General features: G+C 46.5%; 1 protein-coding gene across 1 annotated transcript; it reads right to left on the minus strand.

Moving 5' to 3' along the window:
• Positions 1 to 3,110: 3,110 nt before the first annotated feature.
• On the minus strand, positions 3,111 to 38,117 carry ARG2 (arginase 2). The gene is made up of 8 exons (XM_066608667.1): positions 37,899 to 38,117; positions 14,135 to 14,207; positions 10,786 to 10,963; positions 10,469 to 10,628; positions 9,368 to 9,462; positions 7,904 to 8,008; positions 7,194 to 7,330; positions 3,111 to 4,901 (listed from the first exon to the last, which is right to left on the minus strand). Exons 1-8 carry the CDS (start codon positions 38,013 to 38,015, stop codon positions 4,696 to 4,698), a joined length of 1,071 nt encoding a protein of 356 aa, XP_066464764.1. The 5' UTR covers positions 38,016 to 38,117; the 3' UTR covers positions 3,111 to 4,695.
• Positions 38,118 to 72,089: the final 33,972 nt, after the last annotated feature.

The following is a 72,089-nucleotide window of genomic DNA, read 5'->3' on the forward strand; positions in this document are numbered from 1 at the left end:
TTGTAAGCACTTTCCTCTTGACAGCCACCTCACTTCGGTGTGTGTAGGAGTAGACGTTCGAATTCTTAGTCATGGTCTTTACAGGGCTTACGGAGAAGACTTTCATTCAAAGAGTGTGCTTTTTATGTTAACAGCATTAATTACATAGCGTAGAGAATCATGCAATCTCTCACATAAATGTTTAGCAACAAGGTGCTGCTGATGGATCACACACTGGACTGCCATTATGCCAGGTATAGCAGATTTTAAATGGGCTATAAATCCACAATATTGACCAATCATGGATGCAGCTTCGTTGGTTGCACAAGCAAGTGTATTTGTTAAAGGGATGTTTTTTTCTTGGAAACATTTTTCTACTCTTTTGTACATAGAATTGCCTTTCATGTCAGTGGTTAAATTTCTGGTAAACAGTTCCCCCACTACATCTTCCTTCCGATTAATGTAATGAACGTAAAATAGCAGCAAAGCTTCACTGTTTTTAACCGTTGACTCGTCAATCTGCATTACAAATTCTGTGTACTTTAACACGCCCAAAAGCTTTTCTTCCACATCAGCAGCCATCTTGTCACTTCTTCTTAAAATAATGACGATTTCACCATGGTACAAGCGTCAGGCCCCAGCATAGTACTGCCAATCTTTTTATAGACGAAAACCGAGGTATCGCTTGTAATCTTTTAGAAAAATGTTACTAGCTTAAAAAAAAAAAAATCAACAAAGCAAACACAGAATGCCCCCCTAATGCCCCCTTTATGTTCCAACGCCCCTCCTGCCACCCCTTTTCATTCCACCACCCCTTGAGAAGTAAAACGCCCACCCAGAGGGCAATAACGCCTACGTTGAGAACCACTGGTCTATCTAGCTCTAATAAAGAAACTAGTACAATGGGGAAAGTTGGATCCTGGGGGCCATAAAGCTGTTATTTACTCTGTAATTTGGAACATCTATTTGCTTGGCAGTTTTCATCATCAAAAGGGAGTGCCGATACAAGTCAGTTTTGGAGTTTCTTTATTGGTGCATTCTCCAATTCAATAGAAACAAGATGCAGGCTGTTCTGATCAGATTATCGCTTAGCGTCCCTCTTCTGGATCCCACCGCAGTCTGCTAATAGTATCAAGGGAAGTTTCATCCAGGCCACATTTCACACACAGTGTATTACATGGCACCCACTAAGATAAATGGGTGACTGTGTGCTACAACCGTGGGCTGAGTCAGCCGGATTTTTTGTTTTTCAAACCTCATCTCCCAAGAGCCATAACTTTATTTTTTCATTGACTTGTACGAGGACTTGCTTTTTGCATGATGTGTTGCATTTGTTAATGGAAACATTTAACATATCATGTATTCAAAACTTTTGAAAATTTTCCAAGTGTAGTAAAATAATTAAAAGCAAATGCACCATTTTGGGGAAGTTTTGTTTTTGCGGTGTCTATGGTGTGGTAAAGATAACATTCCATAGGTCGGCATGATTACGACAATACTGAATTTATATACAGTACTGCAGAAAGGTTTTAGCTAAGTGTGGAAAAATGCTGCAAAGTAAGAAAATTTTCAGAAATAAAAGTGTTAATGGTTTACATTTTGTTAAAAATAAGGTGAATGAACAAAAGAGAAATCTAAATCAGAACAATATTTGCTGTGATCACACTTTGCATTCAAAACTGCATAAATTCTGTTTACACTTCGTCAGTTTTGAAGGAACGTTTTGTGCGTTTCACTCATTCATTGGCCATCTGGGACCCCCACTGATCCTAAGAATGTGGAACCTGTGTACCCCCTATTTCACACTTTAAAATACGGTTTCATTTCTGTAGTTTAGTGGTGTATGGAGCTGCTGGTCACTCATGCACATTAGCGTCTCCATTCCTCTAAATTGCACAGACAAGTAGTTGAGCGCTATGCTTGACTATCTCTGTCTGCTACATTTATTTCAAATATGGCATTATTAATAGGTTTTAAGTCTGCATGGTGTTTTATACAGCCTGACAAGCTCTGCATGCTATACCTGTGTGCAGATATTAAACTAAGCAGCCCCCTCAGTGTAAGGTAGGTATGTGGGTGGTTGTTCATCAGTACTTTACATCTATGTAACACTCCTCCATTTAGCAGACTGACTGTCTGCATGCTGAGAGATGTGGTGCTTCTACCTGCCCTCTTGTATCAAGACATTGGTAACTATATGGCTACTTTCTGGGACTTTTCTATGGGCAACAAAGACAGATTTTGTTTTTTAGAAAGCTTTCCTAGTATTGTGGTGCCGGGGTACTCTTCCATGGCCCTCCCAGCCTCGCTGGGCATTATTGTATTTTGACGCCACCAGGAAGTCCTGGTGGAGTCAAGAGTGACAGGAGGGGCCTGTCACCTATATGCGATTGGATGGAGAGTAGCCTTGTGTATAGGTCCTGGAAAGGCACTAAAAGTAGCTGGAAAAAAAAAATATTGCATACAGCAGGCCCCACTGCAGCAGGTCTAAGGGGTTTTCCTCACTAGGGACCCAGAAGCCACAACACCCGTGACTGACTATGAAGCACCAACTCCTGGGCACCCCCCACCCTCTCCCAGGCGATGTGACTTGATGGCTGATCCAGGGAGCCCACAGAGCCGGCGGCAGACACACAGGTAGTCCCCGGCCGAACAGTGCTGGATCACACGCCGGTCCCAGCGGAAAAGTAGCCACCGCTGCACTCCCGCACCTTTTAAATCAGCGCCACTGAAGGGAGGCCACATGAGCAGCGGAAAACACTGTCCCCCACGGTCACCGCTGCAGAAAGGTGGCAGCGCTGCGGCCACCCAGACTTACTCCGCTGCCCAAGAATGGACCCCAGGTAGTCTGGCCACTGCAAAATGCACCGCGGCTCCCAGGGGGAAGGAAGCCTACAGCAGCGACAGTCACACGGACGTCGCTTCAGCCATTCCTGCAGCCTAGAGGACCTTAACCTAATCTGCCAGTTGCGAGCTAGGGTTGTGAGAGGGGCGGTTTCCCTGCAAAACCCTAGCTTTCAATGGCGTCAAGGTACAATAATATCGCCTCGCTGTGTATGAAGAGAATTGTCACCCTTCAGACCCCACCCCCAATAAAAAGGATACAAGCAATGTGCAGTCCCAGACACTCAAATTGTCAAGAAGTTTTATTAAAAATATATTCAAATATAAATTAGCAGCTTTTCTAGAATATATTCTATATCTGGTAAGACGTTTGATACAAGTCTATACGAACCGTCTGCAGATCTCTATCTATAACAGCTATTTAGTCTGAACATTAGTGCTGTTTATTCCTGAAATACTGCTTGTTATTTGTTTATATCAGACGTATCAATCCCATAAACATTTTCCAGTGCTGAATAGAGGATACAAATCCTATTTATTTTACCATTACACGGGGGGATTATTACCTAAATTATCGCAAATTTCAGCGATCGTCCCCGTCTACATGTGGCCACCAACAAGGCACGGAGGGACAAACTGTTTACTTGTTGGAGCCGCTTGATTTTTCAAACGAAAATTAAAGTGACCATCGGACCGTGTAAACAGGAGTTGCTCAATGTATGAGCGACCTATCTACTGTACAGAATGACTATTGCTGTAGTATAAAGTACCAGAGTGATAGTCGCCGGGACGCCTGTCTGTTGCTTATGGACCGATAGTTGTTTTATGTTTTAAAGGTACATTACAGGACTATCTGATCATCTGATCCGTACCACTAGTAGGTGGAACTAGGTATGTATTAGCCTGCGCACACTTTATGCTGCCATATAATGGTTACTGAACTGCCTTATCTACAAAAAGTTATTCTCCCCATGAAGCAACTCTTCCAGGGAAGCAAAGCTCCATAATACGCATGCCACAATATGAATCAGAAGTGTATGGAGATACAGTCAAGCTACAGATAGTAAAAGTCTATGGATGCCCAATTATGGTTCTGCAGTCTATCAGTTATACAAAGCCATAATACAGTCACATACATGAGCCCTTTTCTAAACCCGTCCAGCAGAAGGAACAAGAGAAATATTCCCCAGCCTTACTTGTGGAGAATGTGTTACTTCTACCCTCTGCTGGGATATTTTCTTCGGATTATCAGAAAATGGACCATAATGTAGCATGCTGGGAGTTTTTTTTTTCAAAGAATATATTTGTCATACCAATCTTATGAAACAGAGCACTGACCATTAAATATGGCATGCATTAATGTAGCACCTAATGCTCATAACACACCTCATCAGTAGTACAATCTGTGGTTTTGGAACTTGCATGCAATATCCAATGTGGATGTCATCTTACAGAACACCATATGTAGCCCAAGAAACACTACTGAACAAACAGTAGATTTCAGTCTATGAAATTTCATGAAAATTAAAGATACTTCCTAGCACAAAATCACTTCACCATGCAAGCAGGTTATAGATTTTGTAAAAATAGTAATTAACACTGCCCCTTTAAATAAACAAAGTGAGAGTACAGCAGCTATAGTAGGCACTGTAGCCAAATAGGTCAGTGTGTGTGCGTGCTCCAACCAATTAGAACATTGGATCGGTCTAGATATGATGACCACATTGTCTATAATGTCATCTTGTTTATGTAATTGGTCTCTATCTCAATCACTCGCCAACACGTTCATCAAAAGTCATAACACAGCCAACCTTATTGACATTCGTATGGCTGAAAACAAAGTAGAAGTCGCTGTTCCTGGTGCATCTTCTACTAAATCCGTATCTGCTCTTCATTATCTGATTCGAATGCCGTATCAGGTGTAGGAAGTTCATGTATAGTCCTCCGAGCACATTCCCTTGTCTGGCCAAGACATGATGCTACTATGTCCACTGCTAGACTCGTGGTGGCCTTGACTTCATCAGAGGTAGCCCCAAGAATAGGGTTGACCTCAACAAGATCAAGAGCTGAAAGCATTCCTAAAGAGAAACGATGCAAACAATTTACAGATGAACGAAAAGTGTTACAGCAGAAGAAATGAATATTCTGTAGGTTCTAGAAGACGGAAGAACTGCAAAGCAAAATGTAGCATGTGCGTTGGACTGAACAGCGCAATGTGAAAGGAGCCAAACGCTGGTTCATCGCTGCCCTCCATCTTCCATACAGAAGACTGCATGAAGACAGAAACCTGGATGGCACCGTTGTGTAGAATACGTGAGACAGTGACCTCTTTGGTCTTCATCCTACATAAATTTTTGCCCGTCAGTCATGTGAGATGAAGACCGAAGAGGTAACTGGCTCATGTATTCTCCCCTTTGATGCCGTCTGGGTTCTGTACTGGTTTCTGTCTCCATGCAGTTTTCTGATGGAAACTAGGATGGAACCAACACTGAATTCACAAACTGTACTGTTAAACCAGCCTTAGGGCTTATATACACAAGCGATATTCTCGTGCAAGTATTGTGCGATGTGATACACACAAAACTTGGGTGAATATTAAATATTTTTTTTCACATGAGCGATGCTGCAAAGAAAAAAACATTGAAAAATATTCAATTTTGGGGCATTTCGTTGCAACGCCTTGCCCATTTTTTTTTTCCAGGTGGACCTTGAAAGACATCACATGGCATTCTCACATCATGCGATGTGCATGCAAGTGCAATGTGATGTTTCCCATTGGAGTCAACTGTGCATGTTGTAGCCACTTCGCTATATGTTATACGGGACAGATATGCTGCAAAATTTACGACATACAATACGCAGGATTTTGAAATTCCAGCCAAATGAATGAGTTTTATAGTGATTCTTTACATGTAGCGAAAGATATCAGCTGTGTAAAGCTGTCTGTCCATAAGTGATGCGATATCCCGCGGCGGATCTCTGCCGCGGGAGCCGCTGCCCGGGAGCAGGAGCCAGCAGACAGATCTCCGAAGTGCCTATCTGACAGATATGCTAACTGCGGAGAATCGCGGCAATTCGCAGCATGCCACCGGCGAGCAGAGAATCGCTATGATTCTCTGCTCATGGATAGGGGGGGGGGGCTGTGCTTTCCATAGCAATGTTATGGAAAGCATGCACTGCGTTCCCCGAAGCCGGATTATCGCCGAGGGGAACGCAATGCAAAAACACCGACGGACAGTCAGCCTGAGTAGCAGAATTTAAAGTTGCAGAAAAGCCACACTGAAAAAATGCACCATTAGCGGAGAAAAATGCCATGAAATCAGTAATAAACAGCAATTTTATGTCTTGTAGATTTCAGGACGGTTTATCAACTGCAATGTGGACATTCTGCAGCCATGTTTGTACAGGTGGGACTTTCTAATGAGTAGGTGGACCAGCCTAATTAGTCTCTGGTTTTATCGATTAACACTGTGAAATTGTGCTGTGAATGGTGCAATTTTGTTCGGTATAAGGGCGCCCACCCACTGGCGTTTTTTTTCCCTGCGAAATTCGCAGCATTTTTTTCTCTGCAGGGGTCTATGGGACTTGTAATGTTAAAATCGCGATCGCACAAAATCGCAATTTCGCGGTAAATTGCGATTTTGCGCGATCGCGATTTTAACATTACAAGTCCCATAGACCCCTGCAGAGAAAAAAATGCTGCGAATTTCGCAGGGAAAAAAAACGCCAGTGGGTGGGCGCCCTAAGGGTGCATTTATGAGCACTATGGACTCCTATGGAGTTTCAGATGCAAAAATGCGGTCCAAAATAAAGCATATTATGTATTTTCACCTGCGGTGCCCAATTATGGTTCTGTACAGTCTAGCGGTATAAAGCTATAATACAGTACAAAGCTATAATGCAGTCATGTACATGATCCCTTTTCTAAACCCGTCCAGCAGAAGGAACAAGGGAAATATTCCCCAGCCCACCTTGTGGAGAATGTGTTACTTCTACCCTCTGCTGAGATATTTTCACTGGTGCTGAAAATTTGTGCAGAAAATCTGCCAATGTGAGTGCACCCATTGAAACCTATGGGTTTTAATGGTTGCGGTTCTTGCGGGTGATTTTCTACATGCAAAAACGTGCGCAATAGCACTTGTGTGAAGTAGGCCTAAGATGCACCTAAAGATGCAGAAAATTCTGCACCAAAATCTGCATGCATACAATGCAGGCTATGGAGTTGAAATCTGCAGTAGAATAAGCTGCATGTTTAGCTGCATCCTAGGTGCACATGTCAAAGGTCCTTAAGGTTATTAAGGACAACCACAGTTAATTTGTTTAGTGTGAATTAACATGGCCTAATGTATTTGTGATTTACATATACTCACCAGTGTTCTGTATCTCTTCGGCAATGTATATTCCTTCCCTATATGTTAGGCCCCCAATCACTGGGGTTCCTGTAGCTGGAGCCAAGGTTGGATCAAAAGCATCAATATCAAAACTTAGGTGTAAAACTCTCTGTCTCCTGTTAGAAATTGGGGGGGGGAAAGCATAAGGTCATTGTTAATGAAGTCTGTATTTTATATAGGAAAATCCATAAGCCAGTGTTTCCCAACTCCGCTCCTCCAGGGACCCCAACAGGTGAGGTTTTCTGTATATACTATAGTAAGAACGCTTGTAATTCTTGCCGGTGCCTCAGACATTATCACATCACCTGTGCAATACTAAGAAATCCAGAAGACATGACCTGTTGCAGTGCCTAGAGGACTGGAGTTGGGAAACGTTGCCATAAGGGATCATACACATATTACATCTCTGTACAAGATACGTGTTGTACATGGCCATGATATGGCAGCCACAGAAGTCTATAGCTCCATGCTATACTACTGAATACCATTCCACATGACATCTGACAGAAAATAAAACTTGTGCCACATTCAGCTGGATGCCGTATTCACTAGTAATATCCATAATGTCAGTGTACGGAGGAGCCGTAGCGAGCCATGGGTCACCGGATGCGGCTCTGCTTGATATCCAATATAAGACAATCCATGCCTTAGCAGTTCAGGACATCCCAGAAATGATCATCCATATTTACCTTCCCAGTAGTTGGTCAAATGTCCGTTCCATAACCTTCTGGATTCCAATACCATCAATTTGTCTCATAGAGTAGTATGTGATATTGTACGTCTTCAAAATGAATCTAGAATGACAGTATAGTGGGTTATTCTGGATGATATGATGTAAGGTAGATTGGGGCGCTACAAGTTTAATTTTCACATTGATTTCCTTACATGGTTGCTATACTTTGTGACAAATTGTGCAAATATGATAGTCAGTGCAAATCACTTTATATACTTCCGGGGTATTTTTTAGTACAAAAACATCTAAAATGCTGGACACTAGGGGTTTCCCTTCTAATTTTCTGATCACTTTTGTTAAAGTGACCCTACAGTTTCACAATAAAATTCTGTCTGGGTACCGGAGGGGGTTTTATAACCTTCACTTGTTCTTCTCTACCATCACTTAAATCCACCAGTTCCTGTGTCCTGTTTTCAGCTGTCTAAAATGACTGCAGCAATCTTCAGACTACCTAACCCCCCACAGTGCCTTGGTAGTGTTACACCACTAATGCATTATAGCGGTTCTCTAATTGGCTAGAACTACTCATCTGATCAGCACTGGCCAATCATAGAGCAGTGTGCATTAGGTAGATAGAGAATTGCTGTAGCCATCCTGGAGAGTCAAAAACTGGGTCTACAATTAGCAGAAGGGAGGGGCGGCAAAGAACACCAACTACAGATAATATACCTTGTCCCAAAAAAAGGAGAGGCACTCAAAGTGAAATCCATCTCTAGTTACAGGGATAAGAAGAGGGAACAGGGAGTGAAGGAGAGGGATGACTCATGCTGCTCATTGAAGTACAAAGGGGTGGAGAAATGAGAGACTCCTACAGATGAGCTTTCAGAGAAAACTGAAAACATACAAACAGCCTGTAGAGCGGAAAACTGGTGAGGAGTACAGGATACGAGTCATATAATGGCCAGAAATAGTGTTATTCCTTATTTTTTTCTAAAAAGTAATCTGAAAATGCAGGTACACTTTGAGGGCAGATTCAGAGGAGTGTGGGTTTCTCCCCCTCTAAATCTATGATAATGACAGCCCTATACCGGGACAAAAGGAATCCACTGATCTCTATGGGATTCGGTTTCACCACCTCCTTTCTCGGAAGAGATTTATACAGCTGGAAAAATATGGGACCTGCCCTATATTCCCCGCACATAGTTAAACTACCTACCGGGAAGATTGAGCAGCACCTTTCTTGCCGCTGTTACCCTCATTCAGGTGCAACTATGCTCCATGCTGCCAAGCATAGTTGTGCCTACGGCAGTGGGAATCAGCCCTAAAGATCAATGACCATTTCCAAGCCATAATAACCTTTGTAATATTTAAAAGAAATCCCCAAGCCGTGGACCGAGTTGTCATACGTTTAAATTACATGTTGCTAGTTAGAAATGCCTCTGTGATCGTGTCATAATACGGTGTAAATTGTTCAGCTTACTGTTCAGCAGGATCAAGATCTCGCAAACCGATGTAGACAATATCAGATGCAGAAATACAGGGTTTTGCCCAAGAGAAACCAGGAATTAAAGGCATCTACAGAATGAAGAGAATATTTGGAATAAATGTTTGAGAGACAGTGGTAAATTTCTATCCTTCTAGAGTGAAACTGCAGCCGAATTTGCAAAGTTTATAAAATGAATTTACTGGTGTCATTTAACAGATCAGGGCTATTAATTATTTCACTGTAAAGTGCGTGTAGGGGGCAGGCACAGCAGGAAGTGATGTCAGAGTTGGGATGTCATTTTGGCTACGTTTGCTGTACAGTCCAGTAGCATGTAGCAATGGTTGATATGGAGATGGCAAGACTCTCTCTGCAAGTCCCAAAGACAGGAAAAGGAGTGTTATTACACGTGTGACCTCTGCTCCAACATAAAGGATACCACCATTCTCGTAATCAGGTAAAGCATTTTTTTAAGGCCGGAAAAATAGAGAATGCTGGGCATGTTTTTTTTTTTGCGAAAGAAATGCTTGTGCAAAATACGCATATGTAAACAAACCAATGGAAATCAATTAGCTCTATTTACTGTGTCCACAATACGGGCTGCTCATACGTTTGTGTGAATAAGCCATAACATTGTCTAAGACCTTATTCACACAGCCGGATATACGCCGGTATTTAACAAAAAAATGACCAAAAATCACGACCATCTGAACTATTGGATTTCAATATACTCATTCAGCAATTTTTGCGTGCGTAAAAATTGTGGCTGGCTTTGCTACCATTCAGTCACAGCAGCCAATTAACTTCCTAAAACTAATCAACCCTGGCCACTGGGAGGTGCTGCAAAGAACATGATGCATTGTCTGGCAAGCACTGAAATAAAAGGAATGTAAATCAATGTATTGTCCCCAAGGAACACCTGCACTGCTGCAAATCAGGGGAGTCTGCTTGATGTAATTATAGACTCTTGTAAGCAGACTTTCTACCTCAGATTGCCCTAATAGGGGATTTCACTAATGGTTGTCTTTTCCAGAAAGCTCCTGTAGAAGTGAGATCATCAAAGTATTGCTAGCAATGCAACGTAGTAGCTAGTTATACCTTGTCCTGCAGCTCCTTTAAAAGAAAGGACACTGGCTGGCCATGGAGATTTCCTGATGAAGTTGTCAGTGGTGTGTTGATATCTGCATGGGCATCCACCCAAATTACACATAGGTCTGGATAATGTTGAGCATGGCCACTAATGGAGCCAAGTGCCAAACTGAAAGACATAACCGAAGGATGTTATTAGGTTACATAATGTAAGCTTCACTGCTATAGTGACCCAGCAAAGACCCATCAGGAGAACATCCATTTACTAGATGATTATGCCTAATTTTAAGCAACATACCTAATACTGTAGATAATCTCAGCCTTACCTGTGATCTCCTCCAAGAGTTACACAAATGTGACCTGCTCCAATTACTCGGTTTACTTCTTTAGCCAACCTCTGGCAAGCAAGTCCAACTGTCCGCGGGTATTTAATTGTGTTTTTGTACAGCTCATCATCAGGAACATGGACAAAGTTTAGATCTCCAGCATCATATACATTGCATCCTGGAAGACAAAGCAGAGACTGGATTTTGGCTTGGCTCCTCAACCAGAAGATCAACTTCAACAAACTTCTGCCACTCAGACTTTATACATACTATATTATGGCTCTGTACAATTGTGAGGTCCTACCGTAACTTTTGTATAGCTTCAATTTCAAAATGGAAAAAAACAAGCACACTCCATCAGATGCCATGCTATTCCCTACAATACAGTTATAGTATGGTGCCACATAGCATCATGTGGCAGTGGACTGAGTGTTACAACAGGGGTACTTTTCACTTATTTAACTAACTGCACTGGAAAACTTACAGCAAATGTCATTTATGCATTACTAGCTTACCCATCGCGCGTTGCTGCGAAGACATACATACATACATACATTCGTTTTTATCTAGATAACAACCAATCACAGCGCAGCTTTCAAGTTACCTCAGCGGTATAATATATAACAACCAATCACAGCGCATCTTTCATGTTACCTCAGCAGTATAATATATAGCAACAAATCACAGCACAGCTTTCATGTTTCCTCAGCAGTATAAGAAATAGCAACCAATCACAGCACAGCTTTCATTTTACCTCAGGATTCTCAATATCCAGCAATTGTCTTGTGAAACGTTCGGCGGATGCATCATTTTGTAGATGAACACGCTTGCTCATAATGCCTTTTGCTTTCGTGCTTGAGATGGAAATCAAACGATCTTTGTCTGGGGGGCATAACTGTCGACGATGCTCGCACGCGCGCCACCTATCGTAGGATAGATGTACTATGCCAATAATCTTCCCAGGAGTGTACTCAACAACTTCACAAAGTTTCATGGTGATTGGATGAATGGTGTAGTAATGCATAAAGAACAGACAGACAGTCATTCATTTATATATATATATATATATATATATATATATATATATATATATATATATATATATATATATATATATATATATATATATATAGATGACATTGGGAAGTGAGAGAATTAGATTCCATACGTAAAATTTGGACGCTAATTCTTTTGCGTTTAGAATTGAATAATCGAGTTGGGACCCATTAGCTTTTCCTATTTATGACATAATCAATGCTCGTGCCAAATTACATCGGGAAGTGAGAGAATTAGATTCCGTACGTAAAATTTGGATGCTAATTTTTTAGCGCTTAGAATTGAATAATTGAGTTGGGACCCACTAACTTTTCCTATTTATGACATAATCAATGCTCATGCCAAATTTCATGTTTCTATGACATCGGGAAGTGAGAGAATTAGATTCCGTACGTAAAATTTGGACGCTAATTCTTTTGCGCTTAGAATTGAATAATCGAATTGGGACCCATTAACTTTTCCTATTTATGACATAATCAATGCTTGTGCCAAATTTCAAGTTTCTATGACATTGGGAAGTGAGAAAATTAGATTCCGTACATAAAATTTGGACGCTAATTCTTTTGCGCTTAGAATTGAATAATCGAACTGGGACCCAATAACTTTTTTATGTATGACATAATCAATGCTCATGCCAAATGTCATGTTTCTATGACATCGGGAAGTGAGAGAATTGGTGGCAATGATGGAAATCGAACGATCTATGTGGGGGGCATAACTGTCGACGACGCTCGCACGCGCGCCATTTATCATAGCATAAATGTACTATGCCTATAATCTTCCCAGAAGTGTACTCAACAACTTCCCAAAGTTTCATGGCGATCGGTTGAATGGTGTAGTAGCGCATAAAGGACAAACAGACAGACAGACACGCAGACATACAGTCAATTTTATATATATACTAGCTTACCCGTCGCGCGTTGCTGCGAAGACAGACAGACATACATTCATTCGTTTTTATATATCTAGATGACGGCAGCAGCGACCACTGAGGTTTTGTAGGCCGCTGCTTCCCCCTTGCAGGCTGAATAAAATAGCCGTTGTGTGGAACATCCAATTTATCCAGCTGCTGTGGCTTCTTGGGAAGATAGCCTAGTACATGTTTGCCCACTTCCAACTCCAATGGAGACTGACTGTAAATGGCTGGCGTGCTCTAGTATTTATGGTTTCAAGCTGTACGTGTCATTGCATACAGTCTATCTATCTATCTATCTATCTATCTATCAGGGTTATTGCATACAGTCTATCTATCTATCTATGACATCAGGAAATGAGAGAATTAGATTCCGTACGTAAAATTTGAACGCTAATTCTTTGGCGCTTTGAATTGAATAATCAAGTTGGGACCCATTAGCTTTTCCCATTTATGACATAATCAATGCTCATGCTAAATTTCAAGTTTCTATGACATTGGGAAGCGAGAAAATTAGATTCCGTACGTACAATTTGGACGCTAATTCTTTTGCACTTGGAATTGAATAATCGAGTTGGGACCCATTAACTTTTCCTATGTATGACATAATCAATGCTCGTGCCAAATTACATCGGGAAGTGAGAGAATTAGATTCCGTACGTAAAATTTGGACGCTAATTCTTTGGCGCTTAAAATTGAATAATCGAGTTGGGAACCATTAACTTTTCCTATTTATGACATAATCAATGCTCATGCCAAATTTCAAGTTTCTATGACATTGGGAAGCGAGAAAATTAGATTCCGTACGTAAAATTTGGACGCTAATTCTTTTGCGCTTGGAATTGAATAATCGAGTTGGGACCCATTAACTTTTCCTATTTTTGACATAATCAATGGTCATGCCAAATTTCAAGTTTCTATGACATTGGGAAGTGAGAAAATTAAATTCCATATGTAAAATTTGGACGCTAATTCTTTTGCGCTTAGAATTGAGTAATCGAGTTGGGACCTATTAGCTTTTCCTATGTATGACATAATCAATGCCTGTGCCAAATTTCATGTTTCTACGACATCGGGAAGTGAGAGAATTAGTGGCAATGATGGAAATCAAACGATCTATGTGGGGGGGGGGCATAACTGTTGACGACGCTCGCACGCGCGCCATTTGTTATAGCATAAATGTCCTATGCCTATAATCTTCCCAGGCGTGTACTCAACAACTTCCCAAAGTTTCATGACGATCGGATGAATGGTGTAGTAGCGCATAAAGGACAAACAGACAGACAGACACACAGACACACAGACAGACATACATTCAATTTTATATATATAGATAAGATTGTAGAAAACTTAAAAGGAAATCCCGAAGCAGATTCTCACCAATACTTGACAATCTGTCAATGAGTCCGGCACTTCTAATTGCAGCTGGTCCATGTTCTACGCCATGTCTTTTCTAAAATAAAATGCAGAATTTTACCATGACGTTAGTATCACCTTGACAAAGTTCATTGATTTTTTTTCAGGTTAGGTTACTGTGATGATGCATTTTATTCATCTAATTTCTGCTACCCTCTGTCTACTGGAGTTAATGTGAGTGTCTGCTCCATCCTCTAAACTGTGATTCTCTATTGTTCTCATCTACCCTGTCCAAAAACCATGTTGAATCAGGATAGGATTGATCAACTAAACTCAGAAAAATATCCCTTAGTGTGGGAAGCTCACAAGGCCTATATAAGAGGTATCCTCATTTCCATTGGCTCCGCACAGAAAAAACAAAAACTCAAAAGAATAGATGATATTCTATCACAAATCTCCAAACTGGAACAGGTATCCAAACAAAATAAAGTAAAAGAAACCCAACCAGAACTAACAAGCTTAAGAGAACTTCTTAAAGATACACTAAATAGTAAAATCGCAAAATCTTTACTATATTATAAACATCAACTATTTGCCCACGGTAACAAGGGAGGCCGACTCCTGTCCTCCTTAATAAAAAAAAGCTAGGGGAAAAACACACATACATAAAATAACTGACTCAGAAGGAAAGACACACAGGGAAACCCCAAAGATAGCAAAAACTTTCCAAAAATTTTACTCACAACTATATAACCTGAACCTAGAAGAAGATCAAACGAACGGAACAAAAAACAGGAAACAAAGCGAATTACTTGCCTCCCTGGACCTTCTCCACTTAAACCAAGCAGAAGCAGACTCCCTAACCGCTTCCGTGACTTTAGAGGAAGCTACTTCTGTATTGAATAGCTTTTCTCTTCACAAAAGCCCACGCCCGGACGGACTACCCCTAATCTATTACAAAGAATTCCAAGACATACTCCTACCACACCTAACCCTATCTTTCAACGCACTATTAACGGGAGCACAATTGCCGAAACAGACGCAAGAAGCCTATATCACACGGAAGGTAAAGATCCACTATCATGTGGAAGCTATAGGCCAATCTCTCTCTTAAAGGGGTTGTCTCACGAAAGCAAGTGGGGTTATACACTTCTGTATGGCCATATTAATGCACTTTGTAATATACATCGTGCATTAAATATGAGCCATACAGAAGTTATTCACTTACCCACTCCGTTGCTGGCGTCCCCGTCTCCATGGCTCCGTCTAATTTCGGGGTCTTCTTTCTTTTTTAGACGCGCTTGCACAGAAGGGTCTTCTCCCTTCTGGACGTTCCGGGCACGAGCGGCGTTCTGGCTCCGCCCCCTTCTACACGTCATCGCGTAGCTCCGCCCCGTCACGTGTGCCGATTCCAGCCAATCAGCAGGCTCGAATCGGCAATGGAACGCACAGAGCCCATGGTGCACCATGGGAGAAGACCCGCGGTGCACCATGGGAGAAAACCGCAGTGCATCCCTGGGAAAGGACCGGCGGCCATCTTGGGAGAAGAATTTTATAAGTTCATCTTTCATTACATCGGTGAGTAGCAAGCGGTTTAAAAACCACTTTAAAATGCTATTTTATGCCAGGGGGTGACAGGGGGAATGGGCTAATGTAAAATTGTGATGGTTGCCGCGAGACAACCCCTTTAAATCTAGATATCAAAACAGATTTATCCCCAATCTAATAAATGAAGAACAGTCCGACTTTGTCACAGGAAGGGAAGGTAAGGACAATTCGACTAGACTTCTTCACATAATTAGCTATGCCAAAAAACAAAAAATCCCCTTAGTCTTTCTAGGTATAGACGCCGAAAAGGCGTTCGATAGGGTAGATTGGAATTTCATGCAAGCAGCCTTAACAAAATTTAATTTCCTCCCCCCCCCCACGCCTAATCGAAGCGATTTTCACACTATATTCAAACCCCTATGCTAAAATCAAAGTAAATGACTCCTTTTCTCCACCTTTTTCTATCTCCAACGGAACTCGTCAAGGCTGCCCACTTTCCCCAACCCTCTTTATCCTCTCACTAGAAATCCTGCTTCAACTGATATGTCTGAATGAGGACATTCAGGGAATTCGCCGAAAAACACCTCTCAATCAAATCCGTAGCCTTTGCTGACGATATCCTGTTCGTTCTCAGCAACCCAGAACAAGCCCTCCCAATCTTAAAAAACATCCTCGACCTTTATGGATACATCTCCAACTTTAAAGTCAATGAAGCTATGTCGACTATATTAAATGTATCTCTATCCCCTGAAATCGCTAAAAAACTAAAAAGAACCTCAGGTTTCACTTGGTCTGAGACTTCTATCGAATATCTAGGTGTCAGGATAACAAAAACTCTGGATCACCTTTTCGACAGCAATTTTTCCCCACCCTTAGAAAATATCTCCTCTTCCTTGCAAACATATGACCTACCAGTAATTTCTTGGTTTGGCCAGAGAAACCTCTTACAAACATACATGGTCCCTAAGATCTTATACAAAATGCAAATGCTCCCAATCTTACTCCCGGACTCCTTCTTTAAACAGATCAGAACAAAATTCTCCAAATTTATATGGAGAAATAGGAGACCCCGTCCAACCCACAACTTACTGGCACAGAAGAGGGAGTTTGGGGGAATTAATTTGCCGGACATGTCTCGTTACCATAACTCAACTCAACTAACCAGATGGCTGCAACTAACCAACCCCTCAAAAAATAAAATAGTGAGAAACTTAGCGCAGGCCACCTATGACAAATACTTTTTAAGAGACGTGGCTTCCCTAACAAAATTCTTACAGGAAGACCACCTTTGATCCACTCTTGAAAGGTGCATGCAAGATTTGGAATACTCTCCGTGCCGACCTAGCGCCGCACCCATCTCCGGTGGCCCCTCTATCTCTGATACCAGACTATTTGAAATTAAAATTGGACCCCCACACAGAGAAAATATGGTCCGCCTTTGAGAAGCTTTCTATCACTGACCTCTGGGTAGCTCGTATACCCAAAGGCAAACAATATATAGAAAACTTAGGCCTCCCTCACACAGGGCGCTTTCAGCAGCATTTTCAGCAACGTTTTCAGCCCTGTTCTAAACGCTGTACAAGGCTCCCATTCATTTCAATGGGGCTGCTCACACAGGGCTGAAAACGCTGCTTTGAAAAGCGCTGCGTTTTGAAAGCTCTGCATGTTCTATCTTTGGGCATTTTCAGCTGAGTCTCCAATTGAAATGAATGGGCAGCGTTTTCAGCTGGGCTCAAAAGGCAGCTGAAAAGGCAGCGTTTTGCAAACGCCCTGTGTGAGGGAGGCCTTACTCTCACAGACTGCATTGCCTCCACTCAACCCCTTATCTTACCACCATCTCTACAAAACTCTACAAAAATTTAACCAGGCCTACCCTTCCTCACGCTCATACACAGAGCTGGAGCGAGTGATGACAACTTGCAGCAACTCCAGCAGGAAACTTTCGCAAATCCAAAAGAAATTTATCACATCGCAAATAACAAGCAGACCAGCTTACATTCTCTCCTGGGAGAAGGAGCTCAACATTAAGCTTTCAGATGAGGACCTGAGAGTGGTGCTGGGCAGCTCATATGGCCACTCCACGTGTGTTAGGCTTCAGGAAAATCATTTCAAGCTATTAACAGGATGGTACAGGACACCAGAGTGACTTTTTGCCTACAAACTGGCTGACTCCAATCTTTGTTGGTGCGGATGTGGCCAGGTGGGCTCCTTATTACACATCTGGTGGACCTGCCCAGTAATAAGGCCCTTCTGGGACCAAATAGAGTCAAAGATCCAAGAAATCATAGCTAACACTTTTCAACTCCTGCCTGAATATATTATATTAGCTAAACCTTCCTCAAGCTACAAACCTAGTAAGACCAACCTAATTACTCACCTCATAATAGCAGCCAAGGCACTGATTCCCACAAAATGGCTAACACCTGATATTCCTACAATAAATCAATGGCTAGCCAAAGTAAACGAACTTTGCAGATTTAAGGAACTCACAAGTAAGACCTCCAGAACACACGACAATTTCCAACTAACCTGGAAACCATGGGTGTCAAAAAGGCCCCTCAAGCACAAAAAAGTCTAGGGACCTCTGGTCCACTGAAGACCCCTAACAAAAAATCTTGATCTCTCAGAGCCACACGCAGTTATTGATGCCTACGCTTGAACATCCACTTTTCAGAACGGAGATCCAAACTCTACTCCTTCCCATACCTTCCCCCTCCACCTTACCCCCACTCAACCTACATCTTCTTCCCCTCTTTATTTTTCTTATTAATATTTACACCCTTTATGATTGTTCAATGCTCTTATATCTCAATGTTATTGGATTGTCAAAAAATTTAAAATAAAGGATTATATTGACATTGCTTGAAATGTACATGCATAATAACCATGCTGACTACCTTTTCAATGCCTATACAATGTATGTCATTCTTTCCTTAACTCTTTAATAAAGAAAGTATTTACAAAAAAAAAAAGAATCAGGATAGGATTGTAGTAGGGTTGTGTCTTGTAGGGACTATACTTAATGAAAAGCCTGACAGTCTCACTGGAGACAGATCTACTAAAGGCCCTTTTAACACAGCCAGATGAATTGGAACGAGCATGCAACCAGCAGTGATGTAGTGATATTAGATCGTTCACTTGACATGCATTTACACTGAACAGTAATTGGGTAGTTTTGATTGTTTATTGGATCCGAACTAGAGATGAGCGAGCACACTCGTCCGAGCTCGATGCTCGTTCGAGCATTAGGGTGTTCGTAATGCTCGTTACTCGAGACGAGCACCACGCGGTACTAGAGTCAATTCCATTTCCTTCCCTGCATGTTTAGCGCCATTTTTTAGCCAATAGACATGCAGGGAAGGCATTTCCACTTCCTCCTGTGACGTGCCAGCACTATCCTACCCCCCTGCAGTGAGTGGCTGGCGAGATCAAGTGACCGCCGAGTACTTAAAGTGGTCTCGCCCGCGGCTCGCCTCAGACACACACTGGGAGAGCATAGGGAAAGTGCTGCTGCTGCTATAGGGAAAGTGTTAGTGTAGGATCCTGTCTACAAGAACCCCAATGGTCCTTCTTAGGGCCACATCTGACCCTGTGCATTACTGTTGTGGCTGCTGGGAGCAGTTTTGCACCAATTTTTTTTTTTCATCTCGGGCTGTTCAGACTATTACAGCTATAGCGTTACAAGTCTGCAGTCTGTAATAGAGAGTATAGGGAAAGTGGTGCTGAGACAGGGACAGTGGTAGTGTAGGATCCTGTCTACAAGAACCCCAATGGTCCTTCTTACGCCTACCTCTGACCGTCTGCATTTTACAGGGTGTCTGGTGGGAGTTGTAGTGCATCACTATTGGACAGCCAGCCCTTTTTGCAGCCTTCCGTATAATTTTTTTCTGGCTGCTGTTTGCGTTACAATACGGCTCTTAATGTCAAACTGTACGCCAATAATTCCATAATTTTTTACACCAGTCTGTGTCTGCAGTGACCTTAACGCACAGCGTACGGCCACAGCCACAGATAGAGGAAAGTCATATACACGCTATATAGCCTGTATTCTTTTTCAAAAATTTTTTTTAAAAAGCTCCTTCGTTGGGCGACCTCTGACCGTCTGAGGTGTCTGGTGGGAGTTGCAGTGCATCACTATTGCACAGCTAGGCCTGTTTGCAGCCTTCCATATAATTTTTTCTGCCTGCAGTTTGCGTTACAATACCGCTCTCAGCGTCAAAGTGTTCGCCAATAATTCCATAATTATTTACACCGCTCTGTGTCTGCTCTATTCGTAGTACACCATGCTGAGGAGTAGGGCTCGAGGACGTGGACATGAGGGTGTGGGCACAGGCCGAGTTCCTGGTCCAGGTGAATCGCAGCTGGCGGCTGCGGGATTCGGAGAAAGGCAAGTTTCTGGGGTCCCCAGCTTCATATCACAATTTATGGGTCCACGTGGTAGACCTTTATTACAAACAGAGCAGTGTGAGCAGGTCCTGTCATGGATGGCAGAAAATGCATCCAGCAATGTATCGACCTCTTAGTCTTCTACGCCGTCCACTGCTGCAACTCTGAATCCTCTTGCTGCTGCTCCTTCTTCCTCCCAGCCTCCTCACTCCATGAAAATGACGCATTCTGATGAGCAGACAGACTCCCAGGAACTGTTCTCGGGTCCCTGCCTTGATTGGGAAAAAATGGTTTCTCTCTCACCTGAGGAGTTTGTCGTGACCGATGCCCAACCTTTGGAAAGTTCCCGAGGTCCGGGTGATGAGGCTGGGGACTTCCGGCAACTGTCTCAAGAGCTTTCAGTGGGTGAGGAGGACGATGATGATGATGAGACACAGTTGTCTATCAGTGAGGTAGTAGTAAGGGCAGTAAGTCCGAGGGAGGAGCTAAGCCAATTGAAGACAGGTCTTCAGAGGGGGAGGCAAGTGCAGCAGCAGGACAGGTTGGAAGAGGCAGTGGAGTGGCCAGGGGTCTAGAGGCAGGGCCAGAGCAAAGAATCCCTAAACTGTTTCCCAAAGCAACCTCTCGCGCCAAGCCACCCTGCAGAGGCCTAGGTATTCAAAGGTGTGGATGTGTTTCAGTGAGAGCGCGGAAGACCGACGAACAGTGGTGTGCAACCTGTGTCGCGCCAAGACCAGCCGGGGAGCCACCACTACCAGCCTCACCACCACCAGCATGCGCAGGCATATGATGGCCAAGCACCCCACAAAGTGGGACGAAAGCCGTTCACCGCCTCTGGGTCGCACCACTGCCTCTCCCCCTGTGCCCCCACCTGCCACTCAGATCCAACCACTCTCTCAGGACACAGGCACGAGAGCCTCCCGGCCTGCACCCACACCCTAACCTTCGCTGTCCTCGACCCCATCCAGCATTGTCTCTCAGCGCAGCGCCCAGCTGTCGCTAGCGCAAGTGTTGGAGCGAAATCGCAAATACGCCGCCACGCACCCGCACACTCAAGCTTTAAACATGCACATTGCCAAATTAATCATCCTAGAGATGCTACCGTACAGGCTTGTGGAAACGGAGGCTTTCAAAAACATGATGGCAGCGGCGGTCCCACACTACTCGGTACCCAGTCGCCACTATTTTTCCCAGTGTGCCGTCCCAGCCCTACACCAGCACGTCTCCCGCAACATCAATCGTGCCCTCACCAACGCGGTTAATGGGAAGGTCCACTTAACCACGGACACGTGGGCAAGTACTGGCGGGCAGGGCCACTATATCTCCCTGACGGCACACTGGGTGAATTTGGTGGAGGCTGGGACCGAGTCAGAGCCTGGGACCGCACACGTCCTACCCACACTCAGAATAGCGGGTCCTTCCTTGGTTCTGGTATCTGCAGTGGTCTATGCCACCTTTTCTAAACCCTCCCCTTCCTCCTACGCAACCTCTACCTCTCAATTAAGAAATGTGAGCAGCACGTCGCCAGCAGTCGGTGTGGCGCGGCAGCACAGCGGTGGGCTAGCGTCAGCAGGACGTGCTGAAACTACTCAGCCTAGGTGACAAGAGGCACACGACCCCCAAACTGTTGCAGGGTCTGACAGAGCAGACCGACCTCTGGCTTTCACCGCTGAGCCTCCAACCAGGCATGGTCGTGTATGACAACATCCGTAACCTGGTGGCAGCTCTGCAGCTCGGCAGCCTCACACACGTGCCATGCCTGGCCCACGTCTTCAATCTGGTGGTTCAGAGGTTTCTGAAAAACTACCCGCACTTATCTGACCTGCTCGGCAAGGTGTGCCGCGTCTGCGCACATTTCCGCAAGTCCACCACGGACGCTGCCACCCTGAGGACCCTGCAACATCGGTTTAATCTGCCAGAGCACCGACTGCTGTGCGACGTGCCCACATGGTGGAATTCTATGCTGCACATGTTGGCCAGGCTCTATGAGCAGCGTAGAGCAATAGTGGAATACCAACTCCAACATGGGCGGTGTAGTGGTAGTCAGCCTCCCCAATTCTTTACCGAGGAGTGGGCCTGGATGGCAGACATCTGCCAGGTCCTCGGAAACTTTGAGGAGTCTACCCAGCTGCAATCATTAGCGTTACCATCCCGCTGCTATGCCTGCTGAAAAGTTTGCTGCAAGGCATAAAGGTCGATGCTTTGCGGTTGGAACAGGAGACGGGGGATGACAGTATGTCGCTTGATAGCTAGACCACCCTCATGTCTATATCTCAGCGCATTTTGGAGGAAGAGGGGGAGGAGCAGGAAGAGGGGGAAGAGACAGCTGGGCACACTGCAGAGGGTACCCATGCTGCTTGCCTCTCATCTGTTATGCGTGTATGGGCTGTGGAGGAGGAGGAGGATCCTGAAAGTCATCTTGCTAGTGAGGACAGCCATGTCTTGCGTACTGGCACCCTGACACACATGGCTGACTTCATGTTAGGCTGCCTTTCTCGTGACCCTCGCGTTAGACTATTCTGGCCAAACGGATTACTGGGTGTACACCCTTCTCGACCCACATTACAAGGAGAACCTTTTCACTCTCATTCCAGAAGAGGAAAGGGATACGAGAGTGATGCAATACCACAGGGCCCTGGTGGACAAAGTGATGCTAAACTTCCCATCTGACAGCACTAGCGGCAGAAGGCTTAGTTCCGAGGGCCAAGTAGCAGGGGAGCATGTTCAGCACAGGCAGGGGAACACTCTCCAAGGCCTTTGCCAGATTTATGGCTCCCCAGCAAGACTGCGTCACCACTCCCCAGTCAAAGCTGAGTCGGAGGGAGCACTATAAAAAGATGGTGAGGGAGTACATAGCCGATCGTACCACCGTCCTCCGTGATGCCTCTGCTCCATACAACTATTGGGTGTCAAAGCTGGACATGTGGCACAAACTTGCGCTGCATGCCCTGGAGGTGCTGGCTTGCCCTGCAGCTAGCGTCTTGTCAGAGAGGGTGTTTAGTGCCGCTGGGGGAATCATCACGGACAAGCGTACCCGCCTGTCAACTGCCAGTGCCGACATGCTTACAATCATAAAGATGAACAAAGCCTGGATTTCCCCAGACGTCTCTTCTCCACCAGCGGAGAGCAGCGGAACCTAAAGATTCTTTTCGCTGCAACCGCAGATCAAAGCACTCTTTTCAATCACCGGAAAAACGGGGCATTTAGCTTTGTCAATCTGTCTCTGATATTAGTCCTCCTCCTGCTACTCCTCCTTCAGAAACAACATGTCATCGCGCTGAACTGCCAATTTTTCTGCGGCCCAAAAGGCTCATCTAACAATGTTTTTACAACTTTTAAGTTTCAAAAGTATTGATACTTTACCATAAACCAATTTTTTCAACAGGGCTGCCTCCAGGCTCTGTTACAAATTAAGCAACAGCTAGCTGTATCTTTCAAAAAATATTTATGGGTTTCACCTGCCCTCTCAGTTGATACATTTTTCAGGGGTACACTTGTACTCTTGGTACACTAATTTTTGGGCCCACGCCTACACTCTTATCCAACTAATTTTTACGGCGTTCGCCTACACTCATGGTACCCCAATGTTTCAGAGGTTGGCCTATACTATTACTACAGAAATTTTACTGGGGTCTGCCTGCCTATACTTCTGCTACAAGATTGTTACTGGGGTCTGCCTATACTTCTGCCACGTAAATGTTACAGGGGTCTGCCTATACAGCTGCTACAAAAATGTTACAGGGGTCTGCCTATACTTCTGCCACATAAATGTTACAGGGGTCTGCCTATACTGCTGCTCCATAAATGTTACAGGGGTCTGCCTATACTTCTACAACAGAAATGGTGCTGGGGTCTGCCTATACTTCTACTACAGAAATGGTGCTGGGGTCTGCCTATACTGCTGCTACAGAACTGATACTGGGGTCTGCCTATACTGCTGCTACATAAATGTTACAGGGGTCTGCCTATAATTCTGCCACGTAAATGTTACAGGGGTCTGCCTATACTGCTGCTCCATAAATGTTACAGGTGTCTGCGTATACTTCTGCCTCGTAAATGTTGCAGGGGTCTGCCTATACTTCTACTACAGAAATGGTGCTGGGGTCTGCCTATACTGCTGCTACAGAAGTGATACTGGGGTCTGTCAATACTGCTGCTACATAAATGTTACTAGGGGTCTGCCTATACTTCTGCCACTTAAATGTTACAGGGGTCTACCTATACTGCTGCTCCATAAATGTTACAGGGGTCTGCCTATACTTCTACTACAGAAATGGTGCTGGGGTCTGCCTATACTGCTGCTACAGAAATGATACTGTGGTCTGCCTCTACTACTGCTACATAACTGTTACTGGGGTCTGCCTATACTTCTGCCACGTAAATGTTACAGGGGTCTGCCTATACTGCTGCTCCATAAATGTTACAGGTGTCTGCGTATACTTCTGCCACGTAAATGTTACAGGGGTCTGCCTATACTTCTACTACAGAAATGGTGCTGGGGTCTGCTTATACTGCTGCTACAGAACTGATTCTAGGGTCTGTCAATACTGCTGCTACATAAATGTTACAGGGGTCTGCCTATACTGCTGCTACATAAATGTTACAGGGGTCTGCCTATACTGCTGCTACATAAATGTTACTGGGGTCTGCCTATACATCTACAACAGAAATAGTGCTGGGGTCTGCCTATACTGCTGCTACAGAAATGATACTGGGGTCTACCTATACTGCTGCTACATAAATGTTACTGGGGTCAGCCTATACTTCTGCCACGTAAATGTTACAGGGGTCTGCCTATACTCCTGCTACCGAAATGTTACAGGGGTCTGCCTATACTCCTGCTACCGAAATGTTACAGGGGTCTGCCTATACTCCTGCTACCAAAATGTTACAGGGGTCTGTCTATACTTCTTCTATAGAAATGGTACTGGGGTCTGTCTATACTTCTTCTATAGAAATGGTACTGGGGTCTGCCTGTACTACTGCAACCGAAATGTTACTGGGGTCTGCTTATACCTTTTCTACTGGAATGTTACAGGGGTCTGTTTATACTATGGGTGCACACAGACTTCACATCGCGGTTTTTACCTATCTGGCCCAAAAACACTCACTGACTAGGGAATGAATTGTGGGCCGAGGCCAATATGTATTTTCTCTCGTGTTACCAGAGTTATCTGTGAAACTCGTTTGGGCCACTAAAGAGGAACATTACTGCCTTAATGAGATGTTCACAGCTGTACTAGCATCGGAGTCCGCTCTATGCCCGCGTTTGCTGAGGGTGTGTGCAGTGGCCCATGTCCTCGGCGGAGTGAAAGTCTGCCATGTTTGGGCACTGTAATTTCTTCATGTTTATTACTTTCTTTTGGTTCCTTCTGCTCGCCTATGCTGTGGGTGCACACAGACTTCCCATAGAAGTGAATTACCTGTCTGGCACAAAGACACTGACTGACTTGGGTAGGGGACAGAGTGCAGATGGCTTTTCCCTTGTGGTGTAGATTGAGCTATCCGACACCAACACAGCATAATCAGTGTGTGGGCACATGGATTCCCCATTGCTATGTAACTCGCGGCACTTTGTGTCACACAAGATGAAGGCTGGGAACAAGCTTGACCCTGGGCCCGTACACATGCTTCCCACACAGAGTATTGCTGCATTGTGGAGATGTGTAGATGTGCTGGCACCTGAGTCCCCTTTATGCCCACGTTTGCAGCTCCTGGCGGAGGTGGCACAGGATTGGAATGAAGATCGAACGTCAATTTCTCATCAACTGTCAACAGCATTGTGGGCTTTTGTACCCCCCCCCCCTTCCTTTCAAAGAGGGTCACTGTCTGGCCCTGCCAACCCTCTGCAGTGTGTGCCTCTGGTTTCTCTTCATCGCAGATGCACATTGAAATAGACATGAGGGTGGTGTAGCTATGAAGCGAGCGTGTGGCATGAGGGCAGCTGAAGGCTGGGCAGGTAAACTTGTGTGCGCTGTGGACGCAGGGTTGTGCGGGGGGTTAGGCAGCATGTAACCCAGGAGAAGAGGCAGCGGTGTGACCCCCAGGCAGTGATTGTGCTTGGTTGCAGGTAATGTGGTGCTTTGCTAAGGTGTGCCTTGCTAATGAGGGTTTGTCCGAAGTAAAAATTGTTGGGGGGGGGGGGGGGGGGCAGACTCTTGCCCCTATTGTGGCTTAATAGTGGGACCTGGGAGCCTGAGATGCAGCCCTGCATGCTGCCCCTGCCCTGCCCTATTTGTTTCTGTGGTGTTTCCATGACTTTCAGATGTTTTCTGGTTTTTCACAAGTGAAGACCTATCCGGAGCATCGGTCATATACAAAAATGCTCGAGTCCCCCATTGACTTCAATGAGGTTCGTTACTCGAAACGAGCTCTCGAGCATCGCGAAAAGTTCAACTCGAGCAATGAGCACCCAAGCATTTAGGTGCTCACTCATCTCTAATCCTAATCGCACTTCTAAAAAAGGACATATAGAATTGGATTAACCCTTTCCAATCCAATTTTGGATTCAGTATTTCCTAGCGGGTTTTTTCTTTCTGCCATTATACAAGAGCACTATCTGCTGGCTAATACTGCAGTATGGGGCATACTGGAGAGGCCCCCCACAACAGAGCGGCCAGTAATATACAGGAAGAGTACCCTGCCGGACGTATTTCGACATCAGAGGTATACAGCCTTCAATCAGAAGGTCTTTAGACGTCAGACAGTGGATTGGAAAGGGTTAAGAAGCAGCACACGTAAAAAAAGACTTAGGTATACTAACAGATCACAGACTGAACATGAGTCAACAATGTGATGCAGCAGCAAAAACACCATTGAAGGAGAACTCACCACCTCCTGTGGTAACCTGTTCCTCTCATTGATCATCCTCACTGTCAGAAAGTTTTTTCTAATATCTAATTTCTGTCTCCTCCCTTTCAGTTTCATCCCATTGCTTCTCGTCTTTCTTTGTGCAAATGAGAATACAGTTGATCCCTCTGTACTGTGACAATCCTTCAGAGATTTGTAGACAGCTATTAAGTGTCAACTCAGCCTTGTTTTTTGCAAGCTAAACATTCCCAGATCCTTTAACCGTTCTTCATAGGACATGATTGGCAGACTGCTCACCATCTTAGTAACTCTTCTCTGAACTTGCTCCAGTTTGTCTATGCCTTTTTTAAAGTGGGGTGCCCAGAACCTGACACAGTATTCCAGATGAGGTCTGACTAAGAAGCAGTAGAGGGGGATAATGACCTTACGTGATCTAGACTCTATGCTTCTCTTAATACTTCCCAGAATTGTGTTTGCCTTTTTGGCTGCTGCATCACATTGTGGACTTATGTTCAGTCTATGTTCTATTAGTATACCCACGTTTTTTTCATATGTGCTGCTGCTTAGCTCAATTCCTCCCATTCTGTATGTGCTTTCTTCATTCTTCTTGCCCAGATATAGAACTTGGCATTCTTCCTTGTTAAATACCATTCTGTTAGTCGCTGCCCACTGTGCAAGCTTTTCTAGATCTTTTTGAATTTTCTCTCTTCCCTAGTGCTAGCTATCCCTCCTAGCTTTGTGTAATCAGCAAATTTGATCAGTTTCCCATCCATTCCCTCCTCCAGATCATTTATGAAAATGTTGAACACCACCGGGCCTAGGACAGAGCCTTGTGAAAGTCTTCAGATGCTGAACGAACATCTGCCTGGGAGGATTTAGTGGTTCTACGTTGAGCAGGGGGTTGAACTAGATGACCCTGAGGTCCCTTCCAACTCTACCATTCCATAATTCTCTAGTTAACCCTTCTTTCACTTCTTGCTAGTTACCGTGTTTCCCCGATAGTAAGACACCCCCGATTGTAAGACGTATCGGGGGTGTCAGGGGGGTCGGCCAATGTAAGCCGTACCCCGAAAGTAAGACATACCGTATATACAGTGGAGAAAAAAAAAATCATTACTCACCTCCCCCGGCGTTCTGTCGCGCTCCGGCAGGATGTCGCTCGCTCCTCGTCCCCGGCGCAGCATTGCTTTCTGAATGCGGGGCTTGAAATCCCCGCCTCCAGAAAGCTAATACACACGCCGTCAGCCAGTTACAGCCATTCAATGACAGCATTGAATGGCTGTGATTGGCTGAAGGCGCACGTGGCTTCAGCCAATCACACTATTCAATGACATCATTGAATGGCTGTGATTGGCTGAAGGCGCACGTGGCTTCAGCCAATCACACCCATTCAATGATGTCATTGAATGGCTGTAACTGGCTGACGGCGTGTGTATTAGCTTTCTGGAGGCGGGGATTTCAAGCCCCGCATTCAGAAAGCAATGCTGCGCCGGGGACGAGGAGCGAGCGACATCCTGACGGAGCGCGACAGAACGCCGGGGGAGGTGAGTAATGATTTTTTTTTATTACAAGACATACCCCGAAAGTAAGACATAGTGGGGCTTTTGGGGATAAAAAGAAAGTAAGACACTGTCTTACTTTCGGGGAAACACGGTAGCAAATTGTTACGTCTGTTTCATGTCTGCATGAAAAAACTGATCAGCATGATACTAATGATTTATCCCTGATTGTTCGCCTGCTACATGAGTTTACTCCGAACAATTATTGAGTAACTCACTCAATCTATTGATTATTCACATAACTGTCATGAAAAGGACCTTTACAATGTGTGTGGGAGTTTTCACCTTTTGTTTATGACTGTTAATATTCCACCCTTCTGCTGATCAGCAGTAGTTGTTGGAGTGCATGTGCCATCTTGAATGAGGCGAGGATCTGATGCCAAGGCCAGATACGTGCCCATCAGAGACGTTGATAGACACCTGCTTATAGGCGCTATACTTTGGCCATCTCCGCCAATATCGTAAGTGGTACAGAGGAAGGTGTCTTGGACATCTGGTTAGAGAGCTATATTAAAGCCATCTCCTGTGATATTGCTTTGATTTTGCATTATTAATAAAAAAAATAAATAAATAAACTCCATAGGGATTATCTGGCTGCTGAATAGAGAACCCTATTGTAGTTATAGTATTATGATTATTGGCCATGCAAGTAACCTGCTTAGAAAAATCTTGTAAAATCTAATGCGTCATTGCATTAACACACTGAAACCTGTTTTCCTGACTCTCCAAATGTATTACACACGTGTGATTTCTGTCTGTATTTAGTAATTTTTACTTTTGGAATATTGACAGCACACATGGACCCATTAAATTAAATTGGAGCATTCAGACATGCTTTTTTAACGTAGATCAATGTTGCTTGCAAAAAATTCCTAGCATGTCCTATTTTGACCCGTATTCATGGATCAAAATTGCCCATTAAAGACTATGGGTGTGTAAGAAAGCACAACGAACATGCATAGACATCAATATTCACTATGGTTTTTTTGGTTGAGCACCCTGGTTTCTGCAGGCTGTGACAAAAATGACATTACTTGGGACTTCTTGCCTTTTTTTTTCATGCACATGAAAAACAGATGACACGTGAATGCAACATAGAAGTACAAAAAAAAAAAGCACATGCACAGCAAAAATGCATGTAACACACACGTAGTAGAATTGTGTGCTTTTCGTGGACCAAAATTACATATGTCCATATGAATGAGGCCTAAGGAATCATGTTTATTGGCAGATCGGATTCCACATGCGGGAGCTCGCAGCAGAATCCGACCTTGCCCACGGCTGAGGTCGGTGATTAGCTGTCCAGGTCTTCACTACGTAGGTGTGTGGAAGCATCGGAGGGTGTGCTGCCGCACATGTGAAGTACAGATTTTTTTTTTTTTTTTTAAATCCCCTGCTTTCCAGCAGAATCTGTGGCCCGTCCACAATTTAATTGAGGCAGACTGTAGTTCAGTCCGTGCAGGAACTACAGCAAAATGGAGCATGCTGCGGTTTGTTTTCTGGACCAAAAGGTCCACAAAACAAATTAGCATTTTTTAATTCAGCTGCGGATGCCCATTACTTCCTATGGGCAGCTTGAACTGCGGATCATCCGCACAGGTGCCCCACGTGCATTCCGCAATTCAAATTTGCCCATGGACATTGGGCCTAAGGGTGAGATCACACATTGGTGATAAAATCTGCACCAAAATTCAAGTGTAAATTGTGATGTAGATTTTCACAGTGTAATGTATTCACTAAGTTTGCAATTAATTCCATGGTGAAAATCCATGGCATTTCTGCATCCAACAGTTGGCATTGCAGAGGTAGTGTTCCATCTTTCTTATTTGCATATATTTCCCAGAGGAGCTTGCATGGCCTTATAAGCCTCCTCTCCCACATTCTAGGTGCTCTCTTTAAGCAGCGATGATACCCTTACCAACATGCATCAAATAGAGAATGCTGCGGATTTAAAATTCCATAACAGGGCTCCCTTTTGCTGTGGATTTCTTCCGCTGTAAGTGAATAGGGTTTGGTAAAACTCCATTCACTTACATTGTACTGCATATTGCTGTGGAACTTGCTTGCCTCCTACCCCACAGAGCCCTGTAAATTAAATTATATCAAAAAGCTCCTTTACCAGCAGAGTGTTTCCCATTATTAATTGCGCCAGCAGAGCACCTCATTTATTAAAGGGTTGTCCAGTTGTAAACTATTGATGACTTCTCTGCAGAATAGGCCATCAATAGTAAACCAAAGGGGTCTGCCAAACAGCTGTTCACCAGGTCAATGCGCTTGTGCAGTTAGCCGATTTCTGCAGAAGGCAGACAGCTTCATTTCCACTGCAGTGGCCAGGCTTAGTATTGCAAGCAAAGTTCCCATTGAAGTGCAGAGAGTTGATGTGTGGTTACTGTACACATCAGCTCACTGCACAAAATACATCAGCCTGGCGGAAAGCTTATTATGGTAAAGGGGGTCTCGGGTGGCAGACCTCTCTGAATCTACTATTGATGGCTTAACCACTTTAATAGGGCCATCCAAAGTGTTAACAGAGCCATCCAAATTCTATTGCGGCGCTTTGATATAGCATAATCCTCCAATGTGGCCCTAAGACCAATGTGTACCCCTACTGTACAGTCTATGGTATATATATTTTTAGTTTGATAAAGTACATAGCAGGAGATTTATCAAAGCTGGTGCTAAGAAAAGTTGCACCAGATGCCAAGTACGGCAGTAAATACTAATACGTCCAACAGTCAAGGCCCCATAGTTTCACTACATTGGTGGCTCCAGAACATTGTGCAGCAGTGTTACACTGTATTCACATGGAGCAGAAATGGCAGGCTGTATCTGTAGACGAGGCTTATGTTCCCTGTATATAATTATAACTTGGACTTCTCTGCCCGTGGCCTGCCAAAGACGCTTGACCCTGAATAGGAGATAAGTTTACTTAGAAGAAGCAGTGTGATGATCTGAAATGACCTTACTACATAACAAACTATTCAAAACAACAAGCAGTTACTAACTAGAGGTAATGGCAAACCTTGCTACTGAAAAGCATAGTTGCTGGGTGTATCTGAGATTGTGGCTACATTCAGCACATGCACCCAATGTATCCAAAAACTAGTGTGTTTGGTCCATTGTATATGGGCAAAAGACTAATAAATCAAAATTATCCGTGAAGAATAAATTTAAAACCTGTTTATCCACCAACCTAGGAGGTAGGTACTTAAGACTCTGACTCACAGGGTTGGACTAATTCATGTAGGTGTGAGCCAACCGACAGTGAGGGGAAGAAGAGGGGGGGGGGGTGCATATTTTTGCATAGTTCTTCATTAATAATTCTTCTGAGAGATTAGGTAAAAGGATGACCCATCTATTTCGCAACATGACCTGAAGTACTAAACGGAGTATGAAAGGTACATTGTGTAGTCCACAAAATCAGTCAACTCTTAAACTGTGGCCATAGGACAAGGGTTGTCCATCTCAAGGCACTGGGTAACAGGTGACTCCACATTGGAGAACAAGCAAGGAGAACGGACACAGAAAAGCATATAAAAGGGTAATAACAGTAGTCCAATATTGTGTAATAATGCAAAACCTGCTGCTATCTCTTTAGTTTACTCTCTGCCAGATTAGCAGAATCTCTTGATTACTGGACGCGGCTCCGATCTTGCATCACACAGTATGAGTACAGGGTTCAAACAGCGAGCTAAATGAAATGAATACCGGCATACACAAGCTGTTTTCTCTGCTTTCATAGACTGCAAGCTTCTATATTTAGGAGTATTAGCACCTGCATCATTGCAAAAGAGCTCCTAGAAATAGAACGTTGTGCGTCCCTCCATGAGACGTAGATAGAGCAGAGTAAAAGCCATTTAGACACAACTATTATTGCTCAAAATTCAATCAAAAGCCATCTTTTAAGCGATAATTGTTGCGCGTGTGCTCATCTTTCACTTTTCTACCGAACGATGGATTTCAGTTTGGCATGAAATTCATTGATTGGCATAACAGCTAATAAGCAGGACCGCACGCTGTGTTTTGCCTGGGAAGCGCTGATAACATTGTCTCAGCTGTCAGCCTCCTGGCAGGACAAAGGGAATTTATTCAGAGAACAGCGGGTTGTCTGTTCTCTGAATACTGCTCCCGGCGGCTCTCACACTACTAACTAGTACTAAAAGGCATTAGTACCAAGTAGTAGTTTATGCAAAATGATCGCTCAAAAGCCATCTTTTGAGCGATCATCTTTGTGTCTAAAAGGAACCTAAGGCCTTATACACATAATCGAATATACGCCGCTAATTTAGCCGTGTTAAAGAACTGCGACCATCTGAAGCATTTGCTTCCAATGTATTCTATGGGCTTCTATGGGAGTTGAAAAAAAAGGGAGGGGGGAGGGAGTTTAGCTGCGTCGGGTGCTCGGAAAACATTACAGGTGCCTCTATTTAGGCATTAGAAGCCTTGCCGAGGATTTATGCCGACCGACGGATTTCTGCGCTGAGACATATATACACCGCAGACACTCATGCGAATGCACAGGAAAACACAAATTTTGGTGTGATTCACTCTCGACTTTTTTTCCATGCAAGTATTTTTCGCACGCGATGCAGCCACCGTAAAAACGCCCATGAAAGAGGCCTAACATGATCCAACAACCGAACGATGAACGAGAATTGTTTGCTTTTCGCTCGCTGTTCATTTTATACAGCATAAAAATCCTTTCTGGTTCATTGACTGATCATTCAGTTTAAACTGTGTTCGTTCAGTCCTTCTCACTAAGGCCTCTTTCAGATGTTTTCACAAACGTTGCATTGCGTCAAAAAAAAATAAAAAATCACAACAACGCTGCATTGCCACGATCTAATTTCAAAAGGAATTAGCGCGTTTTCTCATCCATTCACATGGCCGCATTGCGTAAAAAAGGACGCTGCAGCAGCGGTCTGCAAAATGGTTCTAGTTCGCTTAAATAGCAAAATAGAGCCAGCTGTCTTCTGCAATGAGAGCCGGAGCACGTGATTTTCCTTTAGACAGCTTTCATGAGAGTGTGGTGCCAATCTACTTTCTGTGACCCACTCTATTCATATAAATTTATCTTAGGTGTCATTCACACAAGTGTTGTGTTTTTATGCCAGCCGCAATGCGGCCGCAAATCGCTTAACTAGTGGTTTCTTGTCCAGTCACACAGGTGTATCGTGTGAAAAAAAAAAAAACGCTGTAGCCCAGAATTCTATAGGCCAGCAGAAATCCTCATAAAGACTTCGAATGCTTAAATAGAACCATCTGCCTCAGTTTCCAAGCGCTGGACACAGGTAAACTCCCCCCCCCCCCCCCCCTCCCTTTTATTTTAGTCTAAGGGAGTCTCCATCGTTTTTCACCAAAAGAGTGTGAAAAATCGTTGACGGAAATTGGTCGCTGATTTGACTGTGATTTGTTTTTTATGCGCCTGAAAATTGCTCATGTGAATGCATTGGAATCCAATGCTTCACATGGTCGCAATGTTCGGCTGACGTTTTATCGTGGCTAAATAGCTGCATAAATTCGCCCGTGTGAATGAGGGCTTAGGCTGGGCTCACATGCGGCGGAATTGCCGTGGAATTTCCGTGTGGGTTTTCTGCATGCAAAATTCCGCTGGCAATCTTAAGCCTGAGTCTAAGCAGGTAAGTGGACGAGATTTGCAAAAATATCGTCCACACGCTGCGAACGGTCCGCTGTGGCCGAGCCACACTAAAACTGACATGCTGCGCGGAATTCAAAGCCACGGCATGTCAATTGTATGGCCGTTTCCGCTGTAAGCTCTCTTCTCTCTATGGGGAGAGATGCCTGCAGCGGAATATAGGTGGACAAGCCTCTTCAAACTGTCTTGGAGCTGCCTTTCTGCTGTGGAAATCTTGCAGAATTTCTGTGCGGGTCCAATTCTAGGGGACAATTCTACCCTCAAGTGTATGCTTCATGTAACTACACGCGATGCCTAACACTCATCATCACAATAGCGGGCACTACACTTTTATGAGAGCGGTCTAAAAGAAAATCTGTCTTTGTATCCCATAACAACCAATCATAGCACAGCTTTTATTACTTATACTGCTGACCTAAAATGAAAGCTGCGCTGTAATTGGTTGCTATGTGAAATGGCTTTCATAAGTATGGTGTCAGCCTACTTTTCTGAGACCCACCCTGTACAACAAACTTTATGCCTCACAAGGGACCTCTGTGTTGGTTTTTCCTGAGTATTTTGTGTATTCAAAAAAACTAATGACTGTGTACTATAACTCTTATTCCTAAGACCTAATGCCCACAGAAGGATTTTTGCCGTGCTTTACGTGGCGGAAATCCACTGCATTATGCCGCAGCTATTAGGTTCTATTGGAACCCCGCACTGCAGACGCATCATGCGCTGTACTGCACATGCGTGCCGGCTCGAGAGACGGGAATAAAGCAGCGGATCGGGGAGGTGAGTACGGGTTTTTTTGTGGGTGCCATGGCAGACTCCGGTGCGATATTCCGCCAGCGGAGCCCTTCACGGCCATGGGCATGAGACCTATTGTATAATCTTCCTAACATGGATAATATATATTTATTTTATAAAGTATCCCACCTTCCTAGGACTGACTTTCTAAAATTGTGTAATAATGAGGCCTGAATTCCAGGGTCTGAGTGAAGAGGTTCTTGGTATTTTCATGGCACTGGCCTGCGGGGCTACAGTATGGAAGATGAACGAGTATGTTCACACAGTTAGCAATGGCGCAATTAAAGGGAACCTGCCGCTGGCTATGAGCAACATAAACTAAGTTATAGTGCTTATAGGGCAGGTCAACAGGAGGTATTGTTTAGGCCGGCTGCAGACTGGAATTGCAGAATCCGGAGTGGAAGTCCGCCTCCAAATTCCGCTGCAGAAAAGGCCCATAGCATGCAATGCAAAAATGATTCTTCATGCACACAAGTGGAAACCAACTGCGGTTTCCACGCATAGATGAAAAACCACAGCATGCTCCATTTTCCTACGGGTTCTGCACAGAATGCTTCCTTTCAATGGAGGCCATCTGACCCGGCCCGTCCACAATTGACATTCTGGGCTGTGGATTTCGCGGGAAAAGCAGGAGTTGAAAAAAAAATCTGTATTGTGCAGATCCTAAGACCATCGGCAGTACAGAAAAGAAGAAAATACAGGTATGTCTGTTGAGCACAGGGTCGGATTCTGCAGTTGGCTCCCACATGCGGAATCCGACCTGCCCGTGTGCATGTGGCCTTATACTTACCCGCCTCTCAGTGCCCACACTGTCAGCCCCGAAAAATGGAATGTGAACTGTGCATTCAGAGCCATCAGACTCCAAGCTGCCGACTGTGTGCAAGCGCTTGCATTGCTCTGTTGATACTGGGTACCGGGTGGCAGGTAAGTATAAAAAATACCTTTGTGAGCTCCTGGAAACCTGCCCTACCAGCACCATAACTTAGGCCAGACTCGAACAAGCATATGTGTATTTACACGCACTTGAGCGCAGCATTTTTGCTGAACGAACAATGCTTTTTTGCCTGCACATTGGTGTATTTTACTGCACTTTATCCGTACGCAAGACATGTGCATTTGAAAAGAGAGCATTCTGGTTTTATGGTGTGACCGAAATGAGCAGTAATATACGCACATGTGAAAGAACCAATTAAAGCCAACGAGTTCTGTGTGTATTGCATTGTGTGAATCCGGCCTTAGATTATGGCGCTCATAGTCCGCAACGGGATACCTTTAAATATTAAATATTATGAAAAGTTTTTCTAAGGGCTGCTCACCTTAGTGTGCCAAGATGGAGCCATACTTTCCTTCTCGCTGCCGTTCTGCCAGCGCCTGTGGTCCTCCGCTGCAGAGCAATGATGTCCTAAAAAAGGGACATGTGACTGCCGCAACCAAAGTGAGTCGCTGATTGGCTACAGTGGTCACATGACATTGCTAGGTCCTTGCAGCCAGGAGTGTAGATCAGCGTGGGACCAGGCACCAGAAGACGGGAGCAGCGTTGGGGGTGGAGCGTGGCTTCTTTTTATTTATTTTGCAGCATGGTGAGCAACTTTATTAAAAAATGTATTATCCCCAAAATACTATTTCAAGGCACTGTTTTATCGCCTTGTTTCCCCTGTAGGGGGTGTTATAGGGCAATTACTATAAAAAAATGTTCAAAACAGAAAACCCCTAAAGAGTACTTTACTGAACGTGTGTACAGTAAGGGCTTTCAGTCTAGGAACACTGGCGTAACTATAGTGTGTGCAGGGGATGCGGTTGCACCCGGGCCCAGGAGCCTAAGGCCTCATGTCCACGGGCAAAAGAAGAATTAAAATCCGCAGCGGATTTTAACTTTTCTCCTGCCCACGGATCCGCATCCCATAGGGATACATTGACCACCCGCAGGGTAGATAAATACCCGCGGATGGTCAATAAAAGTGATTTTTTTTTTTAAAAATGGAGCATGAAAAAATCTGGACCATGCTCCATTTTCGTGCGGGTCTCCCGCGGGGACGCCTCCCGCAGGCTTCTATTGAAGCCTATGGAAGCCGTCCGGATCCGCGGGAGACAAAAATCGGGATTTACTCACTCGCTCCGGTTCTTCTCTTCGCCGTGGCGCCATCTTCTCTACGTCGCGGCCAGATCTTTTTTCTTCGGGCCGGCGCATGCGCAGGGCACGTCACCGACGTCATTCTGCGCATCCGCCGAGCCGAAGAAAGAAGATCCGGCCGCGACGGAGAGAAGATGACGCCGCGGCGAAAAGGAGATCCGGAGCGGGCGGGAGGTAAGTTTATTCTTATTTATTCTCATTTTCAGTGCTCATGTCCTCGGGGCAGGAGGGACCCGGTCCGGATTCTCCATGGAGAATCCGGAGCGGGCCTGATTTTCCACGTGGACATGAGGCCTTAGGGGCCCCATAAGGCCTCCCTTCTCCATACTGGGAGCCCAGTACTATGAATAAAGCATTATAGTTGGGGGCCCTTTTACAGGTTTTGCAATGGGCCCAGGAGCTTCAAGTTACGCCTCTGTCTGGGAACATGCGCCTGCGGCTGCCTTGTTGTCAAGTGATACAGCAGAATCCAGCGGCTAATCCCAGTGTTACCAGAAAGGAATGACAACATGATGCAATACTGATGTAATGTCTACCGCAGCCTGGTTTATAGCAGCTCCATACTTTACCTGTAATAGGGCACTCATGTTATCAGATGGCATTCCGATGAAGCAGGGAATCTACAGAGAATTCACAGGATACTCTCTGCTCAACGAAAACACAAACGCAGCCTCATACAGGCTAATGTCAGTGGTGTGATGGGGTCAGCTGACTGGCTTATAGCGCAATGGAGAGAGGGATAGATAGATAGATAGATAGATAGATAGATAGATAGATAGATAGATAGATAGATAGATAGATAGATAGATAGATAGATAGATAGATAGATAGATAGATAGATTAGATAGATAGATCTAGTCCGTGTGGCCGCTGCAGTATGCCTGATGCAGATAGATGACCTCTTACCTGGCCCTTGGAGAACGGGGCCCCTATGACGGCCACGGAGTGTACCCGCTGCCTCTGCACGTTCTGGGTGCTGAGCGTCTTCTGGAACAGCCTGACGATGCCGGATCGGAGCGACATGTCTCGGGTGACTCAGGATGCGGCCGGCTGCCTTCTCTTCTCTGCCGTTGGATGCTCCCGGCTTCTCCCAGCAAAATATGTTCTCAGCAGCATCGTCCCAGTGACTACATGACCCGCCGGCCCCGCCCCCAGCTTGACGTCAGCGAGGATGCTACCAATCCGGGGGGCGCAGAGCGGAGGTGTGTGAGCCGCTGCCCCCTTCACGCCCCATGTGTGAGGTAGGAGTAGTGTGTCCGTCATCACTTTCCTGTGTGAGCTGACACTAATGCTTCCCAGAACCGGGTTGTACTGTAACCAGACTTGGCGGCCACGTACCTGTTGCTAGGAGATGGTCGGCGGTCCTGTGCTAGACGTGGGGCCATTCTTTTCACCCTCTCGTATGTTCGTCGACATGGAGACTTTTATCAATGAGCCCTTCGGAAACTGCGCCAATGTTCTCACAGTAGTGTACGCTATACGATAAATCCAGCTCCCCTTCTACGTAGGCGATATCACCATTAAGGCCCTTATACACGGAACGATTATGCTTCTAAAAATCGTATAAATGAGTGAAAACGCACAATAATCGTTCAGTGTAAACGCAGCCAACGATCTAACCATGAGCAGTAATTTGTTCGCTTATTGTTTATTTCATGCAAGCATGAAAAGCAGCATTGGCTTGTTCGCTGTTTGATTTGAGTACAGATTGTTCAGTCGTTCTCACTTATACAGCGAAGGTGACAATTTAGCGAGCAAACAATGTATCTGCTTGTATAAACCGGCTGCACGTGCGCACTCTCATTGCATGTTTCAGCGCATTGTATTTACAATATGAGGTTGATTTGCGCATGTATCGGAGCATTTTACAGGTTTTTTGCACACTCGTGGCCTGTATGTATGCGCACAGGACACGCCCCTGCTCTGGTTTAAATAGCTATTTAGCCCAATGAGAACCAGATGTGATCTTTTTTCATGTAATTGCGCAGCGTAATGCGCATTTGTGTTTGCGTAGCGTGTGCATTTGCGCACCTCTCATAGGCTTCTATAGAGAACTTTGTTGCACACAATAAAACGTTCTATTTTTTGTGCTCACAAAAATGGAAAATGTGTATGAATCCATTGATATCAATGGGTTCTCCTCTCTGTATAATGATTTTGCGTGCTCATAACTGTGTGCTAATACGCCCTTGCAAAGGAGATCTTAGGCCGGCACCACATGGGTGTATTTGCACGCGTATTTGTGCACAAAAAAAATTGCACGTCCAATACGCAGAGAATAGAACCCGTTTCAATGGATTCGTTCACATGCACGTATTTGTCCTGCGCATCTCGATCATGCCCAAAAACTGTAGCATGCATACCAAAAGTCCCCATAGAGGTCAATAGCGATGCACAAATGTGCAAGGAGATGCGTAATTTGGCAGGAAAAAGAACACATCTGGAACTCATTGCAGTAATTAGCTATTTAAATTGCTGCCTATGTTTTTGCTGTGCGCAAATGCACATCTTGTGCGTGGAAGAAGTACAATAAAATATGCCAATATGCAAGCAAAAAAGCATAGTTTGTTTCGAAAAAATGTTACGCTCATGCATATACAAATACGCATCCACTCGTGTGAAGGAGGCCTTAGGGTGAAGTCACACAAACGTATATCGGCTCGGTTTTTACGCCGAGCCGATATACGTTGTCCTCGTGTGCAGAGGGGGGAAGATGGAAGAGCCAGGGCCAGGAACTGTGCCCCCGCCCCCTCTCTGCCTCCTCTCCGCCCCTCTGCACTATTTGCAATAGGGAGAGGCGGGATAGGGCGGGGCTAATTCCCGGACCTTAGCCCCGCCCCTGTCCTGCCTCCTCTCATTGCAAATAGTGCAGAGGGGCGGAGAGGAGGCAGAGAGGGGGCGGGAGCCTCAGTTCCTGCTTCTGGCTCTTCCATCCTCCTCCCCCCTGCACACGAGGACAACGTATATCGGCTCGGCGTGAAAACCGAGCCGATATACGTTCGTGTGAATGCACCCTTATGCTGGGTTCACACGGGGCGTATTCCCGCCGGAAATCCCGCGGTTTGGCCACAGCAAAAACCGCAAAATTTCCGCCGGGAGAACCGCTGCGGAAAAGGCCGCGGCGGCTTTGAAGCAGCCCGGCCGCTCGCTTTTCCGTTGCGGCCGGCGCTCCCATAGAGGAGAGCGCGGCCGTGACGAAAGTAAACAAAAAAGTTAAAGTAAATAGACATGCTGCATCTTTTGAAACCGCGGCTGCAGCGGCCGCAGCTGCAGCGGCCGCAGCCGCGGTTTCAGCCGGACTTACCGCAGTGGATTGGCCATCCCGTGTGGACGAGATTTCTGAGAAATCTCGTCCACATGGCTGGCTAATCCCGAGATTAGCGACCGCGGGCGGATTTGCCGTGGCGAAATTCCGCACGGCAAAACCGCGGCAAATCCGCCCTGTGTGAACCCAGCCTTAGGCTGAATTCACACAAACGTATATCGGCTCGGTTTTCACACCTCATCTGCAGGGGGGGGGGGGGAGGATGGAAGAGCCAGGAGCAGGAACTGAGCTCCCGCCCCTCTGCACTATTTGCAATGAAAGGAGGCGGGACAGGGGTGGGGCTAAGTTTCGAGAATTAGCCCCACCCCCGCCCTTCCTCTCCCCATTGGAAATAGTGCAGAGGGGCGGAGAGGAGGCAGAGAGGGGGCGGGAGCTCAGTTCATGCTCCTGGCTCTTTCATCCTCTACCCCCCTGCAGATGAGGATGACATATCGACACGGCGTGAAAACCAAGCCGATATACGTTCGAATGAATCCAGCCTTAAATGCACTGAATCGAGATCGGCACTGATTTAACGGCATTTTACTCATGCTAGTAAGGGCTCTTTCACATGGGCATAGGTGTTTTTACGTTCTCTCGCCGGCGCCGTAAAATTGCGTGAAATTACGTTTACCCATTCACACGACCGTGAGCGTGGTTTTTAGCGAAAAAATACGTTGCATCCCAGAAAACTCTCACTCGGCTTAAATCCTCTAAATTGACTTCTAATGCCTACATAGAAGGCACTTGTGAGCTTTTAACAGCATTGGCCACTACAACAATGCCTCCCTTTTTTCCCCTGCTCCCATATAATTCCATGGGACCCGCAGGTGAACTATCTTTTTGCCCAACGTATATGCGTCAGCACGTATTTTGGTTGCATATGTTCTATTTTTCATGTTTCCATTTTTTACGCACCGTATATCCGCCCGTGTGAACGGATGCATTGGAAAACAATGCTTCACGTCGGTAGCGTATATACAGCTGGGCGTGAAAATGCGGCATATATGCACCTGTGTGAAGGAGCCCTACGGGGGACAAACCATTATTTATACTATCCCTCAGGTAGAAAAGCTCAGATCCTGATCGCCGGTCCATCTTGTGACCACTATATAGAACCCCTACACTGCTTGGAAGTACTAACTTCCAGGTAGCACAGCATTGGCAGCTGCTGAGAACTAATGTTTTTTTGAGGCATAGATGACCCAATCAGCAGCGTTTTGTTCATTGGCTGATCGTGCGCAGCTTTCACGAACCAAAAGTCAAGCGAATGAGCATTCCTGTGAACATTCATGACTATTTGTTGGACTGTGTAAACAGGCCTTTCTGTTTCGTTCATATTCCATTTATTTCTGCGGCATCGGTTTCTGCCTCAAATGCCAAAAACAACACACTAGGTCATGTCGTGTGGACCCTCTCTGTGCCCGACACGTCATTGCAGGGGGCTGTTTGGTTCATTCTGGTAGGCTGGGTTCTCACACCCCGGAATCCCGGCGGAAATCTCACAGTTTGGCCGCAGCGAAAAACCTCGAGTTTTCCACTGGGAAAGTGCTGCTTCGAAACCCGCGGGACTTAGCCACGGATTTTGAAGCAGCCTGGTCGCTCGCTTTTCCGTTGCAGCTGGCGCTCACATAGAGGAGAGTGTGGCCGCAGCGGAATGAAAAAAGAAATGGACATGTTGCGGCCGGCGAATCCGCGCTGGAGCACCGGCTTCTGCCGCAACGGATTTGCCGTCCCCTGTGGACCAGACTCTCCCGGGATTAGCAGCCAAAGGCAGATTTGCCACGGCTAAATTCCAGTTGGAATTTCCACGGCAAATCCGCCCTGTATGAACCTAGCCTTATGATAGTAGTTGAAGGTGTCTGCTTCCCTTCGCCTAGTATAAAATAAAGCTCTGGCTGCCTGCTGCCACCACTAGGGGGAGCTCAGTGCATATTGATGTTTATAGTTACAGCAGCATTCAGTGGAAGTTATAAACGTGCAGTAAGCTTCTCCTAGTGGAAGAAAACCCCTATGACTGTATTAAGAAGCAGGGAAATATTGATCCCAATACACACACACTTACCCCACGGGTCATCGATGCCTCAATGTGTAGGCAAAATTTTGTACTTTTGGTATACATCACCGAGCTATTACCTATTACCTGCTCACTGTCTGTACTCAGACCAGCGACAGAGGAAAAAGTCTCCAATTTGCTCTTCTGTGCTCGCCCCACCACCTGCACTAGCGACCCCCTCCCCTCACACCTCCTCTGATCCCTCTCCACAGTGGTCATCTCCCATCTCACCACTATATTCAACCTCTCTCTGACCTCTGGCATCTTTCCCTCTTCTTTCAAACACGCTATCATATCCCCACTGCTAAAGAAGCCGTCTCTAGACGCGACTGATGCTGCCAACTACCGACCCATCTCTAATCTCCCCTTCATCTCCAAACTACTAGAACGCCTGGTTTACTCCCGCCTTATAAGCTATCTATCAGAGCACTCTCTCCTAGACCCCCTACAGTCTGGCTTCCGACCTCAACACTCGACAGAAACTACCCTTACAAGGGTATCCAATGACCTACTGACAGCCAAATCGAGGGGCGATTACTCCCTACTGATCCTCCTCGACCTTTCTGCAGCATTTGACACTGTTGACCACAAACTCCTTCTCAGTATGCTTTGCTCCATTGGCCTAAAGGACACTGCTCTCTCCTGGTTCTCCTCCTACCTATCTGACTGCTCATTCAGCATCTCCTTTGCTGGCTCTACCTCTCCTCCTCTTCCCCTTGCTGTTGGGATCCCCCAGGGCTCTGTCCTTGGCCCCCTTCTTTTCTCTATCTGCACAGCCCCTATTGGATAAACCATCGGGAGATTTGGCCTCCAATACCACTTGTATGCTGACGACACCCAGCTATACACCTCTTCCCGTGACATCTCTGCACCTTTCTTCCAAAACATCACTGACTGTCTGCCCGCTGTCTCTAACACTATATCCTCTATCTAAAACTAAACCTTTCTAAAGCTGACTTACTGGTATTTCCACCCTCCACTAACCAACCTCATCCTGACATCTCCATCTCAGTGTGTGGCGTCACCATAACTCCTAGACAACATGCCCGCTGCCTTGGGGTCATATTCGACTCTGATCTCTCTTTTACCCCCTACATCCAATCTCTCGCCCAAACATGTCAGCTGCACCTCAAGAACATCGCAAGAATCCGCTCTTTTCTCACTGTGGACACGTTTAAAACGCTTGCTGTTGCCCTCATCCACCCCCGGCTCGATTATTGCGACTCGTTGCTGATCTGCCTCCCCTGCACCATACTCTACCCTCTCCAATCCATCCTGAATGCGGCAGCCAGGCTCATCTTCCTGTCCAGCCGCTACTCGGACGCCTCTGCCCTGTGCCAGTCACTGCACTGGCTGCCCGTTAAATACAGAATTCAATTTAAACTCGCTACCTTCATCCACAAAGCCCTCCACAGTGTAGCGCCCCCCTATATTGCCTCCCTCATCTCAATCCATCACCCAGCCCGCTCTGATAACGAAACCAGACTGAGCGTCCCTTTAATTTGAACTTCTCATTCCCGCTTCCAAGACTTCTCCAGAGCAGCACCAGTCCTCTGGAACTCACTACCAAAGGCTACCCGAGCAATCCAGGACTCGCAGAACTTCAGGCGTGCTCTAAAAACGCACCTCTTCAGGGAGGCATACCGAATTCCCTAAACAAACCCATCTGTACTCCGCCTGATAACATGCTCCCTGACCTACTGACTGCAATCCCTGCTAGTCATCATAAACCGCTCCAGCAAACATACCGTTTCTGCTGTCACACAGCCAAATGTCTGACCATTGTCTATGTGTATAACATCGCTCACTCTCCACCTCGCCATACCGTGCACATCTCCAGCGCCTTTACCTTCTGTATCACCCTATTACTTTTAGTATGTAAGCTCGTTGGAGCAGGACCCACACCCCTATTGTTTCCATCAACTGATTACTATGTAACCGTGGTTCTGTAATTTTTGCACTTTTGTCTTTCTGTATTCACCCTGTCTTTGTAAGCGCTGCAGAATATGTATGCTATACAAATAAAGATTCTTATTATTATTATCTTTTTAACATCATTACATACCATTTTACAGTTTTTTCGAAACACATTTGCCTTCAAATGAGTAGCCTTAGGTCAGATTTCGCATACGGGAGCCCACAGCGGGGTCCGGCCCTGCGGACAGCTGGCATCCGCGTGTACCTGCTTTCTTCTTTCGATGGCTGTACTGTGGATGGTCTGCATGGCGAGCCGTCAGACATGCGTAGTTCAGTTCTTTTTTATTTTTTAAATACCGGCTTTTCCTGCGTCGGAATCCGCAACCTTTTCACAATGTCATTGCGGAAGGGCTGCAGTTTGGACAGTGCTGAATTCACACAGAAATAAAGCATGCTGTGATTTTTCCTCTACGAGTGGAAAAACGCGATTAATTTCTGCTTATGTAGAGAAAAACATGTTTTGCTATAGCATGCTGTGGGCAGTATTACCCGCGGAATCCAGAGACGGATGCTTGCTCTGAATTCAGCAATGCAAATCCACCCGTGTGCAGCCTTAATCGTTAAATAAATTGAATACTATTTTCCTTAAAATTAGAAAAAGTGTCAAAAATGTAAAAAAATAAAATTTTTATTGCTTTTTGGAAAACAAAAGTTTTTTCCTATGTATTATAGTACATCCGGATAATAAAATATGCTGTCCTACCTCTGCTTATTGCAGGGGCTGCTTACTTATCTAAATTTTTGATTAAAAAGTATATATTAAGCTAAGTTTACACTAGTGTTTTTTGTTTCCATCTGGCTGTTCAGTTGTATAAACAGCTAAATGGAAAAAAAATGGAAATTAAAATCGGAACCAAACAGATCGTTTGCCATTTTCTTCTGTTTTCTATTTCTCTACAGGCACAAAGACGGAAGTGCTTTTCCTTTCCGTTTAGCTGCCCTCACGGCAAAACAGCCAGAGGGAAACAAAACAGCCTAGTGTAAGCATATGGTATTACATGGTATATTAGTTAGCTGCACATTTCTAGTTTTCAAGTACATTTTTGTATTTATGGTCCTGTAAGGTCTTTGCAATTGAGCAGCGCTGCTAAAACATAAGGATCAGTATTCAAAAAAATGTGAAAAGTAGACACCTTAGGGCGTATAATAAGGTGCACTGTATATTGGTAAATAAGTACGTTCTGCTTAGGCCCGTGATGGCGAACCTATGACACGCGTAGCCATAGTCGCTGACACACGGCCGCTCACACCGTTAGTGAATACTGGCGGGGCCGCGGCTCCCCTCCTAGCATTAACTAACCAGCGCTACTACCGTGTTTCCCCGAAAATAAGGCACCCCCAAAAATAAGACACATTAAGAAATTTGCAGAAATCGCTAATATAAGGCACACCCCGATAATAAGGCATACTAAAGTGTGCAGGCAAGTCGAGAGGCCTGTCCCCTGCTGCCATCCCCGTTGTCTCCTACCTCCTCCTGTGCTGTAGGAGTGTGCTGTTGTGAGCTCCCCTTGCTGGCTGGAAAACTCCATACTGTCGTTCTGTTGCTGCTGTACACGTCTGCTGTGATGAGCTCCCCCTGGTGGCCGGAAGCTGCAATACCATCCCTGCTTACAAGAGGAACTTCTGTCTGCAGACAGGTACGTTACTTAAATATACGGTAATAAATGTTCATTTTTTTTGTTAAACAATAAATGGGAATTCTTCTTCATTGAAAAATAAGACACCCCCTGAAAATAAGACATAGCGCATATTTGGGAGCAAAAATTAATATGACGCGTCTTATTTTCGGGGAAACAGGGTAGCAGCGCTGCTCCCGACTGACATCACAGTGTGCGCCGGGATCCTCCTTCCCCCTGCCCTGACGTCTCCTACCTTTTGGTTCTGCGAGAGCGTCTGGGGGAGGAGGTGTCCAGCAGCACACTGATGTCACAGTGTGCGCCGGAGATCATCGCTGCTGAAGGGCGCAGAGTTCAAAGGAGGAGCGGAGCTTGCAGGACGTGGAGGGGGTAAGTGCATGGGTCTCGGGGGGGCACTATCACTGGTGGGGGGCACTATCATTGCTGGGGGCTGCTGTGGGGTCACTGTGACTGCTAAGGGCCGCTGTGAGGGGCACTATCACCGCTGGGTGTCACTGCTGGGGGCGCTGTCACTGCTGGGGGGCACTGTTATTGCTAAGGGCAACTGTGAGGAGCACTATCACCGCTGGGGGCCACTGTGGGGGACACTGTGACTGCTAAGGGCCGTTGTGAGGGGCACTATCACCGCTGGGGGGTCACTGCTAGGGGCCACTGTTGGGGGCTCTGCCATTTCTGGGGGCCGCTGTCACTTCTGGGGGGCGCTGTAGCTGCTGGGGGCTGCTGGGGTGGACACTGTCGCTGCTGGTGGCCGCTGTTACTGCTAAGGGCCGAAGTGAGGGGCACTATCACCACGGGGGGTCACTGCTGGGGGCCGCTGTCGCTGCTCGGGGCTGCTGGGGGGACGTTGTCACTGCTGGGGGCCGCTGTTGCTGCTGGGGGGTGCTGTGGGGGGTGCTGTCGCTGCTGGGGGGGTAGGGGAGGGCGCTGTCGCTGCTGGGGGGGCCTGTCGCTGCTGGGGGGGGGGCTGTCGCTGCTGGGGGCTGTTGTAGGGGCCGCTGTCACTGCTGGGGGCCGCTGTCACTGCTGGGGGCTGCTGTGGGGGGCGCTGTCACTGCTGGGGGCTCACCATTAGTAAAATAAGTGAGGGGGAGGCAGCGAGAGGCGAGGGCCTGTGCTATGGGTGTTTTGGGTTTATTAAATACATTTATTTATAACAATTAGACATTTTTGTTATTTATACTATAAAAATCACAAATTTATGTTTTTTTTCTTGAAGTGACACACCACCCGAGGTATGCTCGTTTTTTTGGCGAATTTTGACACACTGAGCTCAAAAGGTTGCCCATCACTGGCTTAGGCTTTATTGCTTAGGACTAATTTAAGAAATTGCGACAATGTGAAAAATGGAGCCTATGGGAGCTTCCAGAGATTTTTGTCAAAAGATAGGTCAAGACCTATCTTTTGATGCAGCGTGAAAAATAAGCGTCTGAAAACAGTTCCCAATTTGACTTTTTAATTGTGCATTTTTTCACGCGCCCGAAAATCGCCCATGTGAATGAATACATTGGAATCCAATGCTTCACATGGTCGTAGTTTTTGGCTGACATTTATCGCGGCTAAATGGCTGAGTAAAATGGCCTGCATGAATGAGGCCTTTTGCTAATTTCACACGCCTGAGTGCAGTTGTGATAGACATGATGATTGCTATTATAAAATGTCTATCGATTAATATAACCCAAATGTATTTTGCTGTTGTAATGACTTTTAGCTCAGGAGTTTAAAGGACACACACAATCTAATCATGGTATTTGCTAGACAATGGATGTCTGATCTAATGTTAGCTAAGTACATAGGGATTGCACAAGAGACCTCTAAGAGTTAAGGGCTATAGTGTTATGTGTATATCCTGTGTTTAACACTGAGTGTTTACCTAGCCCCCTTCCACTCCTTCACACAAGCTAGTTAAACAATGATTCATCACTACACGGAGCTGACTTCAGCTAGGGCAAAAGTCCATACTACCTCAGCACTTGGAAGGGGGTGGGCAGAGAGGTGGGGGATTCTATATGATCCGACGAATGAGAATCTTATATGTTACTGATGTAATCTGTTGCACGCCCATTGAAGGGCGGTTGTCATGTGTTATAATAAAAGGCTTGAGCCTCTACACATTGTAGAGACTCTCCCAGTTTTAGACCAGCACTTGTGTCTGATGTGTGCACACGATATAATTCGGAAGCGACAAAATACCCCAAAGCCTGCTGGAGAAAATCATATTCCAGATCAGTGGAGTCCCTGGGTGAGCGAGTGGATCTGTGAGGTCACAGCCTGGAACGTACAGAGATCGGCAGATGGCACGCAGAACTCAGGGGCCCGAAAATCTACAGAACACGGTAAGATTGCTTTATGTAAATCTACCGATGTGAGCTGGGTTCTGACTGGTTTTCTGCCTGTTCCTGATCCAGACTGGACCTTCACTGAAAGACAGGTAATAACTCTAGTTCTGTCCACTCGGAAAAATCACCATGTTACCTGTCTAGGGGTATTTTGTATGCTGTGGCTGCTATGTCTGAGACGGTTAAAAATTGTGTATACAAGACCAAGAGATAAATTCTGTGAGGGTTAATGTGTCAGGAGGGCGGACTCGGCTGTTTAAGTCTGAGGGAACACGCCAGTGACACGTGCTCCTAGGTAAAACTAGTGTGAGGTTAGGAAGATTTATGATACGTATACTTACCTTTATGATTGAGCGTGTTATGTTCTCATATGTGGAAAGGTATATACGTGTGAGTATAGCCGTGCTTTGTGACGGCTGAAGCTTCCAGAAAACTCTTGGTCATTGAAAATAATCGTCAGTCTCTGTCCTGTCTAGATCGTGTACAAGGAGTGCTCTTGGGGATTACTAGTATACGGTGGGCTATTATAAAGGTAGATGAGATATATACCTTGAGCCGTTGTGGGTATTCTCCAGTAATCCCGTCTGTTTGGTACTATAGAAAGAATGTGCAGTGTTTATTATCAGGGGGGAGGGCTGCTGATAAGAGTGAACTGAAAGCTTTTTCCAATTAACCCTTTCTGTTTACTTTGTCTTTCCCTGTGTCTTGTAGAATTAATGTGCATTGTAATCTGAGTGGGAAAGAGAGGTTATATTGGAAGGATTTGGAGAAAGCAGATTTTACAAGAGGAACACTATTGTGTCCAGAAACTTCGAATAGGCTAGAATAAGCAGGTAGCATAGAGGGGAGCAAAGTGAGCAAGGACAAAGGTCATAGAGCTTGTGATTTGGTTGCTGATGGGAAAGGACCAGGAAATGTTGCAGAAAGAAATGTCAGGTCATGGACAGATAAGATAGGCTGTAGAAAGTTTTCAGAAGATGAGCAGGAAGCCTAGCAGAAAGAAAGGTGTTTTTAGATTGCTAGGAGGAGGTATAACGTAATTAAGAGATTGAAGAGGGGAAAGCATGTAGGGGGGGGTATGTGTATTGCTAATGAACAATGTAATGCCTTTGTGTTGACTACAGCCCCTCCCTGTAATGGCGGCCGTGCTTGCAATGTTTACAATCCAACATAGTGTGACTCTGCAGTAAATGTAGTGAGGCCTGCCCCCACCCTGAAGTTACTTCCCCCCATGTGCTCACTTTCAGGGTGTGTGATGTTACTTCCGGTCCCTCCCCATCCGGGACAGGACCTGGCCCCGCCCCTTCTGCCTCTGGCGGCCATTTTGCTGCATTTGGGAGGCCTATATTTCCCAATGCCACTGTATCCAGTGCTAACATCATGATTGTCTGAAGTAAGGTTTTGTTTGACCAGACTTTGTTACGCTCCAAGATGTGGCCACTTTGGATGTGTGATAGGTTCAGGGAAACAAACCTTTGTGGAGATGCAGCTTGGGACATAGTAGATGACTAAGCTGGTTTATAGTGCATGGAAGATTGGAGTTGATGCATGGGGGGCAGAGACCAGGAATACATGACAGGGGACGCTCTCTCATGTTTCCAGGGGCTCTGTTTTCCACTGCCCGCTTCTCCAATGGATACTCAGACAGATGATGTTACGGAAGGCTCCTACAGATGAAATAATTTCCCTATAGTCACCCAGCAAACTTTTTCATGCAATTTGGTGAAGTAATTTTACTTTTTATGTGAAGAAAGAGGGATTGAATTGCCCAGAGTAGGATGTTAAGTCATCCGTATTCTTTAGTTTTTCTTTAAGTCTTTTGTATATTCTAGTGTCAGTCTACACTGAAGCTATAATTATATTCCGACAGGAGAGTAAAAGCTAAACGCTGGCCATACCCTGAAATACTATTACACTGGGTGACGTAAAATTTGAATTGTGTGGCGCCCCCTTGTGTTAAAAAATGCTAACTGCGACCTGAAAGAAAAAAAAAAATCTAAAGGATATTTTCGCTCAGACTTCGCTGCATACAATGTCATCTTGACCTACAAAGTGCTTGTTTTTGTGCCTCTTGGTTTACTAGTTTGAACGCAATGACTCTTTTTCCATTGAGTATTCCGGTTCAAAAGGGGGGAGGCATAGGTGATCTGGGCCATAGATGATCTAGGTGTTGTAGATCAGCGATTGGGTTTGAAAAAAAATAAATAAATAAATGGAATAAGATAACAAGATTCTGAGCCATGTGAAATAGAACGTCAACATGATTATTTAGTACTAATACAGTAAGAAACTGCAGGTATGCAAACAGTTACCAGAACCCCTGTTGATAATGCATATGTTGAGCTTTTTGCAGATGGTACCAGGGTGAGGATTGATGACTCCACATCGGATATGCAGTGGTCACACAACAAGATGTCCTAGAAGCAGAAGCTCTGCCTCCGCATGTCACAGTACAATAAGCGGAATTGAAGGCCCTCACTGAGGCGAGTAGAGTGGCGAGAGGTAAGACCGGCAACCCTTTACACTGACTCCTGGTATGCATTTGGCACAGCTCATGATTACGGCCCAATATGGAAGGCCAGACAGTTTTTACCTTAGCAGGACAACCAATTGAGAATGGTGCAGCGGTACAGAGTCGCATGGAGGCCCTGCTTCTACCTGACAAAGTTGAGAGTTCGCACCGAGTCCTACACTGGAGAGGCGAGAGACGACACCCTCGCTGACAGCGCAGCAAAGGCAGCGGCCCTCAAGCCGTGGAAGAAAGAAGAAAAGATACTGACGGCATGAGTCAGTGGTAAAAACTTTGGACATTGACAAAAATTTGGACTTTGATATGCTAAAGACTTTTACAGTTACAAGCCAGCAAGGAAGAAAAGAATAAATGGACTAATATGGGAGCAGCAGAAACAGGACAGCGTGTGGTGAACGGTCAACAGCACTTGCCCACCACAGTTCCTGTATCCCATGATGGCCCAGCTGATGGACGCAAAGACCCACCTAGTAAAGCAGCACTGACGACGACGCTTGAAAGAGGTTGGGCGACTTCTGGGTTCTCTGTAGCTGCTGCATCATTTGTCCGGTTTAGCATGATCTATGCCATAGGTGAATCAGGGCAGAAGTAAATTTGCCACATCACACTTGCCGGGACCACTCTACCCATTTCAGGGATTGCAAATTGACTACGTTCAGCTCCCACTTGTTGGGAAGTATGACTACGTGCTTGTTGTTGTTGATGTCTTTGCAGGTTGGAGGCCGACCCTGTTACCAAGGTAAACAAGTAGGTAACCGCAAAGAAGCTCATGAACGAGGTAAACTGTGAATATGGGGTACCAGAAGTGATTCAGAGTCAGACAGAGGTATAAACTTCACAGGTGAATGTAACATGTCATGTCTGCTCTAGGTGTATCCCAGGCCTTTTACATACTGTACCACCTTTAGTGTAGTGGAAAGGTGGAGAGACGTAGTGGCACGCTAAAAGTAAGATACTTAAAAATGACGCCACTTTGGAAAGACTGTCATCCAATCGCCTTATACAGTGTTAGATATGAACCCAGGGGGGATTATACATTATCTCCCTACGAGATTGTTTGGGCTAGCCCCAGGGCTAGGTCTTTACTATCCTCAGTGGTTACAATTACAATCTGATGTGTTGACTGAGTATGTGATTTCCGTTGTTAAAGAACTAACCAAAGCCTATGCACACGTGTTCTCTTCCAGACTCAGAGGCAGACACTGGGACACATATCTTGCAGCCTGGGGATTGGGTGTGCGTCAAGAAGTTCCACAGGAAGCACCCTCCTGAGCCCCGATTTGATGGCCCCTACCAGGTGCTTCTGACTACTGCCACAGCTGTGAAACTAGCCGAAAGACTTACATGGATCCATGCTTCATACTGTAAGAAAGCTTCAGATCCGGGAGACCAGTCTTAGTTGTGCCAAAGACATTACTCTGGTTAGGGCTAGTGAGAGAGGAGGGTGGCAACTGGAATCCTTAGTCGGAAGAATATGGGGGTATGGTTACCTTCTAGTATAACTCGTCCAATGCTCAAGTAGCCGCATATTCCTTCGACTATTGTACTGTGGTCCCGTGTCTAGGCGCAAGATCCCACCGCAGGCCAGATTTAGCTCAGTCCAGCTGGTTATATGACTCATATACCCGGGGAATACAATATGTTCGCGCCACTGATAACGTCTGGGGAGAAGACTGCCGTTATTGGGGATTAGTGGGATGGAACGCAGGAACAGACTAGTCCTATAAACCGCGAAGTGCCTTAAATAAGAAAGATAGGAGCGGGAAATCCCTAATTAGTCGTATAACCCTCCTTGAGAATAATAAGGACAGCAGGTATTGGAAGGCTGAACTTAGTATGTTGCTTGGGTTTTAATGCGGTTTTTACATTAACCATGGGAGATCCAAGCCCGGGGGACGGGGAGACTTATAGTCTGGGGACATACCGGTACGGGAGGACAGATCCCTTAGGGAAGTTTAAAATAAGGGATATGGTAGATGCAGCCGAATGGAAGCCTTCACTTAGTCCCGTGCCCATAATTAACCCCCTCCGCCGTAAGATAAAGACCTTGACGAACATGATGATCATAGCCAACCCCACCTTTTGAGGACACCTTGACAGTAGCGACTGGCTACTCTGACCAGAATCTCTGGTTGGAGTTGATGAGGTACAATGCTAACAGGAGCAACAAGTCTAACTGTTGCGTGTGCGGTAGTGCCCGACCACACTCGGGGATGGTCCCCCTAAATCTCCCTGTAGATGCTGAAGAGTGGTTTATTAGTCTCTTCACGAACATTTCCGCTAATTACACTGTCCGTGAGAAATGGAAGAAGGAATACTGTATAACTACTTAAGTGTTTTGCACCGGAGAGAGTATTACTGACTACCCTGGAAACTACACCTGCCAGGCAATTAGGCAGGGTAGAGGGAGATTTTTGGGGAACTCACCAATATTTCCCTTGTTTAAAAAAGATGAAGAGCCAGTTCCGATAATGCCAACCACATACGCTACCAAAGAAAAGGAGAAATGTACTAGTACTGTGCCTGCCCCGATCTCCTAAGATGGATTGTCAGTGGAATTCCCATTTGCCAAGGGATAGTGCAGAAGACCTTAGGTTCCGGCGAGGGCACACCCTGTGGGGTGTTAACTTGTACAGATAGAGGGTATGGATGCCCGGAAATGAGCCCAGGGAATCCATGGCCTCCCTCTGAGGTGAAGTAGGGATCCCCCCCTCCTAGGAGTAGGGACTTACGGGCAGTGGGAAAACCCTGACGCAAGGGTGAGGCGACTTGGACGTGTTCACCATTAGGACTATCTCCAGGAGGGACATTGGTGTGGGTGAAGATTAGGGAGTCCCACACCGTGCGTACCTGTGCACGCTACTAGTATTGTAACATTATGCTAGAGCGAGAAGAGAGACCCCTGGTGGTAGTTTTGATCTACACATGTACATTGACGTCATAGGATAGCCAAGGGGGGTACCTGACAAGTTTTAAAAATTAGAGACCAAGTTAAAACTAGAATCGAGTCCATTTTTCTGGTCATTATGGTAAATAAACGTTGACTGGATTAATTATGTTTATTATAATTAGCAGTGGTTTATAAATTATACTAGAGACGCCTTATAGGGACTAGTCGACCAATAGGACCTACCTCGACTATGACTTTTCAAAATAGAATGACCTTAGATATGACTTTAGCTAAAAAGGGGAGTGTCTGTAAGATGATAGGGGAGACTTGTTGTACCTACATCCTAGACGACACGTGACCCGCGGGTAAAGACGCACTTGCCATTAAGAAGCTGACCACACTAACTAAAAAGAGCTAACTTTTGGGACCAGTACTCGCCATGGATGAGCGGGTGGTAAAGGATCCTGGCACAGACGGGCGTCGCTGTTGTATGTGAACTGATGGTTACATTTTCTGTTCTAGTCTGCTGTGTTATCCCCTGTGTCAGAGAGACCTGTGAAACTGATGCTGGAAAAGCCGCTCCCACCATGAGTTTGCTGGATGCATCCCCAGAAGGAGTGGACAAGTCCTACACCCCCTTGAAGACCCTAAAACGAACCTTCAACGCGCTCCAGATATAGGCTCATGCGCAGAAAACTGTGAAAATTAGATAGAGAATTAGAGGATAGACATTTTAAGGGGGGATTGTGATAGACAAGATGATTGCTATTATAAAATGTCTATCGATTAATATAACCCAAATGTATTTTGCTGTTGTAATGACTTTTAGCTCAGGAGTTTAAAGGACACACACAATCTAATCATGGTATTTGCTAGACAATGGATGTCTGATCTAATGTTAGCTAAGTACATAGGGATTGCACAAGAGACCTCTAAGAGTTAAGGGCTATAGTGTTATGTGTATATCCTGTGTTTAACACTGAGTGTTTACCTAGCCCCCTTCCACTCCTTCACACAAGCTAGTTAAACAATGATTCATCACTACACGGAGCTGACTTCAGCTAGGACAAAAGTCCATACTACCTCAGCACTTGGAAGGGGGTGGGCAGAGAGGTGGGGGATTCTATATGATCCGACGAATGAGAATCTTATATGTTACTGATGTAATCTGTTGCACGCCCATTGAAGGGCGGTTGTCATGTGTTATAATAAAAGGCTTGAGCCTCTACACATTGTAGAGACTCTCCCAGTTTTAGACCAGCACTTGTGTCTGATCTGGTTCGATGATGTGTGCACACGATATAATTCGGAAGCGACAAAATACCCCAAAGCCTGCTGGAGAAAATCATATTCCAGATCACAGTATCGGGCCATGTCACGCTTCCCATCACTTCAGGAAAGTAGCAATCAATGGGAAACCTCGTAACGCATTGCACTCTTGTACACCTCGCACGCCATGCAATGTTTTTTCTAGCCCTATAAGAAAACAATGGGCAAGGCCCATTGAGGGAACACCCAAAAACAAGACATGCCGAGATTTTTATGTATATGACTCCAGTCAAAAGAATGGGGTTTATATTAATGCGATATGTGTGCATCTCACAACACACAAATATTGTGCGGTTTTCTCAGCCTTGTGAATGTGGCCTTTCAGTTGAAAAGATCAAATCTGCTGTGGATCCCGACTAAAATCCATGTCAAATGATGCGGATTGTGATGGAAATTTGTTGCAGAAAATCCTCAGCAAATCTGCCATATCCATATGTGGTCTGTTGTAGTGTCCCAGAACAACATTTTGGTCCCCTCCTTAATTGCCATACATGTTTTGTCTTATGTGGATGCACTGTGCAAAACCCTCATGTCAATTTTCTGTATATATGTTGCACAGCTGCGGTGTCTGAAGGGTTAGCTCCCCTAAAATCATTGCCTGTCAGCTCAGCTGCTGAATGTATCTTTTCTACTGTGTCATGTGGTACAAGTGAGGTAATAAAAGTGAGTGTCTGAGAGAGGGAATCCTATGCATTGAAATGCTCCAATGAGACTGCATGGGACTAGGGACAGGTATAGCAAAAGGTTAAACAATAGAGATGAGCGAGCGTACTCGTCCGAGCTTGATACTCGTTCGAGTATTAGGCTACTTGAGATGCTCGTTACTCGAGACGAGCACCACGCGGTGTTCGAGTCACTTTCATTTTCTTCACAGAAAATGTTGCGCCTTTTTTCTGGCCAATAGTAACACAGGGAAGGCATTACAACTTCCTCCTGTGAAGTTCCAGCCCTATCCCACCCTTCTGCAGTGAGTGGCTGGGGAGATCAGGTGCCACCCGAGTATATAAACTGGGGCCGCCCGCGGCTCGCCACAGATGCGCGCTGAGAGACATTAGGGAAAGTGCCGTCTTGCTGTAGCTGCTATAGGGAGAGTGTTAGGGCTCATGTCCACGGGCAAAAGAAGAATTAAAATCCGCAGCAGATTTTAACTCTTCTCCTGCCCGCGGATCCGCACCCCATAGGGATGCATTGACCACCCGCGGGGTAGATAAATACCCGCGGATGGTCAATAAAAGTGATTTTAAAAAAAATGGAGCATGAAAAAATCTAGACCATGCTCCATTTTCGTGCGGGTCTCCCGCGGGGACGCCTCCCGCGGGCTTCTATTGAAGCCTATGGAAGCCGTCCGGATCCGCGGGAGACCTAAAATAGGAATTTAAAAGAATTTACTCATCCGGAGCGGGCGGGGAAGGTCTTCTCTTCCTCACGGCCGGATCTTTCTTGCTTCGGCTCGGCGGATGTGCCCGCATGCGCGCGGCACGTCGGCGACATGCCGGCGACGTGCCGCCGGCGTGACGAGTTCATCCGCCGGCCGAAAAAGAAGATCCGGCCGTGAGGAAGAGAAGACTTTCCCCGCCCGCTCCGGATGAGTAAATTCTTTTAAATTGCTATTTTCAGCGCTCATGTCCGCGGGGCAGGAGGGACCCGCTGCAGATTCTCCATGTAGAATCCGTAGCGGGCCTGATTTTCCCCGTGGACATGAGGCCTTAGGCTGTTATATTCGTCTTCAAGAACCCCAACGGTCTTTCTTAGGGCCACATCTGACCGTGTGCAGTACTGTTGAGGCTGCTTTTAGCAGCTTTGCTAATTTTTTTTTTTGTATATCGGGCGTGCAAACCATAGCATCCTCAGTCTGCAGTCATTTTACTGAGCATAGGGGCAGTACTGGTGAGGCAGGGACAGTGGTACAGGGAAAGAGGTATACTGGCTATATAGGCAGTGGGCTTTTTCAAAAAAATTGGGAAAAAAAATCTTTGGCCTGCCTGTGACCGTGTTCAGTTTACTGCGTGTCTGCTGGGGGTAGTAGTCGCTCACTTATTACCCAGCTAGGTGTTACTGCAGCCTTGCGCATAATTTTGTTCTGGCTGCACTGTGCTTTCAATATCCACAGTCATCCTCCAACAGGGAAATCCATATACAGGCTATATAGGCAGTGGGCTTTTTTCCCAAAATTAGGAAAAAATACTATATTTGGGCTGCCTGTGACCATCTTCAGTTTACTGCTCGTCTGCTGGGGGTAGTAGTCGCTAATTAATACCCAGCCTTGCGCATAATTTTGTTCTGGCTGCACTGTGCTTTCAATAACCACAGTCATCCTCCAACAGGGAAATCCATATACAGGCTATATAGGCAGTGGGCTTTTTCACTAAAATTGGGAAAAAAAATTCTATATTTGGGCTGCCTGTGACCGTCTTCAGTTTACTGCGTGTCTGCTGGGGGTAGTAGTCGCTAATTAATACCCAGCCTTGCGCATAATTTTGTTCTGGCTGCACTGTGCTTTCAAGAACCACAGTCATCCTCCAACAGGGAAATCCATATGCAGGCTATATAGGCAGTGGCTTTTCCCCCAAAATTGGGAAAAAAATACTATATTTGGGCTGCCTGTGACTGTCTTCAGTTTACTGCTTGTCTGCTGGGGGTAGTAGTCGCTAATTAATACCCAGCCTTGCGCATAATTTTGTTCTGGCTGCACTGTGCTTTCAATAACCACAGTCATCCTCCAACAGGGAAATCCATATACAGGCTATATAGGCAGTGGGCTTTTTCCCCAAAATTGGGACAAAATACTATATTTGGTCTGCCTGTGACTGTCTTCAGTTTACTGCGTGTCTGCTGGGGGTAGTAGTCGCTAAGTAATACCCAGCCTTGCGCATAATTTTGTTCTGGCTGCACTGTGCTTTCAATAACCACAGTCATCCTCCAACAGGGAAATCCATATACAGGCTATATATGCAGTGGGCTTTTCCCCCCAAATTGGGAAAAAATACTATATTTGGGCTGCCTGTGACCGTCTTCAGTTTACTGCGTGTCTGCTGGGGGTAGTAGTCTCTCATTAGTACCCAGCTAAGCGTTACAGCAGGCTTCCGCATAATTGTTTCCTGGCTCTGCTGTGTCCGTTACATGATCGCCGTCATCCCGCCAGAGGGAAAGAGTATACAATATATACGCTGCATACGGTGTCTGTCTGGTTTTTCACTTCACCATTTTAAAAAATTGAAGCAAAATATTTAAGGCCTACCACTGGCCTTTGGCCACTTGACTGGTTCTGCGCTGTGAATTCCAGTAGCTCAGTCATACGCACCTAGGTCTCACTACAGGCTTGCGCATAATTGTTTCCAGGCTCTGCTGTGTCCGTTACATGATCGCCGTCATCCCACCAGAGGGAAAGAGTATACAATATATACGCTGCATACGGTGTCTGTCTGGTTTTTCACCTCACCATTTTAAAAAATTGAAGCAAAATACTTAAAGGGATTGTCCCGCGGCGAAATCAAAAATTTTTTTTTCAACATACCCCCACATTGTGCCCCGTTAAAAACAATCCCTTTGTTATTCAAAAAAAAAAATCGCTTACCTGCATCCCCGTTCGGGCAGTTTCTTCTTTTCTTCTTTTAAAGATGGCTGCCGGTCCTTTCCCAAGGATGCACCGCGGTTTTCTCCCATGGTGCACTGCGGGTCTTCTCCCATGGTGCACCGTGGATGTCTTGCGTTCCACTGCTGATTACAGCCACCTAATTGGCTGATCGGCACCACGTGACGGGGCGGAGCTACGATGACGACGCGCAGACCAGCTCTCCGGCGCGAGCACGCCGGAGTGGCCCCAGTCAACACAGCAGAAGACCGGACAGCGCAAGCGCGTCTAAAGAAGCCAGAAGATGCAGAAATTAGTCGGAGCCATGGAGACGGGGACGCCAGCAACGGAGTGGGTAAGTGTATAACTTCTGTATGGCTCATATTTAATGCACGATGTATATTACAAAGTGCATTAATATGGCCATACAGAAATGTATATCCCCACTTGATTTCACGGGACAACCCCTTTAAGGCCTACCACTGGTCTTTGGCCACTTAACTGGTTCTGCGCTGTGAATTCCAGTAGCTCAGTCATACGCACCTAGGTCTCACTACAGGCTTGCGCATAATTGTTTCCTGGCTCTGCTGTGCGCTCCGTAAGCGAAGTCAGCCTCCAACCACAGGCCAATAAGCGGCACATTTAATTACAGCGTCCTGTTTCTGCTCTACTCGTAATACACCATGCTGAGGGGTTGGGGTAGGCCTACAGGACGTGGACGCGGGCGAGGACGCGGAGTTCCAAGTGAGGGTGTGGGTATAGGCCAAGTTCCTGGTCCAGGCGAATCACAGCCGGCTGCTACGGGAGTAGGAGAGAGGACAGTTTCTGGGGTCCCCAGCTTCATATAACAATTTTTGGGTCCACTTCGTAGACCTTTATTAAAAAACGAGCAGTGTGAGCAGGTCCTGTCATGGATGGCAGAAAGTCGATCCAGCAATCTATCGACCACCCAGTCTTCTACGCCATCCACAGCTGCAACTCTGAATCCTCTGGCTGCTGCTCCTCCTTCCTCCCAGCCTCCTCACTCCATGAAAATGACACATTCTGAGGAACAGGCAGACTCCCAGGAACTGTTCTTGGGCCCCTGCCCAGATTGGGCAGCAATGGTTCCTCTCCCACCGGAGGAGTTTGTCGTGACCGATGCCCAACCTTTGGAAAGTTCCCGGAGTCCGGGGGATGAGGCTGGGGACTTCCGGCAACTGTCTCAAGAGCTTTCAGTGGGTGAGGAGGACGATGACGATGAGACACAGTTGTCTATCACTCAGGTAGTAGTAAGGGCAGTAAGTCCGAGGGAGGAGCGCACAGAGGATTCAGAGGAAGAGCAGCTGGACGATGAAGTGACTGACCCCACCTGGTTTGCTAAGCTTACTGAGGACAGGTCTTCAGAGGGGGAGGCAAGTACAGCAGCAGGGCAGGTTGGAAAAGGCAGTGCGGTGGCCAGGGGTTGAGGCAGGGCCAGACCAAATAATCCACCAACTGTTTCCCAAAGCGCCCCCTCGCGCCATGCCACCCTGCAGAGGCCGAGGTGCTCAAAGGTGTGGCAGTTTTTCACTGAGAATGCAGACGACCGATGAACTGTGGTGTGCAAGTTTTGTTACGCCAAGATCAGCCGGGGAGCCACCACCACCAGCCTCACCACCACCAGCCTGCGCAGGCATATGATGGCCAAGCACCCCACAAGGTGGGACGAAGGCCGTTCATCGCCTCCGGTTTGCACCACTGCCTCTCCCCCTGTGCCCCAACCTGCCACTGAGATCCAACCCCTCTCTCAGGACACAGGCCCGACCGTCTCCCGGCCTGCACCCACACCCTCACCTCCACTGTCCTCGGCCCCATCCACCAATGTCTCTCAGCGCAGCGTCCAGCCATCGCTAGCCCAACTGTTTAAGCGCAAGTACGTCGCCACGTACCCGCACGCTCAAGCATTAAACGTGCACGTAGCCAAATTGATCAGCCTGGAGATGCTGCCGTATAGGCTTGTGGAAACGGAGGCTTTCATAAACATGATGGCGGCGGCCCCGCGCTACTCGGTTCCCAGTCGCCACTACATTTCCCGATGTGCCGTCCCAGCCCTGCACGACCACGTCTCCCGCAACATTGTACGCACCCTCACCAATGCGGTTACTGACAAGGTCCACTTAACAACGGACACGTGGACAAGCACAGGCGGGCAGGGCCACTATTTCTCCCTGACGGCACATTGGGTGAATTTAGTGGAGGCTGGGACCGAGTCAGAGCCTGGGACCGCTCACGTCCTACCCACCCCCAGAATTGCGGGCCCCAGCTCGGTGCTGGTATCTGCGGCGGTGTATGCTTCCTCCACTAAACCACCCTCCTCCTCCTCCTACGCAACCTCTGTCTCGCAATCAAGATGTGTCAGCAGCAGCACGTCGCCAGCAGTCGGTGTCGCGCTGCGTTGCAGCACAGCCGTGGGCAAGCGTCAGCAGGCCATGCTGAAACTACTCAGCTTAGAAGAGAAGAGGCGCACAGCCCACGAACTGCTGCAGGGTCTGACAGAGCAGACCGACCGCTGGCTTTCGCCGCTGAGCCTGCAACCGGGCATGGTCGTGTGTGACAATGGACGTAACCTGGTGGCAGCTCTGCAGCTTGGCAGCCTCACGCATGTGCCATGCCTTGCCTACGTCTTTAATTTGGTGGTTCAGCGGTTTCTGAAAAGCTACCCACGCTTGTCAGACCGGCTCGGAAAGGTGCGCCGGGTCAGTGCACTTTTCCGCAAGTCCAACACGGACGCTGCCACCCTGCGGACCCTGCAACATCGGTTTAATCTGCCAGTGCACCGACTGCTGTGCGACGTGCCCACACGGTGGAACTCTACGCTCCACATGTTGGCCAGGCTCTATGAGCAGCGTAGAGCTATAGTGGAATACCAACTCCAACATGGGTGGCGTAGTGGGAGTCAGCCTCCTCAATTCTTTACAGAAGAGTCGGCCTGGTTGGCAGACATCTGCCAGGTCCTTGGAAACTTTGAGGAGTCTACCCAGATGGTGAGCGGCGATGCTGCAATCATTAGCGTCACCATTCCTCTGCTGTGCCTCTTGAGAAGTTCCCTGCAAAGCATAAAGGCAAACGCTTTGCGCTTGGAAACGGAGGTGGGGGAAGACAGTATGTCGCTGGATAGTCAGAGCACCCTCATGTCTATATCTCAGCGTGTTTTGGAGGAGGAGGGGGAGGGGGAGGAGCATGAGCAGGAGGGGGAAGAGACAGCTTGGCCCACTGCTGAGGGTACCTATGCTGCTTGCCTGTCATCCTTTCAGCGTGTATGGCCTGAGGAGAAGGAGGAGGAGGATCCTGAAAGTGATCTTCCTAGTGAGGACAGCCATGTGTTGCGTACAGGTACCCTGGCACACATGGCTGACTTCGTGTTAGGATGCCTTTCTCGTGACCCTCGCGTTACACGCATTCTGGCCACTACGGTTTACTGGGTGTACACACTGCTCGACCCACGGTATAAGGAGAACCTTTCCACTCTTATACCCAAAGAGGAAAGGGGTTCGAGAGTGATGCTATACCACAGGACCCTGGCGGACAAACTGATGGTAAAATTCACATCCGACAGCACTAGTGGCAGAAGGCCAGTTCTGAGGGCCAGGTAGCAGGGGAGGCACGGAGATCAGGCAGCATGTACAGCGCAGGTAGGGGAACACTCTCCAAGGCCTTTGCCAGCTTTATGGCTCCCCAGCAAGACTGTGTCACCGCTCCCCAGTCAAGGCTGAGTTGGCGGCAGCACTGTAAAAGGATGGTGAGGGAGTACATAGCCAATCGCACGACCGTCCTCCGTAACGCCTCTGCTCCGTACAACTACTGGGTGTCGAAGCTGGACACGTGGCCTAAACTCGCGCTGTATGCCCTGGAGGTGCTTGCTTGCCCTGCGACTAGCGTCTTGTCAGAGAGGGTGTTTAGTGCGGCTGGGGGAATCATCACGGATAAGCGTACCTGCCCGACAACCGACAGTGCCGACAGGCTTACACTCATAAAGATGAACAAAGCCTGGATTTCCCCAGACTTCTCTTCTCCACCAGCGGACAGCAGCGGTACCTAAACAATACGTAGGCTGCACCCGCGGATGGAAGCATCGTTCTCTATCATCATAAAAAACGGGGACCTTTTAGCTTAATCAATCTGTGTATTATATTCATCCTCCTCCTCCTGCTCCTCCTCCTGAAACCTCACATAATCACGCCGAACGGGCAATTTTTCTTAGGCCCACAAGGCTCAGTCATATTACTTTTGTAAACAATGTTTATACGTTTCAATTCTCATTAAAGCGTTGAAACTTGCACCTGAACCAATTTTTATTTTAACTGGGCTGCCTCCAGGCCTAGTTACAAATGAAGCCACAGTAACCAAAGCGATTAATGGGTTTCACCTGCCCTCTTGGTTGGGCATGGGCAATTTTTCTGAGGTACATTAGTACTGTTGGTACACCAATTTTTTTGGGCACTCGCCTACAGTGTAATCCTAGTAATTTTTATGGGCTTCGCCTGCACTCATGGTACAGCAAGGTGTGTGGGGTTGGCCTACACTTTTGCTACATAAATGTAACTGGGGCCTTGTCTATACTGCAACTATTGAAATGTTAAAGAGACTGTTATCTCCCTAAACTGCTGCAACGGGAATGTTACTGTGGCCTGTCTTGACTGCTACTACTACTGAAATGGAACTAATACTGTGCTCCCCCTATACTGCTGTTTCGGAATTGTTACTGGGGCCTGTCTTGACTACTACTACTACTGAAATGGAACTAAAACTGTGCTCCCCCTATACTGCTGCTTCGGAATTGTGACTGGGGCCTGTCTTGACTGCTACTACTACTGAAATGGAACTAATACTGTGCTCCCCCTATACTGCTGCTAGTGATATGTTACTGGGGCCTGTCTCTAATGCTACCGCTGAAATGTTACTAATTCTGGGCTCTGCCTATACCGCTGCTAATGCTATCTCACTGGGGTGTGGAAACGGAGGCTTCCCAAAGACATGATGGCGGCAAGGCCATTTCCCATCAACGCGGTTACTGTTAAGGTGCATATAACTACGGACACGTGGAGAGGACACGTAGTGCCTCAAAAACACCCCCCTCATCCAAAAATGAAAACATTCTTGGCAAATACCTTTGCATTGGTCAGTCTGGTGGCAGTCCAAGAATTTCACCTTTAACGACACAACAAGAGAGCCCCCCCCCCCCCCACCATCCCCCCGCCACGGCCCACTTAATCCTGGCCACATTCCGAAAACCAACTAAATAAAACCGCGCTACTAGGTTCGCAGTCGCCACCACATTCCCACCAACGCGGTTACTGTTAAGGTACATATTACCAGTCTGACTGGGGCATGCACTGTGGGCCGAAGCCCACCTGTATTGTATCTGACGTTAGCTCTGCTGAGCAGGGCACTGCAATGGGATACATTTATTTACCGCCGATGGGTTCCAGGGAGCCACCCATGCTTTGGGTCCAGACAGACTTCACATTAGGGATTTGTACCTGCCTGTGTCTATGTGTTTAAAAACCCCCGTCAGACTGGGGCATGCAGTGTGGGCCGAAGCCCACCTGCATTTAACCTGATGTTACCTCAGCTATGCTGGGCAATGCAATGGGATTTATTTATGTAACGCCGGTGGCTTCCTGGGACCCACCCATGCTGTCGGTCCACACGGAGTTGTACCTGCCTGTGTCTACTTATAAAAAACCCCAGTCTGACTGGGGCATGCAGTGTGGGCCAAAGCCCACCTGTATTTAATCTGACATCAGCTCTACTATCCAGGGCACTGAATTGGGACAAACTACAGGAGCAATACAGCGCTAATGAGACGTGCACAGCTACGCTAGCATTGGAGTCCGCTGTAGGCACGCGATTGCTGAGGGTTTGTGCAGAGGCCTATGTCCTGGGTGCAGTGAAAGTCCGCTTCCTGCCTAGGATTGCTGAATCTGTGGGCCGGGGCTTATGCCATGGGCGCTGTGCAAGTCTGCCATGTTTGGCCGCTCAGATCAATTTTTTGTTCATGTCTTGGGTTTCCTAGGACCCACCTATGCTGTTGGTGCAAACTTAGTTCCCATTGCGGTGTTTGACCTGTCTGGCACAAAGGCAGTGACTGACTTGGGTAGAGGGCAGAGCGCAGACGGCTTTCCCCTTGCAGTGTGGATTGAGCTATGCGACACCTTGACAGAATGAATACTGTGTGGCACATGGATTCCCCATTGCTATGCCCACGTTTGCAGCTCCTGACAGAGGTGGCACAGGACTGGAGTTCTCATTGCTTCTGTACAGCATTGTGGGCTATCGCCCCGCCCCTTTTAAAGAGGGTTGCTGCCTGGCCTTGTCAACCCTCTGCAGAGTGAGCCTCCAGTTCCTCCTCATGGCAGACACACTTATAAATAGACATGAGGGTGGTGTGGCTATGAGGCCAGCGCGTGGCATGAGGGCAGCTGAAGGCTGCGCAGGGACATTTTGGTGTGCGCTGTGGACACTGGGTCGTGCGGGGGGGTTGGGCAGCATGTAACCCAGGAGAAGTGGCAGCGGAGTGTCATGCAGGCAGTGATTGTGCTTTGTTGGAGGTAGTGTGGTGCTTAGCTAAGGTATGCCTTGCTAATGAGTGTTTTTCAGAAGTAAAAAATTTTTTGGGGGGGCCACTCTTGCTGCTATTGTGGCTTTATAGTGGGACCTGGGAACTTGAGATGCAGCCCAACATGTAGCCCCTCGCCTGCCCTATCCGTTTCTGTGTCGTTCCCATCACTTTCTTGAATTTCCCAGATTTTCACAAATGAAAACCTTAGCGAGCATCGGCGATATACAAAAATGCTTGAGTCGCCCATTGACTTCAATGGGGTTCGTTACTCGAAACGAACCCTCGAGCATCGCGGAAAGTTCGACTCGAGCAACGAGCACCTGAGCATTTTGGTGCTCGCTCATGTCTATTAAACAAGCAAGCTCAGCAGAGGGGGTGGAGCTAGGACAGGAAGGGGAAAGGGAGGAGAAGAGGGAAGAAGATTTCAGATCAGTGACGAAAGGAGAAGAAAGAGGACGCAGCAAGAGAGACACCCTCCCACCCGCCCTGGAGTTAGGGCTATGAGGGAGCAACAGGATTTTTCTTTTTGCAGGAGTGAGATGTTGGAAGTTGTCACAGCTAGGTTAGGCCTGAAGTTTTTTACATGCTGGATAGGGATAGTAGAGGAAGGTTGGCAGCCAAAGGACCAGGGCTTACGAACTTCCTCGGGACTGTTGTGGACTCAAAAGTTTAACGTTTTACGGCATGGAAAAGGTTTTCACTGAAAGTAAGGTTACTAATGTTTATATATAGTAAATTGTTTAATAAAGCTGTGGTCTACCCCACAATTTTTATACAGCAAGAAGACTGATGACTTAATTTGGTATGGTAAGAGAGCATATAGGTAATGTTAGTGTCCATAGTCAGGTTGTTGATGATCATCCATCTACCCATGCTGTTGGAGGACCCACAGTGATGCAGAGAAGAACCTTTAGCTTCCCTACATTAAATCCTTTCCAATCCACTGTCTGACCTCTAAGGACATTATGATTTAAGGCTGTACAGCTCCGACGTTGGAAGACATCAATCGGGGTTCTCTTACTGTATATTGCAAGCCTCTCTGCTGTCAGAGCCTATCCAACGTGTCACCTCATGCAGTACTCGCTTTAGCCAGCATATAGCGCTGTTGTATAACAGCAGAAAAAGAGTAAGCCCTCTAGGAAAACCAAGATACAAATTGGATTGGAAAGGGTTAAAAATGTAGAAAGAGAGGCTCCCCATGTTGGAGCTGAGGATCTTCTCTCTTTCCCGATCCGCTGAGGAAACCCCAGGGGCACAGGGAGACATCTCTGGTATATGGAGGAGAACGAGAGACATGTAAAATGCATGAGAGAACGAGTGAGTCACTAAAAAAGCCCCCAGAGTGGGAGCAACCTCCAAGTAATTCTGTATAGAGCGACCCACTGTACCAGGTACCCATTCACACTACAGGCATTATTTGTCCTGTGTGGCTCTTTGCCTTTAGGATCACCACACAGAGGTACGTAATTGTGATACCTACGCAGATGTTGTGCGGGGTGCATCTAGGCTAAGCTACAAGTGAATGATACCTATAGTTACCTGTTTGCAAAGGTTAATTCAAGTAAAGTTTACCGGGCCTCAACCGTTCCTGAGGACCCGAGGGATGGTACACTTGTCCGGTGTTTTTTAATCCGCTGTGTATGAATGCCAGTGTGTGGCACGGTGGCGTCATAAACTTGACAGCTACTACTACCCTCATCCTGAGGACTACTAGCCCCATCGTCTGCTGCGGTAACTCCCTCTGGGACCAGGAGTTGGTAAGTGCCACCGTGACAGGTCCATGCACTACACCATTACAACTCCAGCCATATGTGTGGGTAGCAAGTCATTTCCTTACAGTAATTCCCACGAGTCAGGACGTTACAATTTTTTGGGCATCTATCGCAGGACATTACACTATGTTTTACAGACCGTAATACCAAGCTAATGTAAATTTGTGGTCTATCTATTCACAAAGCTAACAGGAGAATAAAAACAAACTTTTCTGAGACGATAACAATTCATTAAATCCTAATGATTTCACACACAGAAACTGCATGGATTGGTTCAATTATCACTTTGGATGGTCCTAGCGGGGAAGAGCTGTCAAAGAAGAGCTAATTGGAGAAGCTGGTGGGCAGATCGGAATACCCGACATGAACCGGGTTGCATTTCTGTAGTTACCTTATGGGTTCCATCATGCTGATCACATAGCTCATAATGGAGAATTATAGTTCTGTAATGACAGGAGTCCTGGGGATCAGTCCTGTATCGGGGTGCTGCCTGTCAATGCACAGAGGCGCCCTTCGCATTCTCCTGCTTGACCTTTATTAACATAACCGCAGTATGAGGCATCTGTTAAAAAGGCATATTGGCAACGTGTTGAGGTTAAAGGGACTGATTAAGTGTAGCAAATACTCTGTATATATCCATTCGTAGTGTCCGACTATGGCTCCTGTCCACGGGCAAGTGTTCACTGTGCTATCCACTGCGATAATCCGGCCACGGGTAACGCAGTGAATGCTTTCCATAGTGTTGATATGGAAAACGCAACCCCCTGTCCGCGAGCGGAGAATCATTGAGATTCTCCACTCGTAGGATTCAAATCACGGCCTGACAGGTCTTCCCCTTGCTTCCCCGCTGCGGAATATCGCTAGTGATATTCCGCAACGGCCATGGACAGGGGGCCTATGGGAGATTTTAAGATTTAGTGCACATCCAGCAAATTTTGTACCACTTTTAAATAAAAAAAAATCTGTCAACACTTTGTATACAAGCCCCACAATGGGTCATGTGAAACAAGGCATAAATGTATTCTTAATCATCTCCAAAATGATCTGTCTAATCTCATTAGTGGGTAGTTAAGAGCAGCTCAAACGGAACACGTATGAGATGATCACACTGTCCTCCTGTAACCTGGCTGTGTCCTTCTCGCCCTTCTATTTGACCACTATATATATATATATATATATATATATATATATATATATATATATATATATATATATATATATATAAAAAGTAGCAGTAGATGCAAGAAGTACGGCTTAAAGTAGTTCTGGATATTTCTGAGCTGCATGCTTGCTACATCCACCCTGCCCTCTAGCCAATAATTGACTGTTGTCTGCCTGTTATTGTGCATAGAGAGAAAGCTTCCTATTGGCTGAAGGGTAGAGTGGGTGTGGTTAGCCTGCAGCTCATGAATATGCAGGACTCTTTCTGTGTCTGGATGCTAGTAATAAAATGCAAGTTTGTCCCAAAATACTGCACAGCAGACATATCACTGGAATCAGTGTGACAGGCACTACACTGTAGGCCTCATTCAGATGAGTGCTGTTTTCGCGCTGCTAAGCAGCTAGAAAACAGCGCTGCTATAGTCATGAAAAGATCATGCGAACAAGCTGCTTCAAGCTCTGTGAAGTACGTGCTGCATGCTTTCAAGGCTGCCATAGTAGCCTATGGAAAGCACACAGCAAAGATAGGACATTTGCTATCTTTGCATGCACCACAGAGCCAACATGCGAGTTTTAGCTTTGTTAGATGCGCTGATTCAGTACTTCTAAAAATGTGAAGCTTCTATAGGAATCTAATGGTTCATATAGAGGCGCATTCTGAGCGCTGCTCAGCAGCGCTAAAACACATTTGTCTGAACGAGGCCTTATGGTGCTGTCAGTGAGGGCTGCAAAAACATGGGGACAGAGTCTTTTTAAGGAATAATGATTGGTTGCTATGTGCAACAAACACAGTTTTTACAGTTTCAATAATTGAGGTCTATTGTATAATCTATGGTAAAATAAGATGTTTTGTAATTCAGCGTGGTGAATAATTTAAACATATGGTGGATCCAGAATAACTCTGAAAAAGAAGGAAACGCATCCAACAAGTCCAGCCAGAAGCAAAGAAAGTAAAATTATTGCAAGCGAGTGAGACAAGTGAGCAACGTGACCAATGTCTTAAAAATGAGGGGAAAAGAGCCAGAACATCAAGGGCTGAAGAGACCTCAGAACTAGAGATGAGCGAACGTACTCGGTAAGGGCACCGCAATTTTCGAGTACTTCACTACTCGGGTGAAAAGTACTCGGGTGCGCTGTGGGGAGGGGGGTTGCAGAGGGGAGTGGGGGGTAGCAGCGGGGAACAGGGGGGAGCCCTCTCTCTCCCCCTCTCCCCCCCACTGCCAGCTGCAACCCCCCGCTCACCCACAGCGCACCCGAGTACTTTTCACCCGAGTAGTAAAGTACTCGAAAATGAGTAGAAGCTATATCAACAGAAACGCAACCGGACAGACAACCATGGCTCCATTCAACAATGCCCCCCTTTTCCCAGTCTACTACCGGGTTGTGTAGACGTAGCCAAGGCAGCCCCAAGACTACTTGCGAAGGGAGGGATTCTATGACATATAATTTTATAATCTCCCTGTGGAACAGCCCAATTTTTAAACGGACGTTAGGCACACAAAACCTCAGACTTCTCTGCGATAGTGGAGTAGCATCAATGGCGGATACGGGAATGGGAAACTCCAGAGCCTTCATCTCTAAGCCTAAACGTCTGACCGTCTCCCGATGTATTAAATTAATACTAGCTCCACAATCCAGAAGGACTTTTATGGGGCTGCCCACACTATTAGACAGGATCTCAGCAGGAAGCACCAGTCTGGAGGGTGATATCCAGGCAATTTGATGGCCTAGAGGGGCCCCCTCAGTAATCTCCCGGTCATCAAGTCCTGGCTGGCAATTATGACAGGGACAACACTGAGCCATACGACCAATGCGGTTACAGGAAACGCATCGACCTTTACACTGTACTTTGTTCCCACTCCTAAGCCTTGCAGCCAGAGACCCCAACTGCATGGGCTCCTCCCCATCCGCAGATAAGAAGCCAGAATCTATGGAGAGTTCCTGATGCCTCTCTTTGATCTGTCTTCCAGCTTTGATAGCCACAGACATGGCCTCATCTAGACTGCGGGGTACTGGATAACCTACCAGTACATTCTTGATTTTATTGGATAGACCCCAATGGAACTGGCTCTTTAAAGCAGGGTCATTCCACTGGGTTTCTGCTGCCCAACGTCGAAACCCAGCACAATAATCTTCGACAGAGGAGTCTCCCTGTCGTAAACGTCTGATATTCCCTTCAGCCACCGATATCTTATCTGGGTCGTCATAGATAAGACCCAATGCAGCAAAAAAGTTATCCACTGAGTCCAAGACCTCAGACGTCGGGGGCAATGAAAAAGCCCATGCGTGTGGCGCCCCCTGCAGTCTGGACATGACAATGCCCACCCTCTGGGCGTCGTCCCCTGAAGACACTGGACGTAGTCTGAAATAGAGCTTACAAGCATCCCGAAAGGATCCGAATTTCTGCCTATCACCAGAGGCAGCTCAATTTTTGGTTCCTTGCTGGGAACCTGCAGCGCAGTTTGTCGCTGTTTTATCTCACCGAGCTCAGCAGCCAGCGTGCCAAGCTGGTGCGACAAAACCTCAAGGGGATTCATAGTAACAGCACAAAATCTCACTGAGTAGGTAAGGGCTGGTCAATCTGTTGCGTCCTAAGAACGTGCAACTTCAATAACATAAATCAAAGGCACAACTGTGCAAAAGGAAACAAAAACTAAAGGGGAATGCTCTCCCTATCATCCCCTTACCCGGGAGGGGGCCCTGCCTACTCGGCAGACCGACCGCGCTGATAAGTGCGAGCCTGAACTCGAGCCTGGGCCACTGACCAGTCCTTATCAGGGAGCCCTAGCACAAAACAAAAGGAGAAACAAAACAAAACCAAACAGCAAAGAACTTAGCTTATAATGAAGAGCTTCCACCACGCTGTGTTGCTCCGTCACTGTCCAACATGCAACTGAAGTGATTGACCAGCACAGGAGAAAGTGCTGGCCCAATTTAAATAGAAGCCAGGCTACTGACCACCAGGTGCTGACTGACCTTCCTCCAGTGGCTACCACACCCCTCAGCTCCTGGAAGCAAGGGCACACCTAAAACCTGGTCTGGCCTGCGGGCAAGGTGCAAGCCTCAGCACGGCTTCAACACTAGACAAAATAAATACTGCGTGGGCACATGGATTCCCCATTGCTATGGAACTCATGCCCACGTTTGCAGCTCCTGACGGAGGTGGCACAGGATTGGAATGAAGATCGAACGTCAATTTCTCATCGATTCTCTACAGCATTGTGGGCTATCGCCCCGCCCCTTTTAAAGAGGGTCGCTGCCTGGCCCTGCCAACCCTCTGCAGTGTGTGCCTCCGGTTCCTCCTCATGGCAGACGCACTTATAAATAGACATGTGGGTGGTGTGACTATGCAGCCAGCCAGCATGTGGCATGAGGGCAGCTGAAGGCTGCGCAGGGACACTTTTGTGTGCGCTGCGGACACAGGGTCAGCTTAATATGACGAGCTTCCACCACTCTGTGTTGCTCCGACGCTGTCCAACATAGGACTGAAGTGATTGACCAGCACAGGGGTCAATGCTAGCACAGTTTAAATAGGAGCTGAGCTAGTCAGCACCAGGTGCTGAATGACATCACTCTTGCCACTGCCACACCCCTCAGCTCCAGGAGAGGTAGGAATGCTGCTAAACCCTGGTCTGGCCTGAAAGCAAGGTGGGAACCTCAGAACGGCTGCAACACCCACCTGGTTTGCTAAGCCAACTGAGGACAGGTCTTCAGAGGGGGAGGCAAGTGCAGCAGCAGGACAGGTTGGAAAAGGCAGTGGGGTGGCCATGGGTAGAGGCAGGGCCAGAGCGAAGAATCCCCCAACTGTTTCCCAAAGCATCCCTTCACGCTAAGCCACCGTGCAGAGACTAAGGTGTTCAAAGGTGTGGATGTTTTTCAGTGAGAGCGCGGACGACCGACGAACAGTGGTGTGCAACCTGTGTCGCACCAAGATCAGCCGGGGAGCCACCA

Source organism: Eleutherodactylus coqui, chromosome 6 (genome assembly GCF_035609145.1).
Source record: "Eleutherodactylus coqui strain aEleCoq1 chromosome 6, aEleCoq1.hap1, whole genome shotgun sequence".
NCBI classification, from domain to species: Eukaryota; Metazoa; Chordata; class Amphibia; order Anura; family Eleutherodactylidae; genus Eleutherodactylus; species Eleutherodactylus coqui.

Coding starts and splice junctions, on each gene's coding strand:
- ARG2 (XM_066608667.1), bottom strand. CDS start 38,015: ATGTCGCTCCGATCCGGCATCGTCAGGCTGTTCCAGAAGACGCTCAGC. Junction 8,009..9,367: donor GATCTTGATCCTGCTGAACA/GTAAGCTGAACA, acceptor CTGTCATTCTAG/ATTCATTTTGAAGACGTACA. Junction 7,331..7,903: donor TTTGACCAACTACTGGGAAG/GTAAATATGGAT, acceptor AATTTCTAACAG/GAGACAGAGAGTTTTACACC.